Raw genomic sequence first — 72,089 nt, 5'->3', positions numbered from 1 at the left:
TGAGCAATCGAGTACTCGAATCGACGTCAAATCTCAATCTTTAACCAGGGATACATTTTTTTGGAGTCTTGAAGACAACGTTAATTTGCTTTGACTCCAGTGTTACATTTGCACATGTGCATTTGCGGGACACAAAAAATAAACCAAGCATCACACAGTTCTGCTCCCTAAATACCCTTTCCTCTCAGTGTCTCACTCACTCAATTGCATTTCAACGTCCAACCGCTTCCTCTACACACTTGTGCTGATAAATGCCTAAAAAACATATTTAACTGATAGGATACACAAGAAAAATTCCTTGCCAAATGATGACAGTTTAATCACAAATTCTAAAAGGGATGGTTGACTGAAGTAGGGAAATATGTGTTTCAACAATGAGCTGCAGTTTTGGAATGATTGCGTCATTTTCCACTAAGGCCACTTTGCGGTTGTCACTAGTTACCACAGGCAGTAAGTGAAATTTGGAAATATCGTACAAAGTCATGAATTTAAAAGGTTTGGCATAACGTTAACAGTGTAGTTAAAGTTAGGCTTAAGGGTTAGGTTTGTAATCAGATTTTAAGAAGCAGAATTGTGGAAACAGGCAGGGTTTATAATTTTATGGCTGAGGCAACTATTAGTGACGACCATACTTTGCGATCTGCGAGTGGCATTTAAAGTTAGCCTAGATTATTACCCCTCTAAAGATAGACAGGATCCACACTGAAAATATGCAAAAACATTTGTTTGATAAAGACAAAGAGTGTATTTTCATCAGAATCATTAAGCCTATGCCTACTCACAAAACAAAATTCGTGGCCATTATTCATCCCCTTGAGTGTTCACTGTAGTATTGTCCATTTAGGAAAATGTAATCCATTTAGAAAATTCCAAGGAACATGCATAATAAACTAAATCTAAGATATGTATTTCGAAAAGAGATTTTGGTTTGTAACCCTGAAAAATGTCTTTCAACTTGCCAAATTGATCTTGTTTCAAATGATCACTCTGAGAATAACTGTTTAAGAGAGATGCGAATCACTTCACACTATTCTCTTATATTTTTTCTGTTCCATTATTTTACATCATGTTTTTACTATAAAATAGGTGTCTTGACGGTGATAAGGGCTCTGGAAATATGAGTGTCTTGTCTGCTAAACTAGCAAAACAAGGCTTTGCCATTGCACAGCCATAAGCTTCTACCAGCAAACACCACACTGCTGAGGTTACTACCTTTTTGTTCCAGGACGTAACCAGTTGATATTACAGTTTCAATAAATGAATCTTCAATGGTACTTGTTTTTTTATTGAAGGAATATACAGTACCAGTCAACACTTTGGACACACCTACTCATTCAAGGGTTTCTCTCTATTTTCTACACTGTAGATTAATAGTGAAGACATCAAAACTATGAAATAACACATATTGAATCATGTAAGTATCCACCCTTTGCCTTGATGACAGCTTTGCAAATTCTTGGCATTCTCTCAACCAGCTTCACCTGGATTGCTTTTCCAAAAGTCTTGAAGGAGTTCCCACATATGCTGAGCACTTGTTGACTGCTTTTCATTCACTCTGCGGTCCAACTCAACCATTTTAATTGGGTTGAGGTCAGGTGATTGTGGAGGCCAGGTCATCTGACGCAGAACTCCATCACTCTTCTTCTTGGTCAAATAGCCCTTACACAGCATGTTTGTATTCATTCCCACTAATCCTGTAGAATAGGAAATGAAATGAATTGTTATGCTTACTGGATGAAGTTAAACACCATTCAGACCAGCCTTCCTGATTAAACTTTCGTAAACTAAATTACTCCATCGTAACTTAAATCAGGCATTCGGTTTAGGAGGGCAATAGACCACAATGGGTACCGCATTTTCAGTGGTAGTAATCCATTTATAAACAAAACATTCAAATGAGGCTGGGTTCTCTATTGGAATTCCCTTTACTTTCAATTCTGAGCAACTGTCACATCCTGACCCTAGTAAGATGTCATTTTCTATAGTAGAGTAGGGCAGGGTGTGACAGGGAGTGTTTTGGGTTGTTCTATGTTTTCTATTTCTATGTTTAAGTTCTAGTTTTTGTATTTATATGTTGGGATTGTTTGGGTTGATCTCTAATTGGAGGCAGCTGATCCTCATTGCCTCTGATTAGAGGTCATATTTAAGCAGGGGTTTTTCTCTTCCTGTTTTGTGAGTTATTATCTTTTGAGTAGTGTGGTTTCCTCTCTGCGTCACGTTTGTTGTTTTTGTGTTTTCAAGTATTTATGTGTATTGCATTCAGTTTCACGTTCAATAAATTTGTGGAACTACGAACACGCTGCATTTTGGTCCGATCCTTCGAACAGCCGTGACAGCAACAGATCATTGCTATCCCAACTTCTCGGTGGCCAGTGTTGCGAGGCTGAGCAATGTGCTGAAAGCCAAGGGCTGTGGCCTGGTTTAGTAGCATGTAATCATTTGGTTGTTGCAAAGTCTCTGTCAAGCACGGCAAATCATACATTTGATCAACAATGAAATTAGCCAAATGGGGAGATTGGTATTTTAGCAGAGGGCATAGGGTCATCTGCAGTTTTTTGTACACTGTTTGTGATCAGTATTTGCTGGGGTTGCGTATGCTGACTCTTTGCCAAGGTCCCTGGCCAAATAGATGAAAGCAGATTAGACTGAGCATTTGTTGGATTGGTGAGGGGCCCGGTATAGCTTCTTCTGCTTGGATCAGGCTCCTGCTGCAAGAGTGGACAGCTGCAGGTGGTCGGAGTGGCTGACAATGCTCCATTCTCTCAGGGGAGTTTCTGGGTCGGCAAACAGCCTATGCATAGGTCAACCTGCCTGGGTGTAGCTCCTATTGCAGGTTTGGGGCTGCCATGGAGGGCAGGAGTGGCCCAGTATCCAGTCTCTGCATAGTGCCTCTGGGTCTGTGAATGGTTTGGGTGTAGCTCAGTCTACCTGGATGCAGTTCTTGGGAGGGAAGAAATGGAGGGTGGTGTTGGGGGCGGTGTTTCTGGCTGTTCTCCAGCCTCTGTTAGGATTCTGTAGATACGGGTCTGGAGGAGCGTCTGGATTGTCTCAGGGAGTTGGAAGCTTCTCAGATCAAAAAGGCAAAAGTTAAAAGTAAAATTTTTAAAAGCAAGGGCAACGGTAAACCTATACCAGCACTCTTTATAAATACAGGCCCTGTTCTTTTGATTTAAGAATATATCTCTCACAAGATGGTGGTCACTTTCCGTCATATAATGTCAAGTGATTTAAGCATCTGAAAAATCTTCCTTGAGTCATTCTTGAGATAGGTGTGTGAGTGGGATAAAAGACTGTGAAACAGACTTGGCGCTCACTTCAGGCCACAGAGCAAACAATCTTTTACTTATAACATTATAATTATTATAATAATAATATTGAAATAAAGCAATACAACATACAGTACATTTACAAGTTCACTCCACATGGCTCAAAAGTTAGGTAAATGAAAGGAAAGATTCATCCATTTTGATTGTTACATAATGTTTGGTCATCTCTGAGCAATGCATGTTATATCGATTCCCGGGTTCATTTCATGTTTTCATGTGTATCTGAGCTCTTGTCGTTCACTCAGGCAGAAAATATAGGCGGTATGATGCAAAGCGCATAATGCCGGCTATATTTCTGTATTTTGAAAGTTGTTTATCTTGAAAAATTGATCACAGACATACGAAAGATTTTGGGACTGTATCAAGTGTGGACTAATGAAACAAATACCAAAATATAGTTTGAGTGGATTTGTCCTTTAAGTGCAGTGAAGCTATTTTATGGCTATATTAAATCTTGAAAAAAATTGCAAATGTCAATTGGCTGAAAACCAAAAATTGTATTATATTCACACACAGATTCACCTGTCAATATTTTGTCCCACCCTTTTTTCATATTGTCCCTCCCAAAATATTTGTACATCACCTGCAAGGCATGACAAAATTAGAACACCTAACCAGTTTTCATTACCAAGTTAGGATCAAAGGAAAAAACAAAGATGGTATTAACCTAAAGACATCCCACATAGATTTACCTGCCAATCTTTTGTTCCTCCCTTATTTCATATTAACTTTTGTGCTTCACAAAATATTTCAGTTACAGGCAAGACAAGAACTTTGGAATCAGATCAGCTCTGAAGTTATTTAACTCGTAACTACAGATACATTGGCACGACCGTATGCATTATGAAAAGTTACATTTCCAACAAAACATTTAGAACAGAACTAGACAGATAATGAGCTTTTAGCATAGAGGCATATTGTGATTGTTTTTGCCATAGGCAAATTCCTTCCTCAATTGATATTTGGTGAAATTAAAGGAATAAGGAGGCTGGCAGTGGTGTTTGTTGTAGGTAAGTAATATTTTTTTTTTTACAGTATATAAATGGAACTTGGCGGTAACAGTTTACTTACATGTTTTTTTAAAGCATATCAAATTATAATTTCACCTTGCAAAAATACAACGCTAATGTGGATTTTACTATATTATTTTATGTATTGTGTTATTTTTTTAAAACCCTCCACTTTTGATGAACTACACCTATTACTGTCACAAAATAAGTATAGAATTCAGAGTGAATTTCTGGGCACTTGCAGACCAATTGAAAACATAAAATTACTTTAGCTCTTTTAAGAAGTAAACACGATTGAAGTGATGCAAAATTAGGCTGATTTCTCATACACATTTTTTTACATAAATGTCGATTTTACTGTGAAATTTCACCAGGATGTGAAGTGCCCTCGGAAAATATTCAGACCCCTTGACTTCTTACACATTTTTTTAATTTACAGCCTTATTCTAAAATGGATTAAATATGTATTTTTTCTACAAACACAATCTACAAACAACACCCCATAATGACACAGCGAAAACAGGTTTTTAGATTGTTTTATTTATTTTTATTTAAAACGGAAATACCCTATTTACATAAGTATTCAGCCCCTTTGCTATGAGATTGAGCTCAGGTGCATTGAGCTCAGGTGCATCCTGTTTCTATTGATCATCCAACCTGTTGGGGCTACAGGTTAGCAATGAACCCCGAGACGGGATTGCTAACAAGGCTGGAAATTCAAAACATCAAAAATCTAATAATTTCAATTATCAAACAATCAACTATTTTACACAATTTAAAAGATAAACATCTCCTTAATCTAACCACATTGTTCGATTTTCAAAGAGGCTTTACGGCAAAAGCATAAAGTTAGATTGTTAGGACAGTACATAGCCACAAAAGTACAAACATCCAGTTTCAATTCAAGGTCAGGCGTCACCAAAAGCAGAAACCAGCTAAAATTATGCACCAACCTTTGACAATCTCCATCAGATGACACTCCTAGGACATTGTTATACAATACATGCATTTTTTGTTCCATCAAGTTCATATTTATATCCAAAAACAGCATTTTACAGTAGCGTGAAATTCAGATTTTTTTCTTCTCTGAAATGCTTCCGGTGAACATAACAAAATTACTATTCAAAAACATTGGTAAATTATAATATTGTCATTCAAAGAATAATATATTATCATCTCGTAATTGCTACCGAATGGCCAGATCTCAAAATAACTTTACTGGGAAATCACATTTTGCAATAAACGGGGTGCTATGCTAAGAACAATAAGCTATGCTATACAGTTAGCATCATCTAATATCGATAATAACATTGTAAATATCCCCTTACCTTTGATTATCTCCATCAGAAGGCACTGCCAGGAATCCCAGGTCCAGAACAAATGTGGTTTCTTTTGACAAAGTTCATAATTTATGTCCAAATAACACCAAGTAGTTAGCGTTCATTATGCTCCCACAAAACGTGGTGGGGGGGGTGTAAAATCACGCCGAAAAGCTAACAAAAACCTAGTAAATAATCTATTTACGTTCATTCAAACATGTCAAACGTTGTTTAGCATTAATCTTTTGGTCCATTTTTAACGTTAAACATCAGTAATATTTTCACACAACCTATCCTATGTCTAGATAAACAATTATGACAAACTCACGCTTCTCAGATTTATGCGCAGGCGCAAAAAATGAAGTGACGACATGTCAACTTCCCAGCATTCTAATTTGCTCTCTGTTCATCATAGACGCTTCAAACAACTTTATAAAGATCGTTGACATCTAGTGGAAGCCGTAGGAGTTGCGAAATGAATCCTTTCTCACTATGGTATCTATAAAACAATGACACTAAATAGTACAGTCACAAAATTCACATTTTTTTAAAATCTATTTTTCACAGGTTTTTGCCTGCAATATGAGTTTTGTTATACTTACAGACACCATTCAAACTGTTTTAGAAAATTCAGAGTGTTTTCTATCCGAATGTGTTAATAATATGCATATCCTAGCTTCTGAGTTGGTGTAGGAGGCAGTTAAAAATGGGCACATATCTTTTTCAAAATTTCTCAATACTGCCCCCTAGCCCCAACAGGCTTAGTCTGTTTCTGTGTTTAGTTAATTGGGGTGTGGACTCTCAATTGAAGGCAGGTGTTGTCTAGTTGCCTTTGATTGAGAGTCCTATATATTAGGGTGTGTTTGTAATTTGTGGGAGGTTGTCACTTGAATTGCTGTCGTTTGCCTTCAAGTCTGTATTCGTCGTCCATCGTTTTGTTTTGTTTGTATAAGTGTTTTCATTAAAAAGTTAATTATGAGCACTCAACCCGCTGCGCCTTGGTCCATTCCTGACGACCTTCATTACAGTCATTTACTGTTTGGGTTAAGTTTTCTCAAAAATGTGAAATCACTAAACACATATCTTGCCCCTTCTATAACATGCCATTTACATAAAAAAAAAAAACTGATTTGGTTGTACATTATTTTTTTAATGACCTGTCAATCTAATTTATATTTTTCTTTCTATTCAGAAAACAACTGCATGAACTGAGTTCAGAATGAAGACTCAGAAACTGACAGCTACTTTTTTCACCATGGGTATGTAGTACACTGTATTTCCTTCTTTGTTCATTTTTGCATAACACATTTTGCAACTCAAACCTGAATAGATATTCATGATGTGTTGTCACAGATTAATTTAAATAATCCCAACATGTACAATCAAATAGGCAGGAAGGTGATAAAATAGTGCATAACCCTTCGGATAAAGCATATGATTGTTCAAGAACATAGATACAAAATCCAAATAAAAGCTTTATAAAATAATTTAATTGATTAATATTTCATGGAGACAATTTTGCGTGTTTCCTAGTCTACTGTCACACCCCAATTTAAATACATTTCCAAAGTCCAAAATGGAAAGTTGACTTAAGTGGAGGAGGTAAATATTATCCTACTGCTGAATGTCATTTCCTTACATCGCTGTATGGAAAAATGTGCCATCATATAAACAAACAAACAAAAAATGTGTGTGCTAATCTTAATAAAGTGTAAGTAATGTTCAGTAACACTTTACTGTAGGTGTCCTTAAGTATGCATTCATAAAGCATTTAAAACAGCTATGTTTAAGCAAAAAGGCCCGAGGAGGTGTGATATACCACGGCTGTCAGCCAACCAGCATTGAGGGCTCAAACCACCCAGTTTATAAAACACATTATAACATTAGTCATACCCTGACATAGTTTTAAATAGTTATGTGTAATGGAATAAATGTTGTAAAAGTAGTTACAATTGGTGTTATAGATGACTGTTCATCCTGTTGTCATATGCTCTAATGTCAACTGTTAATAATAACTGCTATAACACTGTCTCCATGAAAAATGTCATATGTTATTACATGCTACAGTATATAAGAGTCTACATACCAGCTGTTATAACAAGGTGTTATGTCATTTACCAACCTCTGTGTCACATTATTACATTGAATGGAATGATGTGTCATTCATAACCATGCCATATGCCGTTATAGATTGTGCACAGACACCTTGTTATTAATTTGAGGTGTTATAAAGCAGCTATAAATGTGCTTGTACCACAAGATGAGTTAAGAATCACAAAACACTACCATTTAAAGGATCTCAAAGAAACATGGGAAAATGGGAGCACAGATGTATTTAGAATTTGTTTTATTTAGACAACGAGACAATGAACTGCTTTGAGTTGTACAAACTGGACCATGTCCAGGTATAAACCCAAAAGTGTCCCGCTTTAAATGATGTGCAGCTTATAAAGGCTTCATAAAGCTTTCATAATACCTTCATAAGCACTACATAAATGTGTTACAAAAAATCTATAATCGTATGTCATGCTTTATAAAGGGTTTAAAAAATGTGGCATAACTGTGTGACAATCACTCATGTCAAATGTGACATAACCCACTATGTTGAATATGATATAAACATATGCTTTATAAAGGGTGGCATGTTCTACTGAAGGATGGCATACGCTCTAAAGGGATGTTATGTTAGTCACATTACACCTAATCTCATTCCCAGACACTTCCGCCCAAATGAACGGAAGGTCTGGTGGACCAGCACATCAAACTTGTCCTTCATTAGTTAGGGTTAGGTCTAAATTTAAATTTTAAGAAGATAAATTGTGGAAATGGGCAGGATTTAACAATAATTATGCATTTCTGACTGTGTTAAGTAGTGACAATGACAAATACTTTACTCAGTAAGTTCACTCCTATAGAATTCTATTGTCAATTCTACAAAGGCCAACTTTGAATGGTTGATATCCCAGGCTTATACGTGCTGTATATGGACGACGTTTTACCAAGAAACACTTACCTTGATGAAAGCCCCCAAACTAAAGAAATTGAAAGTGCCTTTCTTCTGAAACCAAGTTACATGTTCCTCAGAACACAATCACCCACACAACAACGCAAGTTTTGCAGGTCTATCAACCCATTTAAATAGCTCTCACACCCTACAGTAACCTGTGATCATGAGATAACCTTCATAAATCTGCACAGGGTTAATAACCAATTTATTTACACTTTTGTTCAGTATCCTGTAATACTTAGATTGAAGTGAGACACCTTTGGTCATTCATAAAACATCCATAAATGCTGTACTTACTATAAAGTCAGACATATTTGGTCATTCATAACACATACATAAATGCCTTATATCATATGGCGCTGTACTTACTATAAAGTCAGACACATTTGGTCATTCATAACATACATAAATGCCATATATCATATGGCGCTGTACTTACTAGAAAGTCAGACACATTTGGTCATAACACATACATAAATGCCTTATACCATATGGCGCTGAACTTACTATAAAGTCAGACACATTTGGTCATTCATAACACATACATAAATGCCTTATATCATATGATGCTGTACAAAATATAAAGTCAGACACCTTTGGCCATTTATAACACATACATAAATGCCTTATATCCTGTGACACTGTACTTAAAATGTATTCATAACAAATACATAAAGGCTTAGTGATAATTCCCTAACAGTTCAAACAAATAATCATTAAAGACATTTAAACCATACATTTCCTTTTATTTGTGCATTTTTAAAACAATTCAAATACATTAAATTTCAAAAAGTCACACAGGGCTGTGAATAGTGTAGCTAGTCCCTGAGCTGGTGGATGAATGGTTCTTGCCTCTTCCTGCTGGAGGTACTGCATGTTGTTTCCAACCTTAAAAGTAACAACAAAGAAAATTAGCAGGTCTGTTAGGAAATGCCTTTGTCACACCATCTGGATAAAGGCATTTCTGTGTTGTGCCAGAAACTCTAAATGGGAAGCTTAATTAAATTAATATTATTATATTCCTCTATCATTTACAAATCTCATGACGTGACTATGAGACATGGCTTTATCTAAGGGGATTCGTATTTAACTGAGCCTGCTAGGTAGCTACATTTTGGCAGTGGTGGAAAAAGTACTCAATTGTCATACTTAAGTAAAAATACCTTAATAGAAAATGATTCAAGTAAAAGTGGAAGTCAACCAGTAATATACTACTTGAGTAAAATAGTTAAATATACTTAAGTATCAAAAGTAAAAGTATAGAAAGACGAGTGGGAGGCCACGATGCACAACTGAGCAAGAGGACAAGTACATTAGAGTGTCTAGTTTGAGAAACAGACGCCTCACAAGTCCTCAACTGGCAGCTTCATTAAATAGTACCCGTAAAACACCAGTCTCAACATCAACAGTGAAGAGGCGATTCTGGGATGCTGGCCTTCTAGGCAGAGTTCCAATGTCCAGTGTCTGTGTTCTTTTGCCCATCTTAATCTTTTCTTTTTATTGGCCAGTCTGAAATATGGATTTTTCTTTGCAATTCTGCCTAGAAGGCCAGCATCCCGGAGTCGCTTCATTCACTGTTGACATTGAGACTGGTGCTTTGCGAGCCGTTTTCAGCTTTATCAATGTCTACACCGTATATCTGATCAATTTGATATTATTTTAATGGACAAAAAAAGTGCTTTCTTTCAAAAACATTTCTAAGTGACACCAAACTTTTGAACAGTAGTCTATATACATGTTTACATAAAAAAAAATTCATTGATTTCCCACCGTTTTATAAGTCACTGTAAATAACAATGTGCTCTTAACTGACGTGCCTAGTTGAAATAAAAAATACATTAATTGAAGACTCATCCATACCTTCCTAGGACCCGTAAAGGTCCTCTGTCAAATAAACTTGTATTTGCCTCCCTCTGGAGGTCGGATGCATCATTACATTGATTTATCACTTCACTGCAATGTTACTTCAAACAGGTGGTCCTTACAAAAACACCTACCCAGCTTGACTGCCTTAAGGCACAGACATAGCAAAGCAATAGCTGAATTTGTCTAGAGCAGGCATATCTAAATATAACTGTCATAGCTCTACAATAAAGAATGTGACCTGCACACTAAACAGTGTGTGTCCCTCTTACTGACAAGGGGAGAAGGGCTATGTACAGGACTTGTATTGTGTCGTCCTGAGCATATGCTATATGTCTGCGTCCGATGTTAAATTACTTCTTCACTTATTTTAGATGTAAGAAAGTGTGCAGGTCACATTCTTTATTGTCTTTATATCTTACATCTAAAATAAGTGAAGAAGTAATTTAACATCGGACGCAGACATATAGCATATGCTCAGGACGACACAATACAAGTCCTGTACATAGCCCTTCTCCCCTTGTCAGTAAGAGGGACACACACTGTTTAAATAGTTGATTTAGACGTTCACAAATGTAACAGATTTTGACAATCACTAATGTCATGATATGTTTGGATAAGTAATAAAGAAGGTAAAATATTTTGTGTAGATGTTTCTAAAATAGATTATAATTACATATGGACATATTACAATGCTTGCAAACTCATCACATGATCAGTGTCCCGTCAGTAACACTAAAAATGTATTTCCAGATCACGGGAATTTCTGACATTTTGAAAATAAAAGTCCCCCACGTAGTAGTAGAAAAGTGTCAATAATCATATGAAAAAGAATTGTTTACACATTAACAATGTTTCATACGTGTTCATTTTTAAGTGACATTTGTTTAAATGTGGGTTTTGTTCCAAAATAAAATAAATGCTCCCAATGCGAATCACTGTATATGGAATACTGTACATATTGGCTTGGAGCAAGAACTATTCTGGGTGCCGCAGTAAAAGTACTGTAGGAAATATTCAGTAGGGTCTGTAGAATGTATACAGTATATGGTGTCATTTCATGGGGCTCTGAATAATTTGGAGTGTTGCTGGCCTTTTACTCCACCCATTCCATTTGCGACGAATCACATCACGTGCGCTTACTGAACTTCAGAAAACCCGCTAACCAAACAACAGTGCAGGACATGCTCACTGAATAAAAGGGCAACTACACTCAAAAATCTAAGTTTCTTAGATTTTTCCCAGACCTCAAAAGTCATACTCTGATGTGGTGTAAGCATTGTTGTGAACACAGAAAATCTAATTTTGTTGTTTTTCTATAATAAAAAAAGTGTGAAAAAAATGGGACGAACCAGAAACAAATGGGGAAATCCAAAACCTGGAAAAACAAAACCAAGAAAATTGATTTTGGGAAAAAAACAACTATCCCTTCAAGAACAAAAGCCTAAATAAGTTCAGGAGTAAAAATATGCATTATCAAATCACATAATAAGTTGCATGGACTCACTCTGTGTGCTATAATAAATCAAATCATATTTTATTGGTCACATACACATGGTTAGCAGATGTTATTGTGAGTGTAGTGAAATGCTTGTGCTTCTAGTTCCGACAGTGCAGCAACATGTAACAAGTAATCGAACAATTCCACAAATACCTAATACACATAAATCTAAGTAAAGGAATGGAATAAGAATATATAAATGTATGGGTGAGCAATGACTGAGCGGCATAGGCAAGATGCAATAGATGGTATAAAATACAATATATACATACTATGAGATGAGTAATGCAAGATATGTAAACATTATTAAAGTGACTAGTGATCCTTTTATTAAAGTGGCCAAGGATTTCAAGTCTGTATGTAGGCAGCAGCCTCACTGTGTTAGTGATGGCTGTTTATCAGTCTGATGGCCTTGAGACAGAAGCTATTTTTCAGTTTCTCGGTCCCAGCTTTGATGCACCTGGACTGACCGCGCCTTCTGGATGGTAGCGGGGTGAACAGGCAGTGGTTCGGGTGGTTGTTGTCCTTGATGATCATTTTGGCCTTCCTGTGACACCGGGTGCTGGAGGGCCGGTAGTTTGCCCCTGGTAATGCTTGTGCATTTAAGTCATTTAGCAGACGCTCTTATCCAGAGCGACTTACAAATTGGTGCATTCACCTTATAATATCCAGTGGAACAACCACTTTACAAAAGTGCATCTAAATCTTTTAAGGGGGGGGTTAGAAGGATTACTTTATCCTATCCCAGGTATTCCTTGAAGAGGTGGGGTTTCAGGTGTCTCCGGAAGGTGGTGATTGACTCCGCTGTCCTGGCGTCGTGAGGGAGCTTGTTCCACCATTGGGGTGCCAGAGCAGCGAACAGTTTTGACTGGGCTGAGCGGGAACTGTGCTTCCTCAGAGGTAGGGAGGCGAGCAGGCCAGAGGTGGATGAACGGAGTGCACTTGTTTGGGTGTAGGGCCTGATCAGAGCCTGAAGGTACGGGGGTGCCGTTCCCCTCACAGCTCCGTAGGCAAGCACCATGGTCTTGTAGCGGATGCGAGCTTCGACTGGAAGCCAGTGGAGAGAGCGGAGGAGCGGGGTGACGTGAGAGAACTTGGGAAGGTTGAACACCAGACGGGCTGCGGCGTTCTGGATGAGTTGTAGGGGTTTAATGGCACAGGCAGGGAGCCCAGCCAACAGCGAGTTGCAATAATCCAGACGGGAGATGACAAGTGCCTGGATTAGGACCTGCGCCGCTTCCTGTGTGAGGCAGGGTCGTACTCTGCGAATGTTGTAGAGCATGAACCTACAGGATCGGGTCACCGCCTTGATGTTGGTGGAGAACGACAGGGTGTTGTCCAGGGTCACGCCAAGGCTCTTAGCACTCTGGGAGGAGGACACAAGGGAGTTGTCAACCGTGATGGCGAGATCATGGAACGGGCAGTCCTTCCCCGGGAGGAAGAGCAGCTCCGTCTTGCCGAGGTTCAGCTTGAGGTGGTGATCCGTCATCCACACTGATATGTCTGCCAGACATGCAGAGATGCGATTCGCCACCTGGTTGTCAGAAGGGGGAAAGGAGAAGATTAATTGTGTGTCATCTGCATAGCAATGATATGAGTGACCATGTGAGGATATGACAGAGCCAAGTGACTTGGTGTATAGCGAGAATAGGAGTGGGCCAAGAACAGAGCCCTGGGCGGCGGCGCCGGAGATGCCCAGCTCGGAGAGGGTGGAGAGGAGGATCTGATGGTTCACGGTATCAAAGGCAGCAGATAGGTCTAGAAGGATGAGAGCAGAGGAGAGAGAGTTAGCTTTAGCAGTGAGGAGAGCCTCCGTGACACAGAGAAGAGCAGTCTCAGTTGAATGCCCAGTCTTGAAACCTGACTGATTAGGATCAAGAAGGTCATTCTGAGAGAGATAGCAAGAGAGCTGGCCAAGGACGGCACGTTCAAGAGTTTTGGAGAGAAAGGAAAGAAGGGATACTGGTCTGTAGTTGTTGACATCGGAGGGATCGAGTGTAGGTTTTTTCAGAAGGGGTGCAACTCTCGCTCTCTTGAAGACGGAAGGGACGTAGCCAGCGGTCAAGGATGAGTTGATGAGCGAGGTGAGGTAGGGGAGAAGGTCTCCGGAAATGGTCTGGAGAAGAGAGGAGGGGATAGGGTCAAGTGGGCAGGTTGTTGGGCGGCCGGCCGTCACAAGACGCGAGATTTCATCTGGAGAGAGAGGGGAGAAAGAGGTCAAAGCACAGGGTAGGGCAGTGTGAGCAGGACCAGCAGTGTCGTTTGACTTAGCAACGAGGATCGGATGTCGTCAACCTTCTTTTCAAAATGGTTGACGAAGTCATCCGCAGAGAGGGAGGAGGGGGGGGAGGGGGAGGAGGATTCAGGAGGGAGGAGAAGGTAGCAAAGAGCTTCCTAGGGTTAGAGGCAGATGCTTGGAGTTTAGAGTGGTAGAAAGTGGCTTTAGCAGCAGAGACAGAAGAGGAAAATGTAGAGAGGAGGGAGTGAAAGGATGCCAGGTCCGCAGGGAGGCGAGTTTTCCTCCATTTCCGCTCGGCTGCCCGGAGCCCTGTTCTGTGAGCTCGCAGTGAGTCGTCGAGCCACGGAGCAGGAGGGGAGGACCGAGCCGGCCTGGAGGATAGGGGACAGAGGAAATCAAAGGATGCAGAGAGGGAGGAGAGGAGGGTTGAGGAGGCAGAATCAGGAGATAGGTTGGAGAAGGTTTGAGCAGAGGGAAGAGATGATAGGATGGAAGAGGAGAGAGTAGCGGGAGAGAGAGAGCGAAGGTTGGGACGGCGCAATACCATCCGAGTAGGGGCAGAGTGAGAAGTGTTGGATGAGAGCGAGAGGGAAAAGGATACAAGGTAGTGGTCGGAGACTTGGAGGGGAGTTGCAATGAGATTAGTGGAAGAACAGCATCTAGTAAAGATGAGGTCAAGCGTATTGCCTGCCTTGTGAGTAGGGGGGAAGGTGAGAGGGTGAGGTCGAAAGAGGAGAGGAGTGGAAAGAAGGAGGCAGAGAGGAATGAGTCGAAGGTAGACGTGGGGAGGTTAAAGTCACCCAGAACTGTGAGAGGTGAGCCATCCTCAGGAAAGGAACTTATCAAGGCGTCAAGCTTATTGATGAACTCTCCAAGGGAACCTGGAGGGCGATAAATGATAAGGATGTTAAGCTTGAAAGGGCTGGTAACTGTGACAGCATGGAATTCAAATGAGGAGATAGACAGATGGGTCAAGGGAGAAAGAGAGAATGTCCACTTGGGAGAGATGAGGATTCCAGTGCCACCACCCCGCTGGCTCGATGCTCTAGGGGTATGCGAGAACACGTAGTCAGACGAGGAGAGAGCAGTAGGAGTAGCAGTGTTATCTGTGGTAATCCATGTTTCCGTCAGCGCCAGGAAGTCTAGGGACTGGAGGGTAGCATAGGCTGAGATGAACTCAGCCTTGTTGGCCGCAGACCGGCAGTTCCAGAGGCTTGTGCAGACCGCACCACCCTCTGGAGAGCCTTGCGGTTACGGGCGGTGCAGTTCCGTACCAGGCGGTGATACAGCCCGACAGGATGCTTTCAATTGTGCATCTGTAAAGGTTTGTGAGGGTTTTAGGTGACAAGCCAAATTTCTTTAGCCTCCGGAAGTTGAAGAGGCTCTGTTGCACCTTCTTCAACACACTGTCTGTGTGGGTGGTCCATTTCAGTTTGTCAGCGATGTATACGCCAAAAACTTGAAGCTTTCCACCTTCTCCTCTGCAGTCCCATTGATGTAGATGGGGGGTGCACCCTCTGCTGTTTCCTGAACTCCACGATCATCTCCTTTGTTTATTTGATGTTGAGTGAGAGGTTGTTTTCCTGACACCACACTCCGAGTGCCCTCACCTCCTCCCTATAGGATGTCTCGTCGTTGTTAGTAATCAAGCCTACTACTGTTGTGTTGTCTGCAAACTTGATCATTGAGTTGGAGGCGTGCATGGCCTCGCAGTCATGGGTGAACAGGGAGTACAGGAGGGGGCTGAGCACACACCCTTGTGGGGCCCCAGTGTTGAGGATAAACTAAGTGGAGATGTTGTTTCCTACTTTCACCACCTGGGGGTGGCCCATCAAAAAGTCCAGGACTCAATTGCACAAGGTGGGGTTGAGACCCAGGGCCCCCCAAGCTTAATGATGAGCTTGGAGGGTACTATGGTGTTGAATGCTGAGCTGTAGTCAATGAACAGCATTCTTACATAGGAATTCCTCATGTCCAGGTGGGATAGGGCAGTGTGATGGCGATTGCATTGTCTGTGGACCTATTGGGGCTGTGCGCAAATTGAAGTGGGTCTAGGTGACAGGTAAGGTGGAGGTGATATGATCCTTTACTAGCCTACATGATGACAGAAGTGAGTGCTACAGGGCAATAGTAATTTAGTTCAGTTACCTTTGCCTTCTTGGGTATAGGAACAATGGTGGCCATCTTGAAGCACGTGGGTACAGCAGACTAGGATAGGGAGAGATTTAATATGTCCGTAAACACACCATCCAGCTGGTCTGTGCATGCTCTGAGGACGCGGCTAGGGATGCCGTCTGGGCCGGCAGCCTTCCGAGGGTTAACACATTTAAATGTCTTAAGTCGCCCACAGAGAAAGAGAGCCCGCATTCCTTGGTAGCAGGCCACGTCGGTGGCACTGTATTATCCTCGAAGCGGGCAAAGAAGGTGTTTAGTTTGTCTGGAAGCAAGACGTCGGTGTTCGTGATGTGGCTGGTTTTCTTTTTGTTGTTCATGATTGTCTGTAGACCCTGCCACATACGTCTCGTGTCTGAGCCGTTGAATTGTGACTCCACTTTGTCTCTATACTGACATTTCACTTGTTTTATTGCCTTGCAGAGGGAATAACTACACTGTATGTATTCGGCCATATTCCCAGTCAGCTTTCCATGCTGAAATGCAGTGGTTTGCGCTTTCAGTTTTGCGTTAATGCCGCCATCTATCCACGGTTTCTAGTTAGGGTAGGTTTTAACCTCCCTGGGCAAGGTGGGACGTTTGCGTCCCACCAAGTCAACAGCCAGTGGAATCGCGTGGCGCGAAATACAAATACCTCAAAAATGCTATAACTTCAATTTCTCAAACATATGACTATTTTACACCATTTTAAAGACAAGACTCTCGTTAATCTAACCACATTGTCCAATTTCAAAAAGGCTTTACAGCGAAAGCAAAACATTAGATTATGTCAGGAGAGTACCCTGCCAAAAATAATCACAGCCATTTTCAAAGCAAGCATATATGTCACAAAAACCAAAACCACAGCTAAATGCAGCACTAACCTTTGATGATCTTCATCAGATAACACTCCTAGGACATTATGTTATACAATACATGCATGTTTTGTTTAATCAAGTTCATATTTATATCAAAAACCAGCTTTTTACATTAGCATGTGATGTTCAGAACTAGCATACCCACCGCAAACTTCCAGTGAATTTACTAAATTACTCATGATTAACGTTCACAAAATACATACATTATTTTAAGAATTATAGATACAGAACTCCTTTATGCAATCGCGGTGTCAGATTTTAAAATAGCTTTTCGGCGAAAGCACATTTTGCAATATTCTGAGTACATAGCCCGGCCATCACGGCTAGCTAATTTGACACCCACCAAGTTTGGCCCTCACAAAACTCACTATAAGAAAAATTGGATTACCTTTGCTGTTCTTCGTCAGAATGCACTCCCAGGACTTCTACTTCAACAACAAATGTTGTTTTGGTTCCAAATAATCCATAGTTATATTCAAATACCTCCGTTTTGTTCGTGCGTTCAGGTCACTATCCGAAGGGTGACGCACGAGCGCATTTCGTGACAAAAAATGTCAAAATATTCCATTACCGTACTTCGAAACATGTCAAACGCTGTTCAAAAACAATTTTTCTGCTATTTTTCTTGTAAAATAGCGACAATATTCCAACCGGGCGACATTGTATTCATTCAAAGGCTGAAAGAAAAAAATTGAGAATTCTCATGAACGCGCATCTCCAGTGTCACTGTTCCCAGCCTGACCACTCACAAACAGAGCTCCTGTACTTCGTCCAGAGACTGCAGACACCCCATTACACTTTCTGGCACCTTCTGAGAGCCAATGGAAGCCTTAGAACATGTCACGTTACAGCAGAGATGCTGTATTTTCGATAGAGATGCCACAGAAGGAGAACAAATTGTCAGACAGGGCACTTCCTGTATGGAATCTTCTCAGGTTTTGGCCTGCCATATGAGTTCTGTTATACTCACAGACACCATTCAAACAGTTTTAGAGACTTGAGTGTTTTCTATCCAAATCTACTAATTATATGCATATTCTCGTTTCTGGGCAAGAGTAGTAACCAGTTTAAATCGGGTACGTTTTTTATCCGGCCGTGCAAATGCTGCCCCCTAGCCCCAACAGGTTAATAGTCAGTGGGTAAAACATCTCCTATGCACTTCCTTATAAACTCACTCACCAAATCAGCTTATAAATCAATATTATTCTCTGAGGCTACCCGGAACATGTCCCAGTCCGCATGAGCAAAACAATCTTGAAGCGTGGATTCCGATTGGTCAGTCCAGTGTTGAATAGTCCTTGTCACGAGTAATCCTGTTTTTATTAATGCCTAAGGAAGGGAGGAGCAAAATGTCATGGTCAGATTTGCCAAAGGGAGGGCGGAGGAGGGCCTTGTATGCATCGCGTAAGTTAGAGTAGCAGTGATTCACAGTTTTGCTAGCACGAGTGCTACAATTAATATGCTGATAGAATTTAGGTAGCTTTGTTTTCTTAAAATCCCCAGCTACAATAAATCCAGCCTCAGTATATATGGTTTCCAGGTTGCAAAAAGTCCAGTGAAGTTCTTTGATGGCCGTCGTGGTATCGGCATGAGGGGGATATATATGGCTGTGACAATAATCAACGACAATTCTCTTGGTAGATAATACGGCCGGCATTTGATTGTGAGGAATTCTAGGACAGGTGAACAAAAGGACTTGAGTTCCTGTATGTTGTTACAATAACACCATGATTCATTAAATATGAAACATACACCTCTGCCCTTCTTCTTCCCGGAGAGATGTTTATTTCTGTTGGCGCGACGTACAAAGAATCCCGGTGGCTGTACCGACTCCGACAGCATATCCCGAGAGAGCCATGTTTCCGTGAAACAGAGTATGTTACAATCCCTGATGTCTCTCTGGAAAGCAAACCCTTGCCCTAATTTTGTCTACCTTGTTATCTAGAGACTGGACATTAGCGAGTAATATACTCGGAAGCGATGGGTGGTGTGTGCGCCTCAGAAGTCTTACCAGAAGGCCGCTCCGTCTACCTCTTCTGCGATGTTGTTTTGGGTCAGCCTCTGGAATAATTTCAGATGCCCTGGGTGGTTCGTACAAAGGATCCGCTTCGGGAAAGTCGTATTCCTGGTTGTAGTGCTGGCAAGTTGATGTCGCTCTGATATCCAATAGTTCTTCCCGGCTGTATGTAATAACACGTAAGATTTTCTGGGCTAACAATGTAATAAATAATACATTAAAAAAACTAAATAATGCAAAGTTTCCTAAGGACTAGAAGCAAGGCGGCCCTCTCTTTCGGCGCCACCTTCCCATCTCTCCGGGAAAAGATGGCAAGAATTTAACGTGATTTTTGAATAACTACCTAATCTCTGTACCCCACACAAACAATTATCTGTAGTCCTTCAGTCTAGCAGTGAATAACAAACACAAAGACCAGTGAGATTTTCCAATGCATCGCAAAGAAGGGCATCTATTGGTAGATGGGTAAAAAAGGAAAGAAAGCAGACATGGAATATCCATTTGAGTGTTGCGAAGTTATTAATTACACTTTGGATGGTGTATCAACACATCCAGTCACTACAAAGTTACAGGCGTCCTTCCTAACTTAGTTGCAGGAGATGAATGAAATTACTCAGGGATATCACCATGAGGCCAATGGTGACATTAAAACAGTTAAAGAGCTAAAAACCTGTGATAGGAGAAAACTGAGAATTGATCAATACCATTGTAGTTATTCCACAATACTAACCTAAATGACAGAGTGAAAAGAAGGAAGCCTGTGTAGAATATAAATATTACAAAACTTGCATCCTGTTTGCAATAAGGCACTAAAGTAAAACTGCAAAAATTGTGGCAAAGAAATTAACTTCAAGTCCTGAATACAAAGTGTTATATTTGGGGCAAATCCAACACAACACATCACTGAGTACTACCCTTCATATTTTCAAGCATGGTGGTGGCTGCATCATGTTATGGGTATGCTTGTCATTGGCAAGGACTTGGTAGCTTTGTTTAGGATAAAAATTTACTGAAAATCCTAGAGGATCACCTGGTTGAGTTTGCATTCCAGAAGACACTGGGTGTAACGGTTGTCGTCTGGAATGGAGGACCAAAACGCAGCAGGAATGTGGATGCTCATCTTGATATTTATTTGAAAATAAAGTGAACACCAAAATAACAAAACAATGAAGAACTCACGAACAACCAAACAGTCTTGTCAGGCTCACATACACAAAACAAGAAACAATCTCCCACAACACTACACCAAACAATTACCCATATATAGGACTCTCAATCAGAGGCAACGAGAAAGCACCTGCCTCCAATTGAGAGTCCAACCCCCCATTAACCTACACATAGAAATACCACAACCCAGAAAGAACATAGAAGTACAAAACATAGAACATAAACCAAAACCCGGAAATAATAAATCAAACACCCTACTACAAAATCACCACCCCGAACCACATTAACAAAATACCCTCTGCCACGTCCTGACCAAACTACAATAACATAACTCTTATACTGGTCAGGACATGACAGTACCCCCCCCCCCCCCCTAAAGGTGCAGACCCCGGATGCACCTCAAAAAAATAAATACAAATAAAAATAAAATCCCCCTAAACTAAAGGGAGGGAAGGGAGGGTGGCTGCCGTCACCGACGGCACTTGTGCTACACCTCCCCCTCCCCAACCCACCTATACAGGAGGTGGTTCTGGCTCCGGCCTACTGTCCTCCAGAATGCAGACAGACTTGCTCAGTTTCGGGCCGTAGGCAGACTCCCCTCGTTCCAGATCGTAGGCAGACCTCTTCCGTTCCACACTGTAGGCAGACTCATTCGATATACAGTTAATCATATCTAGTTCCGGATCGTCAGACTTACTCAGTTCCGGGTTGCTGATAGACTCCCTCGGTTCCAGGTCGCAGGCAGACTCCCTCGGTTCCGGATCACAGGCAGACTCCCTCGGTTCCTGATCACAGGCAGTCTCCCTCGGTTCCGGACTGCACACTGTTGCCGGATACTCTGGACTGCACACTGTTGCCGGATACTCTGGACTGCACACTGTTGCCGGATACTCTGGACTGCACACTGTTGCCGGATACTCTGGACTGCACACTGTTGCCGGATACTCTGGACTGCACACTGTTGCCGGATACTCTGGACTGCACACTGTTGCCGGATACTCTGGACTGCACACTATTGCCGAACTCTCGAGGCTGGGCTGACGCACTGGAAGCCTGATGCGTGGTACTGGTACTGGAGGTATCAGCCTGGGAACACGCACCTCAGGGCTAGTGCGGGGAGCGGGAACAGGACGAGTCGGACTGGGCTGACGCACTGGAAGCCTGATGCGTGGTGCTGGTACTGGAGGTATCAGCCTGGGAACACGCACCTCAGGGCTAGTGCGGGGAGCGGGAACAGGACGAGTCGGACAGGGCTGACGCACTGGACCGTAGAGGCGTACTGGCAGTCTCGAGCGCAGAACTGGCATCGCTCTTACTGGCTGGATGCCCACTTCCCCCTGGCAAATGCGGGGCGCTGGTATTGCACGTACCGGCCTAAAAATACTTGGCCTCGCCACAGTACCCATTACCCCGAAGCACGGGACCTGTCCATTCACTGGTTGCCCAGAAAAGGTACGGGGATTTGGCCTGGGGCTCACTCCTCGCCCAGCCAAACTACCCATGTGCCCCCCCCAAAAAAATTATTGGGGCTGCCTCTCGGACTTAAACGCCAGTCGTGTTCCCCGGTAGCGTTCCCGGTCCTCACCAGACTTCCTCCATGGGCCCTCTCCAGCCAGAATCTGCTCCCACGTCCATTTCTCCCGCCAGTCCATATCGAATTCCCCTTGCTCCTTACTCCGCTGCTTGGTCCATTTGTGGTGGGAGGTTCTGTAACGGTTGTCGTCTGGAATGGAGGACCAAAACGCAGCAGGAATGTGGATGCTCATCTTGATATTTATTCAAAAATAAAGTGAACACCAAAATAACAAAACAACGAAGAACTCACGAACAACCAAACAGTCTTGTCTTGCTCACACACACAAAACAAGAAACAATCTCCCACAACACTACACCAAACAATTACCCATATATAGGACTCTCAATCAGAGGCAACGAGAAAGCACCTGCCTCCAATTGAGAGTCCAACCCCCCATTAACCAACCCAGAAAGAACATAGAAGTACAAAACATAGAACATAACCCGGAAATAATAAATCAAACACCCTACTACAAAATCACCACCCCGAACCACATAAACAAAATAGCCTCAGCCACGTCCTGACCAAACTACAATAACAAATAACCCTTATACTGGTCAGGACGTGACACTGGGAGACAAATTCACCTTCCAGAAGGACAATAGCAATATAATAACAAGGCCAAGTATACACTGGAGTTGCTTACAAAGATTAAATAAAATGCACCTGAGTGGCTGAGTTACAATTTTTCTTAAATCAGCTTGAAAACATATGTCAAGACTTGAAAATGGCTGCCTAGCAATGATCAACAACCAACTTGACCAAATTTGAATAATTTAAAAAATATTCTGCAAATATTGTACAATCCAGGTGTGCAAAACTCTTAAATGACTAACCCAGAAATACTCACAGATGTAATCACTGTAATGTTCACTGCCAAAGGTGATTCTAACGCGTTGTCGTTAGCGGTGAGATATACATTTGAAGTCGGAAGTTTACATACTCCTTAGCCAAATACATTTAAACTCAGTTTTTCACAATTCCTGACATTTAATCCTAGTAAAATCCCCTGTCTTAGGTCAGTTAGGATCACCACTTTATTTTAAGAATGTGAAATGTCAGAATAATAGTAGAGAAGTATTTATTTCTGCTTTTATTTCTTTCATCACATTCCCAGTGGGTCAGAAGTTTACATACACTCAATTAGTATTTGGTAGCATTGCCTTTAAATTGTTTAACTTGGGTCAAACATTTCAGGTAGCCTTCCACAAGCTTCCCACAATAAGTTGGGTGAATTTTGGCCCATTCCTCCTGACAGAGCTGGTGTAACTGAGTCAGGTTTGTAGGCTTCCTTGCTCCTTGCTATCAGTTCTGCCCACACATTTCCTATAGGATTGAGGTCAGGGCTTTGTGATGGCCACTCCAATACCATGAAGTTGTTGTCCGTAAGCCATTTTGCCACAACTTTGGAGGTGTCCTTGTGGTCATTGTCCATTTGGAAGACCCATTTGTGACCAAGCTTTAACTTCCTGACTGATGTCTTGAGATGTTGCTTCAATATATCCACATAATTTTCCTTACCTCATGATGCCATCTATTTTGTGAAGTGCACCAGTCTCTCCTACAGTAAAGCACCCCCACAACATGATGCTTCACGGTTGGGATGGTGTTCTTCGGCTTGCAAGCCTCCCCCTTCTTCCTCCAAACATAACGATGGTCATGTAGTGGGTCACTACTTCACTACTTCACAGGAGCGCCGCTTGAACGTAAACTTTTTTTTATCAAAATGCGTTTTCTGGCAGAAATGCCTTCTCTAACATGTGAACTTTCATGTGTCTTAATAACAAACTTGTATGCTATCTATAAATACGAATACAATTGTTAAATTACGAGGCTAGTTGGTAAAGCCACAGAAAAAGTCAGCAACCTTCCCGCTAGCCATGATTGGCTGAGATAATAAGTGGGCTGGACATGCCGAGAGATGAGTTTGGATTGGTCTGCCATATAGCATGCTTCTGTCTATTTGAGCTGGTCAGTATGTCTAGGTAATCCTGTCTAATGCGGCGTTTAAAAAAAAAATGTATCGCGTAGTAAAACTATATTCTGATTTGTTGAACACTTTTTTGCTTACTACATGATTCCATATTTGTTATTTCATAGTTTTGATGTCTTCACTATTGTTCTACATTGTAAATTGTAAAAATAAAGAAAACCCTTGAATGAGTAGTTGTGTTCAAACTTTTGACTGGTACTATATGTCTTATGAATGACCAAAGGTGTCTGACTTCATTGTAGGTACAGTATCATATGATATAAGGCATTTATGTATGTGTTACGAATGACCAAAGGAGTCTGACTTTAAAGTAAGTACAGCTTCATCACAAAGTCAGACACCTTCGGTCATTCATAACACATTCATAAAGACTATACACATAACGCCATCATGCGATATAATCTTTAAGAAAATATGTTATGAATGACCAAAGGTGATCACTTCAAATTAAGTATTACAGGACACTACATAACGTGTCAATAAATAGGTTATTAACATTTTGTTAATTTAAGAAGGTTCTCTGATGATCCACAGGTTACTGTAGGCAGTGAGAGGTATTTAAAAGGGTTGTTGGACCTGCAAAGCTTGTGTTTGTGTGTGTGTCAGAGCCAAGAAAATTTGGAATAGTCCAAACGGAGACACCGCACCAGGTATTCCTCTTCTGTTACCAGGCTGGAGACCAGGGCTTGATTACATCCTGTGGTTGGTCTTTCAAGGGGGAGAGGGTGAATGTGAGGGTGAATGTGTCAAAGACCTGACTGGGCCCAGCACCACACTGTATGGCTCTTTATATGTTGTTGTGTGTGTGTTTTTGTACTGAGGAACACTTAGCTTTCCTTATGTTGGGGACTTTCAGTAAGTGTTGCCTGGTTAAGGTCGTCCCCAGGCTATTGTGCACACAGCACATATAAGCATGGGATATCAACCATTCAAAGTTGGTCTTCGTGGGAGTGACCAAAAAATTCTATAGGAGTGATCTTACTGAGTAAAATAACAAATTAACACATTGAACCAGAAAAAGCATGAAGCGGCAGCTACATGTTTAAAAATGTTTGAACTCTGAATCTCAACATGAGGTGGAGATGATAAAATCAATTCCGAGAGCGAATGGATGTGGAAGAAGTTTGGACTATCAAGACTCTTCCTAGAGCTGGCAGCCTGGCCAAACTGAGCAATTGGGGGAGAAGGGACTTGGTCAGGGAGGTGACCAAGAACCCAATGTTCACTCTGACAGAGCTCCATAGTTCCTCTGTGGAGATGGGAGAAGCTTCCAGAAGGACAACCATCTCTGAAGCACTCCACCAATCAGGCCTTTATGGTAGACTGGCCAGATAGAAGCCACTCCTCAGTAAAAGGTACATGACAGCCCACTTGGAGTTTGCCAAAAGGCACCTAAAAACTCTAAGACCATGACAAACAAGATTCTCTGATCTGATGAAGCCAAGATTGAACTTTTTGGCCTGAATGCCAAGTATCACGTTTGGTGAAAACCTGGCACCATCCCTAATGTGAAGCATGGTGGTGGCAGCATCATGCTGTAGGGACGTTTTTCAGCGGCAGGGACTGGGAGACTAGTCAGGATGGAGGGAAAGATGAACAGAGCAAAGTACAGAGAGATCCTTGATGAAAACCTGCTCCAGAGCACTCAGGACCTCAGACTGGGGCCATGGTTCACCTTCCAACAGGACAACGACCCTAAGCACACAGCCAAGAACACACAGGAGTGCCTTCGGGACAAGTCTCTTTCACGCCTGCTCCCGCTCTCCCTCTCTTGTGCTCGAGGGCACCAGGCTGCCATTCATTAAGCACACCTGTCATCATCATTACATGCAGCTGCGCTCATTGGACTAACCTGGACTCCTTCCCTTTGTTGATTTCCTTGTCTATAACTGCAGCTCCCTGTGTCAGCATTAATGTCATTATGTGTTCATGTCCAGACGCTGTCCTGTCCTGTTCCAAGTCAGTTGATAATTAAATGTTCACTCCCTGTACCTGCTTCTCGTCTCTACCAGCATCGATCCTTACAGTCTTTGAATGTCCTTGAGTGGCCCAGCCAGAGCCTGGACTTGAACCCGGTCAAACATCTCTTCAGAGACCTATAAATAGCGGTGCAGCGACTCTCCCCATCCAACCTGACAGAGCTTGAGAGGATCTGCAAAGAAGAATGGGAGAAACTCCCCAAATACAGGTGTGCCAAGCTTGTAGCGTCATACCCAAGAAGACTCGAGGCTGTAATCGCTCCCAAAGGTGCTTCAACAAAGTACTGAGTAAAGGGTCTGAATTCTTTTGTAAATGTGATATTTCAGTTTTTATTTGTAATAAATTTGCAAAAATGTCTAAAAACCTGTTTTTGTATTGTCATTACGGAGTATTGTGTGTAGATTGATGAGGGGGTAAAAAACAATTTAATCCAGTTTAGAATAAGGATGTAACCTAACAAAATGTGGAAAGAGTCAATGGGTCTGAAAACTTTCCGAATGCACTGTAGTGGGTTATGTCACATTTGGCATTGGTAATTATGTCACAGAGTTATGCCACATTTATAAAACCTTATAAAGCATGACATACAGTCATAGATGCTTCTTAACACATTTATGTAGTGCTTATGAAGGCTTTAACATAATTTAATGCGGGACTACTTATGACTGATTATGACAAATTACATTAGGTGTTATGAAGGATTTCTGAAAGCATACATAACGACACCTACAGTAAAGTGTTGCCTAATGTACTTCAAAGTCAATAAGGAGAGTGGCTACATATAATAATTATTTTGTTTACTTGAAAATAAGTGGAATTTATAACATACTGCACGCGGCTGATTAAGAGTAGAAAACTCATCAAACATACTAACCATTTATCTCATAAATCAGTGTTCCTATTCTGGAATATCCATGGAGTTTCAACAATAACCACAGCCTCCAGAAAAGCAACTCCTTGTAAAACACATGAAGCTCATTTGACCAGCACAACTAAAGCAGCTACCATGCCAACGAGATCTGCAGCTACTAAAAAACCTGCAGCACCTACAACAACAACTTTAACTACAATAACAAACCCAACAATACCCAATACGGTAAAAACTGCAGCTTCAGCTATGAAAATAATTGTAGATCCTGCGACAACTACAACTGCTGAAGCTACTACAACAACCACAACAGCAGCTCCTACAACAACAACTGTAGCTGCTTCCACAACCACTACAGCAGCCCCTACAGCAACCAGAATTGAAGATCCTTCTACAATAACCACAACAACATCCCCTACTACAACTGTAGCTCCTACTACAACCACTGTAGCTCCTACAGCCACTACAACTGTTGCAGTTCCTACAACACCAACTGGAGCTGCTTCCACAACCACTATCACAGACCCTACTGCAACAACAACTGCAGCCCCTACAACAACAACTTTAGGTACGATAGCCAGCACAATAGCAGCTGCTACGACAATCACTGCAGCTTCTACGACATCTAAAACAAGCACAACAATTCCCCTTACGGCAACAACTGCAGCTTCTACAAAAACAACAATTGTAGATCCTGCGACCACTACAACTGCTGAAGCTACGACAACAACCACAACAGCAGCTTCTACAACACCAACTGTAGCTGCTTCCACAACCATTACAGCAGCCCCTACTGCAACCAGAACTGAAAATCCTTCTACAATAACCACAACAACATCCCCAATGACAACTGCAGCTCCTACTACAACAACTGGAGCTCCAACGACCACAACAACTGCAGCAGCTCCTACAACAACAACTGAAGTTGCATCCACAACCACTACTGCACCCACTTCTGCAACAACAACTGCAGCCCCAACAACAACAACTTTAGCTACTATAACAAGCATAACGGCAGCTCCTTCAACAACCACTGCAGCTTTTACGACATCTACAGCTGCAGCTACAAATACAACAAATGTAGATCCTACGACAACAAAAGCAGCTCCAATGACAATAACTGTAGATCCTTTTACCACTACAACTGCTGCAGCTACCACGAAAATAACAACAGCAGCTCCAACAACAACAAATGAAGCTGCTTCCACAACCACTACTGCAACCACAACTGAAGCTTCTTCTACAGCAACTGTAGCACCTATGACAACCACAACAACATCCCCTACGACAACTGCAGCTCCTACAACTCCCACAACTGCAGCTTCTACTACAACAACAACTGGAGCTCCTACGACCACTACAATTGCAGGAGCTCCTACAACAAAACCTGTATCTGCTTCCAGAACCACTACAGCAGCCCCTACTACAACAACTGCAGCTCCGTCAACAACAACTTTAGGTACTTTCGATAGCACAACAGCAGCTGCTACGACAATCACTGCAGCTTCAACGACATCTACAACAAGCCCCACAATACCACCTACAGCAACAACTGCAGCTTCTACTACAACAATAATTGTAGATCCTGTGACCACTAAAACTGATGCAGCTACTACGATAACCACAACTGTAGCTCCTACAGCAACCACACCAACAACTGTAGCTCCTACGACCACCACAACTGCAGCAACTGCTACAGAAATCACAACTGCTGCTCCTACAACAACCACAACAGAAGCTAGTACAACAACTGTAGCTCCAACGACCACTACAACTGCAGCAGCTGCTACAGAAATCACAACTGTGGCTCCTACGACCACCGAAATTGCAGCTTCTACCACAACAACAGAAGCTCCTAAGACCACTACAACTACAGCAGCTCCTACAACAACTGTAGCTGCTTCCACAACCACTACTGTAGCCCCTATGGCAACAACTGCAGCTCCAACAACAACTTTAGCTACTATAGCAAGCACAACAGCAGCTGCTACGACAACCACCACAGATTCTACGACATCTACAACAAGCCCAACAGTACCCACTACGGCAACACCTTCAGCTCCTACAACGACAATAATTGTAGATCATGCGACAACTACGACTGCAGCAGCTATAACAACAACAACTGAAGCTGCTTCCACAACCACTACTGCAGCCCCTACTTCAACCACAACTGAAGCTTCTTCTACAACAACTAAAGCACCTTTCACAACTGCAGCTCCTACTATAACAACTGTAGCTCCTACAACGCCAATCACAACTGCAGGTCCTACTACCATTTTAACTCCTAAAGCATCCACAACAGCAGCTAGTACAACAACTGTAGCCGCTACGACCACTACAACTGCAGCAGCTCCAACAACAACAACTGAAGCTGCTCCCACAACCACCACAGCAGCCCCTAGTGCAACCCCTACTGCAACCACAACTGAAGCTTCTTCAACAACAACTATAGCACCTACGACAACCACAACAACATCACCTTCGACAACTGCAGCTCCTACTAAAACAACTGTAGCTCCTACAACGCCGATCACAATTGCAGGACCTTCTACCATTTTAACTCCAGTAAGTACAACAACTGGAGCTCCAAAAACATCTACAACTGCTGAAGCTCCAACAACACCAACTGTAGCTGCTTCCACAACCACTACTGCAGCCCCTACTGCAACCACAACTGAAGCTTCTTCAACAACAACTATAGCACCAACGACAACCACAACAACATCACCTTCGACAACTGCAGCTCCTACTACAACCACTTTAGCTCCTACGGCCACTACAACAGCTCCTACAACAACAAATACAGTTGCTTCCACAACAACTACTGCAGCCCCTACTGCAACAACAACTGAAGCTTCTTCAACAACAACAATAGCACCAACGACAACCACAACAACATCACCTTCGACAACTGCAGCTCCTACAACAACCACAACAGAAGCTAGTACAACAACTGTAGCTCCAACGACCACTACAACTGCAGAAGCTCCAACAACACAAGCTGTAGCTGCTTCCACAACCACCACAGCAGCCCCTACTGCAACCAGAACAGAAGATCCTTCTACAATAACTACAAAAACATCCCCTACGACAACTGTAGCTCCTACTACAACCACTGTAGCTCCTACAGCCACTACAACTGCAGCAGCTCCTACAACAACAACTGAAGCTGCTCCCACAACCACTACTGAAGCCCCTACTGCAACAACAACTGAAGCTTCTTCTACAACAACTATAGCACATACGGCAACCACAACAACTGTACCTACGACAACTGCAGCTCCTACTACAACCACTGTAGCTCCTACGGCCAATACAACTGCAGCAGCTCCTACAACAACAACTGAAGCTGCTTCCACAAGCACTACTGTAGCCCCAACTGCAACCACAACTGAAGCTTCTTCTACAACAACCACAACAACATCCCCTTCGACAACTGCAGCTCCGACAACAACAACTGTAGGTCCTACAACGCCAATCACAACTGTAGATACAACTACCATTTTAACTCCTATGACAACCACAACCACAGCTCCGACCTCAACAACTGTAGCTGCTTCCACAACCACTACTGCATTCCCTACTACAACCACAACGGAAGCTTCATCCACAACCACTACTGCAGCCCTTACTACAACCACAACGGAAGCTTCTTCTACAACAACTATAGCACCTACGACAGCCACAACAACATCCCCTTCGACAACTGCAGCTCCTACAACAACAACTGTAGCTCCTACAACTCCAATCAAAACTACAGCTTCTACTACGACAATAATTGCAGAACCTGCGACCACCACAACTGATCTAGCTACTACGACAACCACAACAGCAGCTCCTACAACAACAACCGAAACACCTACGACAACCACAACAACATCCCCTTCGACAACTGCAGCTCCTACTACACCAATCACAACTGCAGGTCTAACTACCATTGTTACTCCTACAGCAACCACAACTGTACCCCCCACAGCAACCACAACAGCAGCTAGTACAACAACTGGAGCTCCAACAACCACTACAACTGCAACAGCTCCAACAACACCAACTGTAGCTGCTTCCACAAGCACTACTGCAGCCCCTACAGCAACAACAACTGCAGCTCCTACTACAACCACTTTAGCTCCTACGGCCACCACCACAGCTCCTACAACAACAAATAAAGCTGCTTCCACAACAACTACTGCAGCCCCTACTGCAACAACAACTGAAGCTTCTTCAACAACAACAATAGCACCAACGACAACCACAACAACATCACCTTCGACAACTGCAGCTCCTACAACAACCACAACAGAAGCTAGTACAACAACTGTAGCTCCAACGACCACTACAACTGCAGCAGCTGCTACAGAAATCACAACTGTAGCTCCTACGACCACCAAAATTGCAGCTTCTACCACAACAACAGAAGCTCCTAAGACCACTACAACTACAGCAGCTCCTACAACAACTGTAGCTGCTTCCACAACCACTACTGTAGCCCCTATGGCAACAACAACTGTAGCTCCAACAACAACTTTAGCTACTATAGCAAGCACAACAGCAGCTGCTACGACAACCACTACAGATTCTACGACATCTACAACAAGCCCAACAGTACCCACTACGGCAACACCTTCAGCTCCTACAACGACAATAATAGTAGATCATGCGACAAGTACAACTGCAGCAGCTATAACAACAACAACTGAAGCTGCTTCCACAACCACTACTGCAGCCCCTACTGCAACCACAACTGAAGCTTCTTCAAAAACAACTATAGCACCAACGACAACCACATCACCTTCGACAACTGCAGCTCCTACTACAACCACTTTAGCTCCTACGGCCACTACAACAGCTCCTACAACAACAAATACAGTTGCTTCCACAACAACTACTGCAGCCCCTACTGCAACAACAACTGAAGCTTCTTCCACAACAACATCACCTTCGACAACTGCAGCTCCTACAACAACCACAACAGAAGCTAGTACAACAACTGTAGCTCCAACGACCACTACAACTGCAGAAGCTCCAACAACACAAGCTGTAGCTGCTTCCATAACCACCACAGCAGCCCCTACTGCAACCAGAACAGAAGATCCTTCTACAATAACTACAAAAACATCCCCTACGACAACTGTAGCTCCTACGACAACCACTGTAGCTTCTACAGACACTACAACTGCAGCAGCTCCTACAACAACAACTGAAGCTGCTCCCACAACCACTACTGAAGCCCCTACTGCAACAACAACTGAAGCTTCTTCTACAACAACTATAGCACATACGGCAAACACAACAACTGTACCTACGACAACTGCAGCTCCTACTACAACCACTGTAGCTCCTACAGCCAATACAACTGCAGCAGCTCCTACAACAACAACTGAAGCTGCTTCCACAAGTACTACTGTAGCCCCAACTGCAACCACAACTGAAGCTTCTTCTACAACAACCACAACAACATCCCCTTCGACAACTGCAGCTCCGACAACAACAACTGTAGGTCCTACAACGCCAATCACAACTGTAGATACAACTACCATTTTAACTCCTATGACAACCACAACCACAGCTCCGACCTCAACAACTGTAGCTGCTTCCACAACCACTACTGCATTCCCTACTACAACCACAACGGAAGCTTCATCCACAACCACTACTGCAGCCCTTACTACAACCACAACGGAAGCTTCTTCTACAACAACTATAGCACCTAGGACAACCACAACAACATCCCCTTCGACAACTGCAGCTCCTACAACAACAACTGTAGCTCCTACAACTCCAATCAAAACTACAGCTTCTACTACGACAATAATTGCAGAACCTGCGACCACCACAACTGATCTAGCTACTACGACAACCACAACAGCAGCTCCTACAACAACAACCGAAACACCTACGACAACCACAACAACATCCCCTTCGACAACTGCAGCTCCTACAACACCAATCACAACTGCAGGTCCAACTACCATTGTTACTCCTACAGCAACCACAACTGTACCCCCCACAGCAACCACAACAGCAGCTAGTACAACAACTGGAGCTCCAACAACCACTACAACTGCAACAGCTCCAACAACACCAACTGTAGCTGCTTCCACAAGCACTACTGCAGCCCCTACAGCAACAACAACTGCAGCTCCTACTACAACCACTTTAGCTTCTACGGCCACCACCACAGCTCCTACAACAACAAATAAAGCTGCTTCCACAACAACTACTGCAGCCCCTACTGCAACAACAACTGAAGCTTCTTCAACAACAACAATAGCACCAACGACAACCACAACAACATCACCTTCGACAACTGCAGCTCCTACAACAACCACAACAGAAGCTAGTACAACAACTGTAGCTCCAACGACCACTACAACTGCAGCAGCTGCTACAGAAATCACAACTGTAGCTCCTACGACCACCAAAATTGCAGCTTCTACCACAACAACAGAAGCTCCTAAGACCACTACAACTACAGCAGCTCCTACAACAACTGTAGCTGCTTCCACAACCACTACTGTAGCCCCTATGGCAACAACAACTGCAGCTCCAACAACAACTTTAGCTACTATAGCAAGCACAACAGCAGCTGCTACGACAACCACTACAGATTCTACGACATCTACAACAAGCCCAACAGTACCCACTACGGCAACACCTTCAGCTCCTACAACGACAATAATTGTAGATCGTGCGACAAGTACAACTGCAGCAGCTATAACAACAACAACTGAAGCTGCTTCCACAACCACTAGTGCAACCCCTACTGCAACCACAACTGAAGCTTCTTCAACAACAACTATAGCACCAACGACAACCACAACAACATCACCTTCGACAACTGCAGCTCCTACTACAACCACTTTAGCTCCTACGGCCACTACAACAGCTCCTACAACAACAAATACAGTTGCTTCCACAACAACTACTGCAGCCCCTACTGCAACAACAACTGAAGCTTCTTCAACAACAACAATAGCACCAACGACAACCACAACAACATCACCTTCGACAACTGCAGCTCCTACAACAACCACAACAGAAGCTAGTACAACAACTGTAGCTCCAACGACCACTACAACTGCAGCAGCTGCTACAGAAATCACAACTGTAGCTCCTACGACCACCGAAATTGCAGCTTCTACCACAACAACAGAAGCTCCCAAGACCACTACAACTACAGCAGCTCCTACAACAACTGTAGCTGCTTCCACAACCACTACTGTAGCCCCTATGGCAACAACAACTGCACCTCCAACAACAACTTTAGCTACTATAGCAAGCACAACAGCAGCTGCTACGACAACCACTACAGATTCTACAACAAGCCCAACAGTACCCACTACGGCAACACCTTCAGCTCCTACAACGACAATAATTGTAGATCATGCGACAAGTACAACTGCAGCAGCTATAACAACAACAACTGAAGCTGCTTCCACAACCACTACTGCAGCCCCTACTTCAACCACAACTGAAGCTTCTTCTACAACAACTAAAGCACCTTTCACAACTGCAGCTCCTACTATAACAACTGTAGCTCCTACAACGCCAATCACAACTGCAGGTCCTACTACCATTTTAACTCCTAAAGCATCCACAACAGCAGCTAGTACAACAACTGTAGCCGCTACGACCACTACAACTGCAGCAGCTCCAACAACAACAACTGAAGCTGCTCCCACAACCACTACAGCAGCCCCTAGTGCAATCCCTACTGCAACCACAACTGAAGCTTCTTCAACAACAACTATAGCACCTACGACAACCACAACAACATCACCTTCGACAACTGCAGCTCCTACTAAAACAACTGTAGCTCCTACAACGCCGATCACAATTGCAGGACCTTCTACCATTTTATCTCCAGTAAGTACAACAACTGGAGCTCCAAAAACATCTACAACTGCTGAAGCTCCAACAACACCAACTGTAGCTGCTTCCACAACCACTACTGCAGCCCCTACTGCAACCACAACTGAAGCTTCTTCAAAAACAACTATAGCACCAACGACAACCACATCACCTTCGACAACTGCAGCTCCTACTACAACCACTTTAGCTCCTACGGCCACTACAACAGCTCCTACAACAACAAATACAGTTGCTTCCACAACAACTACTGCAACAACAACTGAAGCTTCTTCAACAACAACAATAGCACCAACGACAACCACAACAACATCACCTTCGACAACTGCAGCTCCTACAACAACCACAACAGAAGCTAGTACAACAACTGTAGCTCCAACGACCACTACAACTGCAGCAGCTGCTACAGAAATCACAACTGTAGCTCCTACGACCACCAAAATTGCAGCTTCTACCACAACAACAGAAGCTCCTAAGACCACTACAACTACAGCAGCTCCTACAACAACTGTAGCTGCTTCCACAACCACTCCTGTAGCCCCTATGGCAACAACAACTGCAGCTCCAACAACAACTTTAGCTACTATAGCAAGCACAACAGCAGCTGCTACGACAACCACTACAGATTCTACGACATCTACAACAAGCCCAACAGTACCCACTACGGCAACACCTTCAGCTCCTACAACGACAATAATTGTAGATCATGCGACAAGTACAACTGCAGCAGCTATAACAACAACAACTGAAGCTGCTTCCACAACCACTAGTGCAACCCCTACTGCAACCACAACTGAAGCTTCTTCAACAACAACTATAGCACCAACGACAACCACAACAACATCACCTTCGACAACTGCAGCTCCTACTACAACCACTTTAGCTCCTACGGCCACTACAACAGCTCCTACAACAACAAATACAGTTGCTTCCACAACAACTACTGCAGCCCCTACTGCAACAACAACTGAAGCTTCTTCAACAACAACAATAGCACCAACGACAACCACAACAACATCACCTTCGACAACTGCAGCTCCTACAACAACCACAACAGAAGCTAGTACAACAACTGTAGCTCCAACGACCACTACAACTGCAGCAGCTGCTACAGAAATCACAACTGTAGCTCCTACGACCACCGAAATTGCAGCTTCTACCACAACAACAGAAGCTCCCAAGACCACTACAACTACAGCAGCTCCTACAACAACTGTAGCTGCTTCCACAACCACTACTGTAGCCCCTATGGCAACAACAACTGCACCTCCAACAACAACTTTAGCTACTATAGCAAGCACAACAGCAGCTGCTACGACAACCACTACAGATTCTACAACAAGCCCAACAGTACCCACTACGGCAACACCTTCAGCTCCTACAACGACAATAATTGTAGATCATGCGACAAGTACAACTGCAGCAGCTATAACAACAACAACTGAAGCTGCTTCCACAACCACTACTGCAGCCCCTACTTCAACCACAACTGAAGCTTCTTCTACAACAACTAAAGCACCTTTCACAACTGCAGCTCCTACTATAACAACTGTAGCTCCTACAACGCCAATCACAACTGCAGGTCCTACTACCATTTTAACTCCTAAAGCATCCACAACAGCAGCTAGTACAACAACTGTAGCCGCTACGACCACTACAACTGCAGCAGCTCCAACAACAACAACTGAAGCTGCTCCCACAACCACTACAGCAGCCCCTAGTGCAATCCCTACTGCAACCACAACTGAAGCTTCTTCAACAACAACTATAGCACCTACGACAACCACAACAACATCACCTTCGACAACTGCAGCTCCTACTAAAACAACTGTAGCTCCTACAACGCCGATCACAATTGCAGGACCTTCTACCATTTTAACTCCAGTAAGTACAACAACTGGAGCTCCAAAAACATCTACAACTGCTGAAGCTCCAACAACACCAACTGTAGCTGCTTCCACAACCACTACTGCAGCCCCTACTGCAACCACAACTGAAGCTTCTTCAACAACAACAATAGCACCAACGACAACCACAACAACATCACCTTCGACAACTGCAGCTCCTACAACAACCACAACAGAAGCTAGTACAACAACTGTAGCTCCAACGACCACTACAACTGCAGAAGCTCCAACAACACAAGCTGTAGCTGCTTCCACAACCACCACAGCAGCCCCTACTGCAACCAGAACAGAAGATCATTCTACAATAACTACAAAAACATCCCCTAAGACAACTGTAGCTCCTACTACAACCACTCTAGCTCCTACAGCCACTACAACTGCAGCAGCTCCTACAACAACAACTGAAGCTGCTCCCACAACCACTACTGAAGCCCCTACTGCAACAACAACTGAAGCTTCTTCTACAACAACTATAGCACATACGGCAACCACAACAACTGTACCTACGACAACTGCAGCTCCTACTACAACCACTGTAGCTCCTACGGCCAATACAACTGCAGCAGCTCCTACAACAACAACTGAAGCTGCTTCCACAAGCACTACTGTAGCCCCAACTGCAACCACAACTGAAGCTTCTTCTACAACAACCACAACAACATCCCCTTCGACAACTGCAGCTCCGACAACAACAACTGTAGGTCCTACAACGCCAATCACAACTGTAGATACAACTACCATTTTAACTCCTATGACAACCACAACCACAGCTCCGACCTCAACAACTGTAGCTGCTTCCACAACCACTACTGCATTCCCTACTACAACCACAACGGAAGCTTCTTCTACAACAACTATAGCACCTACGACAACCACAACAACATCCCCTTCGACAACTGCAGCTCCTACAACAACAACTGTAGCTCCTACAACTCCAATCAAAACTATAGCTTCTACTACGACAATAATTGCAGAACCTGCGACCACCACAACTGATCTAGCTACTACGACAACCACAACAGCAGCTCCTACAACAACAACCGAAACACCTACGACAACCACAACAACATCCCCTTCGACAACTGCAGCTCCTACTACAACAAATGCAGCTCCTACAACACCAATCACAACTGCAGGTCCAACTACCATTGTTACTCCTACAGCAACCACAACTGTACCCCCCACAGCAACCACAACAGCAGCTAGTACAACAACTGGAGCTCCAACAACCACTACAACTGCAACAGCTCCAACAACACCAACTGTAGCTGCTTCCACAAGCACTACTGCAACCCCTACAGCAACAACAACTGCAGCTCCTACTACAACCACTTTAGCTCCTACGGCCACCACCACAGCTCCTACAACAACAAATAAAGCTGCTTCCACAACAACTACTGCAGCCCCTACTGCAACAACAACTGAAGCTTCTTCAACAACAACAATAGCACCAACGACAACCACAACAACATCACCTTCGACATCTGCAGCTCCTACAACAACCACAACAGAAGCTAGTACAACAACTGTAGCTCCAACGACGACTACAACTGCAGCAGCTGCTACAGAAATCACAACTGTAGCTCCTACGACCACCGAAATTGCAGCTTCTACCACAACAACAGAAGCTCCTAAGACCACTACAACTACAGCAGCTCCTACAACAACTGTAGCTGCTTCCACAACCACTACTGTAGCCCCTATGGCAACAACAACTGCAGCTCCAACAACAACTTTAGCTACTATAGCAAGCACAACAGCAGCTGCTACGACAACCACTACAGATTCTACGACATCTACAACAAGCCCAACAGTACCCACTACGGCAACACCTTCAGCTCCTACAACGACAATAATAGTAGATCATGCGACAAGTACAACTGCAGCAGCTATAACAACAACAACTGAAGCTGCTTCCACAACCACTACTGCAGCCCCTACTTCAACCACAACTGAAGCTTCTTCTACAACAACTAAAGCACCTTTCACAACTGCAGCTCCTACTATAACAACTGTAGCTCCTACAACGCCAATCACAACTGCAGGTCCTACTACCATTTTAACTCCTAAAGCATCCACAACAGCAGCTAGTACAACAACTGTAGCCGCTACGACCACTACAACTGCAGCAGCTCCAACAACAACTGAAGCTGCTCCCACAACCACCACAGCAGCCCCTAGTGCAACCCCTACTGCAACCACAACTGAAGCTTCTTCAACAACAACTATAGCACCTACGATAACCACAACAACATCACCTTCGACAACTGCAGCTCCTACTAAAACAACTGTAGCTCCTACAACGCCGATCACAATTGCAGGACCTTCTACCATTTTAACTCCAGTAAGTACAACAACTGGAGCTCCAAAAACATCTACAACTGCTGAAGCTCCAACAACGCCAACTGTAGCTGCTTCCACAACCACTACTGCAGCCCCTACTGCAACCACAACTGAAGCTTCTTCAACAACAACTATAGCACCAACGACAACCACAACAACATCACCTTCGACAACTGCAGCTCCTACTACAACCACTTTAGCTCCTACGGCCACTACAACAGCTCCTACAACAACAAATACAGTTGCTTCCACAACAACTACTGCAGCCCCTACTGCAACAACAACTGAAGCTTCTTCAACAACAACAATAGCACCAACGACAACCACAACAACATCCACTTCGATAACTGCAGCTCCTACAACAACCACAACAGAAGCTAGTACAACAACTGTAGCTCCAACGACCACTACAACTGCAGAAGCTCCAACAACACAAGCTGTAGCTGCTTCCACAACCACCACAGCAGCCCCTACTGCAACCAGAACAGAAGATCCTTCTACAATAACTACAAAAACATCCCCTACGACAACTGTAGCTCCTACTACAACCACTGTAGCTCCTACAGCCACTACAACTGCAGCAGCTCCTACAACAACAACTGAAGCTGCTCCCACAACCACTACTGAAGCCCCTACTGCAACAACAACTGAAGCTTCTTCTACAACAACTATAGCACATACGGCAACCACAACAACTGTACCTACGACAACTGCAGCTCCTACTACAACCACTGTAGCTCCTACGGCCAATACAACTGCAGCAGCTCCTACAACAACAACTGAAGCTGCTTCCACAAGCACTACTGTAGCCCCAACTGCAACCACAACTGAAGCTTCTTCTACAACAACCACAACAACATCCCCTTCGACAACTGCAGCTCCGACAACAACAACTGTAGGTCCTACAACGCCAATCACAACTGTAGATACAACTACCATTTTAACTCCTATGACAACCACAACCACAGCTCCGACCTCAACAACTGTAGCTGCTTCCACAACCACTACTGCATTCCCTACTACAACCACAACGGAAGCTTCTTCTACAACAACTATAGCACCTACGACAACCACAACAACATCCCCTTCGACAACTGCAGCTCCTACAACAACAACTGTAGCTCCTACAACTCCAATCAAAACTATAGCTTCTACTACGACAATAATTGCAGAACCTGCGACCACCACAACTGATCTAGCTACTACGACAACCACAACAGCAGCTCCTACAACAACAACCGAAACACCTACGACAATCACAACAACATCCCCTTCGACAACTGCAGCTCCTACTACAACAAATGCAGCTCCTACAACACCAATCACAACTGCAGGTCCAACTACCATTGTTACTCCTACAGCAACCACAACTGTACCACCCACAGCAACCACAACTGCAGCTAGTACAACAACTGGAGCTCCAACAACCACTACAACTGAAACAGCTCCAACAACACCAACTGTAGCTGCTTCCACAAGCACTACTGCAGCCCCTACAGCAACAACAACTGCAGCTCCTACTACAACCACTTTGGCTCCTACGGCCACCACCACAGCTCCTACAACAACAAATAAAGCTGCTTCCACAACAACTACTGCAGCCCCTACTGCAACAACAACTGAAGCTTCTTCAACAACAACAATAGCACCAACGACAACCACAACAACATCACCTTCGACAACTGCAGCTCCTACAACAACCACAACAGAAGCTAGTACAACAACTGTAGCTCCAACGACCACTACAACTGCAGAAGCTCCAACAACACAAGCTGTAGCTGCTTCCACAACCACCACAGCAGCCCCTACTGCAACCAGAACAGAAGATCCTTCTACAATAACTACAAAAACATCCCCTACGACAACTGTAGCTCCTACTACAACCACTGTAGCTCCTACAGCCACTACAACTGCAGCAGCTGCTACAGAAATCACAACTGTAGCTCCTACGACCACCGAAATTGCAGCTTCTACCACAACAACAGAAGCACCTAAGACCACTACAACTACAGCAGCTCCTACAACAACTGTAGCTGCTTCCACAACCACTACTGTAGCCCCTATGGCAACAACAACTGCAGCTCCAACAACAACTTTAGCTACTATAGCAAGCACAACAGCAGCTGCTACGACAACCACTACAGATTCTACGACATCTACAACAAGCCCAACAGTACCCACTACGGCAACACCTTCAGCTCCTACAACGACAATAATAGTAGATCATGCGACAAGTACAACTGCAGCAGCTATAACAACAACAACTGAAGCTGCTTCCACAACCACTACTGCAGCCCCTACTGCAACCACAACTGAAGCTTCTTCAAAAACAACTATAGCACCAACGACAACCACATCACCTTCGACAACTGCAGCTCCTACTACAACCACTTTAGCTCCTACGGCCACTACAACAGCTCCTACAACAACAAATACAGTTGCTTCCACAACAACTACTGCAGCCCCTACTGCAACAACAACTGAAGCTTCTTCAACAACAACAATAGCACCAACGACAACCACAACAACATCACCTTCGACAACTGCAGCTCCTACAACAACCACAACAGAAGCTAGTACAACAACTGTAGCTCCAACGACCACTACAACTGCAGAAGCTCCAACAACACAAGCTGTAGCTGCTTCCACAACCACCACAGCAGCCCCTACTGCAACCAGAACAGAAGATCCTTCTACAATAACTACAAAAACATCCCCTACGACAACTGTAGCTCCTACTACAACCACTGTAGCTTCTACAGACACTACAACTGCAGCAGCTCCTACAACAACAACTGAAGCTGCTCCCACAACCACTACTGAATCCCCTACTGCAACAACAACTGAAGCTTCTTCTACAACAACTATAGCACATACGGCAACCACAACAACTGTACCTACGATAACTGCAGCTCCTACTACAACCACTGTAGCTCCTACAGCCAATACAACTGCAGCAGCTCCTACAACAACAACTGAAGCTGCTTCCACAAGCACTACTGTAGCCCCAACTGCAACGACAACTGAAGCTTCTTCTACAACAACCACAACAACATCCCCTTCGACAACTGCAGCTCCGACAACAACAACTGTAGGTCCTACAACGCCAATCACAACTGTAGATACAACTACCATTTTAACTCCTATGACAACCACAACCACAGCTCCGACCTCAACAACTGTAGCTGCTTCCACAACCACTACTGCATTCCCTACTAAAACCACAACGGAAGCTTCATCCACAACCACTACTGCAGCCCTTACTACAACCACAACGGAAGCTTCTTCTACAACAACTATAGCACCTACGACAACCACAACAACATCCCCTTCGACAACTGCAGCTCCTACAACAACAACTGTAGCTCCTACAACTCCAATCAAAACTACAGCTTCTACTACGACAATAATTGCAGAACCTGCGACCACCACAACTGATCTAGCTACTACGACAACCACAACAGCAGCTCCTACAACAACAACCGAAACACCTACGACAACCACAACAACATCCCCTTCGACAACTGCAGCTCCTACAACACCAATCACAACTGCAGGTCCAACTACCATTGTTACTCCCACAGCAACCACAACTGTACCCCCCACAGCAACCACAACAGCAGCTAGTACAACAACTGGAGCTCCAACAACCACTACAACTGCAACAGCTCCAACAACACCAACTGTAGCTGCTTCCACAAGCACTACTGCAGTCCCTACAGCAACAACAACTGCAGCTCCTACTACAACCACTTTAGCTTCTACGGCCACCACCACAGCTCCTACAACAACAAATAAAGCTGCTTCCACAACAACTACTGCAGCCCCTACTGCAACAACAACTGAAGCTTCTTCAACAACAACAATAGCACCAACGACAACCACAACAACATCACCTTCGACAACTGCAGCTCCTACAACAACCACAACAGAAGCTAGTACAACAACTGTAGCTCCAACGACCACTACAACTGCAGCAGCTGCTACAGAAATCACAACTGTAGCTCCTACGACCACCAAAATTGCAGCTTCTACCACAACAACAGAAGCTCCTAAGACCACTACAACTACAGCAGCTCCTACAACAACTGTAGCTGCTTCCACAACCACTACTGTAGCCCCTATGGCAACAACAACTGCAGCTCCAACAACAACTTTAGCTACTATAGCAAGCACAACAGCAGCTGCTACGACAACCACTACAGATTCTACGACATCTACAACAAGCCCAACAGTACCCACTAAAGCAACACCTTCAGCTCCTACAACGACAATAATTGTAGATCATGCGACAAGTACAACTGCAGCAGCTATAACAACAACAACTGAAGCTGCTTCCACAACCACTAGTGCAACCCCTACTGCAACCACAACTGAAGCTTCTTCAACAACAACTATAGCACCAACGACAACCACAACAACATCACCTTCGACAACTGCAGCTCCTACTACAACCACTTTAGCTCCTACGGCCACTACAACAGCTCCTACAACAACAAATACAGTTGCTTCCACAACCACTACTGCAGCCCCTACTTCAACCACAACTGAAGCTTCTTCTACAACAACTAAAGCACCTTTCACAACTGCAGCTCCTACTATAACAACTGTAGCTCCTACAACGCCAATCACAACTGCAGGTCCTACTACCATTTTAACTCCTAAAGCATCCACAACAGCAGCTAGTACAACAACTGTAGCCGCAGCTCCAACAACAACAACTGAAGCTGCTCCCACAACCACTACAGCAGCCCCTAGTGCAATCCCTACTGCAACCACAACTGAAGCTTCTTCAACAACAACTATAGCACCTACGACAACCACAACAACATCACCTACGACAACTGCAGCTCCTACTAAAACAACTGTAGCTCCTACAACGCCGATCACAATTGCAGGACCTTCTACCATTTTAACTCCAGTAAGTACAACAACTGGAGCTCCAAAAACATCTACAACTGCTGAAGCTCCAACAACACCAACTGTAGCTGCTTCCACAACCACTACTGCAGCCCCTACTGCAACCACAACTGAAGCTTCTTCAAAAACAACTATAGCACCAACGACAACCACATCACCTTCGACAACTGCAGCTCCTACTACAACCACTTTAGCTCCTACGGCCACTACAACAGCTCCTACAACAACAAATACAGTTGCTTCCACAACAACTACTGCAGCCCCTACTGCAACAACAACTGAAGCTTCTTCAACAACAACAATAGCACCAACGACAACCACAACAACATCACCTTCGACAACTGCAGCTCCTACAACAACCACAACAGAAGCTAGTACAACAACTGTAGCTCCAACGACCACTACAACTGCAGAAGCTCCAACAACACAAGCTGTAGCTGCTTCCACAACCACCACAGCAGCCCCTACTGCAACCAGAACAGAAGATCCTTCTACAATAACTACAAAAACATCCCCTACGACAACTGTAGCTCCTACTACAACCACTCTAGCTCCTACAGCCACTACAACTGCAGCAGCTCCTACAACAACAACTGAAGCTGCTCCCACAACCACTACTGAAGCCCCTACTGCAACAACAACTGAAGCTTCTTCTACAACAACTATAGCACATACGGCAACCACAACAACTGTACCTACGACAACTGCAGCTCCTACTACAACCACTCTAGCTCCTACAGCCACTACAACTGCAGCAGCTCCTACAACAACAACTGAAGCTGCTTCCACAAGCACTACTGTAGCCCCAACTGCAACCACAACTGAAGCTTCTTCTACAACAACCACAACAACATCCCCTTCGACAACTGCAGCTCCGACAACAACAACTGTAGGTCCTACAACGCCAATCACAACTGTAGATACAACTACCATTTTAACTCCTATGACAACCACAACCACAGCTCCGACCTCAACAACTGTAGCTGCTTCCACAACCACTACTGCATTCCCTACTACAACCACAACGGAAGCTTCATCCACAACCACTACTGCAGCCCTTACTACAACCACAACGGAAGCTTCTTCTACAACAACTATAGCACCTACGACAGCCACAACAACATCCCCTTCGACAACTGCAGCTCCTACAACAACAACTGTAGCTCCTACAACTCCAATCAAAACTACAGCTTCTACTACGACAATAATTGCAGAACCTGCGACCACCACAACTGATCTAGCTACTACGACAACCACAACAGCAGCTCCTACAACAACAACCGAAACACCTACGACAACCACAACAACATCCCCTTCGACAACTGCAGCTCCTACAACACCAATCACAACTGCAGGTCCAACTACCATTGTTACTCCTACAGCAACCACAACTGTACCCCCCACAGCAACCACAACAGCAGCTAGTACAACAACTGGAGCTCCAACAACCACTACAACTGCAACAGCTCCAACAACACCAACTGTAGCTGCTTCCACAAGCACTACTGCAGCCCCTACAGCAACAACAACTGCAGCTCCTACTACAACCACTTTAGCTCCTACGGCCACCACCACAGCTCCTACAACAACAAATAAAGCTGCTTCCACAACAACTACTGCAGCCCCTACTGCAACAACAACTGAAGCTTCTTCAACAACAACAATAGCACCAACGACAACCACAACAACATCACCTTCGACAACTGCAGCTCCTACAACAACCACAACAGAAGCTAGTACAACAACTGTAGCTCCAACGACCACTACAACTGCAGAAGGTCCAACAACACAAGCTGTAGGTGCTTCCACAACCACCACAGCAGCCCCTACTGCAACCAGAACAGAAGATCCTTCTACAATAACTACAAAAACATCCCCTACGACAACTGTAGCTCCTACTACAACCACTCTAGCTCCTACAGCCACTACAACTGCAGCAGCTCCTACAACAACAACTGAAGCTGCTCCCACAACCACTACTGAAGCCCCTACTGCAACAACAACTGAAGCTTCTTCTACAACAACTATAGCACATACGGCAACCACAACAACTGTACCTACGACAACTGCAGCTCCTACTACAACCACTGTAGCTCCTACGGCCAATACAACTGCAGCAGCTCCTACAACAACAACTGAAGCTGCTTCCACAAGCACTACTGTAGCCCCAACTGCAACCACAACTGAAGCTTCTTCTACAACAACCACAACAACATCCCCTTCGACAACTGCAGCTCCGACAACAACAACTGTAGGTCCTACAACGCCAATCACAACTGTAGATACAACTACCATTTTAACTCCTATGACAACCACAACCACAGCTCCGACCTCAACAACTGTAGCTGCTTCCACAACCACTACTGCATTCCCTACTACAACCACAACGGAAGCTTTTTCTACAACAACTATAGCACCTACGACAACCACAACAACATCCCCTTCGACAACTGCAGCTCCTACAACAACAACTGTAGCTCCTACAACTCCAATCAAAACTATAGCTTCTACTACGACAATAATTGCAGAACCTGCGACCACCACAACTGATCTAGCTACTACGACAACCACAACAGCAGCTCCTACAACAAAAACCGAAACACCTACGACAACCACAACAACATCCCCTTCGACAACTGCAGCTCCTACTACAACAAATGCAGCTCCTACAACACCAATCACAACTGCAGGTCCAACTACCATTGTTACTCCTACAGCAACCACAACTGTACCCCCCACAGCAACCACAACAGCAGCTAGTACAACAACTGGAGCTCCAACAACCACTACAACTGCAACAGCTCCAACAACACCAACTGTAGCTGCTTCCACAAGCACTACTGCAGCCCCTACAGCAACAACAACTGCAGCTCCTACTACAACCACTTTAGCTCCTACGGCCACCACCACAGCTCCTACAACAACAAATAAAGCTGCTTCCACAACAACTACTGCAACCCCTACTGCAACAACAACTGAAGCTTCTTCAACAACAACAATAGCACCAACGACAACCACAACAACATCACCTTCGACAACTGCAGCTCCTACAACAACCACAACAGAAGCTAGTACAACAACTGTAGCTCCAACGACCACTACAACTGCAGCAGCTGCTACAGAAATCACAACTGTAGCTCCTACGACCACCGAAATTGCAGCTTCTACCACAACAACAGAAGCTCCTAAGACCACTACAACTACAGCAGCTCCTACAACAACTGTAGCTGCTTCCACAACCACTACTGTAGCCCCTATGGCAACAACAACTGCAGCTCCAACAACAACTTTAGCTACTATAGCAAGCACAACAGCAGCTGCTACGACAACCACTACAGATTCTACGACATCTACAACAAGCCCAACAGTACCCACTACGGCAACACCTTCAGCTCCTACAACGACAATAATTGTAGATCATGCGACAAGTACAACTGCAGCAGCTATAACAACAACAACTGAAGCTGCTTCCACAACCACTACTGCAGCCCCTACTTCAACCACAACTGAAGCTTCTTCTACAACAACTAAAGCACCTTTCACAACTGCAGCTCCTACTATAACAACTGTAGCTCCTACAACGCCAATCACAACTGCAGGTCCTACTACCATTTTAACTCCTAAAGCATCCACAACAGCAGCTAGTTCAACAACTGTAGCCGCTACGACCACTACAACTGCAGCAGCTCCAACAACAACAACTGAAGCTGCTCCCACAACCACTACAGCAGCCCCTAGTGCAATCCCTACTGCAACCACAACTGAAGCTTCTTCAACAACAACTATAGCACCTACGACAACCACAACAACATCACCTACGACAACTGCAGCTCCTACCAAAACAACTGTAGCTCCTACAACGCCGATCACAATTGCAGGACCTTCTACCATTTTAACTCCAGTAAGTACAACAACTGGAGCTCCAAAAACATCTACAACTGCTGAAGCTCCAACAACACCAACTGTAGCTGCTTCCACAACCACTACTGCAGCCCCTACTGCAACCACAACTGAAGCTTCTTCAAAAACAACTATAGCACCAACGACAACCACATCACCTTCGACAACTGCAGCTCCTACTACAACCACTTTAGCTCCTACGGCCACTACAACAGCTCCTACAACAACAAATACAGTTGCTTCCACAACAACTACTGCAGCCCCTACTGCAACGACAACTGAAGCTTCTTCAACAACAACAATAGCACCAACGACAACCACAACAACATCACCTTCGACAACTGCAGCTCCTACAACAACCACAACAGAAGCTAGTACAACAACTGTAGCTCCAACGACCACTACAACTGCAGAAGCTCCAACAACACAAGCTGTAGCTGCTTCCACAACCACCACAGCAGCCCCTACTGCAACCAGAACAGAAGATCCTTCTACAATAACTACAAAAACATCCCCTACGACAACTGTAGCTCCTACTACAACCACTCTAGCTCCTACAGCCACTACAACTGCAGCAGCTCCTACAACAACAACTGAAGCTGCTCCCACAACCACTACTGAAGCCCCTACTGCAACAACAACTGAAGCTTCTTCTACAACAACTATAGCACATACGGCAACCACAACAACTGTACCTACGACAACTGCAGCTCCTACTACAACCACTCTAGCTCCTACAGCCACTACAACTGCAGCAGCTCCTACAACAACAACTGAAGCTGCTTCCACAAGCACTACTGTAGCCCCAACTGCAACCACAACTGAAGCTTCTTCTACAACAACCACAACAACATCCCCTTCGACAACTGCAGCTCCGACAACAACAACTGTAGGTCCTACAACGCCAATCACAACTGTAGATACAACTACCATTTTAACTCCTATGACAACCACAACCACAGCTCCGACCTCAACAACTGTAGCTGCTTCCACAACCACTACTGCATTCCCTACTACAACCACAACGGAAGCTTCATCCACAACCACTACTGCAGCCCTTACTACAACCACAACGGAAGCTTCTTCTACAACAACTATAGCACCTACGACAGCCACAACAACATCCCCTTCGACAACTGCAGCTCCTACAACAACAACTGTAGCTCCTACAACTCCAATCAAAACTACAGCTTCTACTACGACAATAATTGCAGAACCTGCGACCACCACAACTGATCTAGCTACTACGACAACCACAACAGCAGCTCCTACAACAACAACCGAAACACCTACGACAACCACAACAACATCCCCTTCGACAACTGCAGCTCCTACAACACCAATCACAACTGCAGGTCCAACTACCATTGTTACTCCTACAGCAACCACAACTGTACCCCCCACAGCAACCACAACAGCAGCTAGTACAACAACTGGAGCTCCAACAACCACTACAACTGCAACAGCTCCAACAACACCAACTGTAGCTGCTTCCACAAGCACTACTGCAGCCCCTACAGCAACAACAACTGCAGCTCCTACTACAACCACTTTAGCTCCTACGGCCACCACCACAGCTCCTACAACAACAAATAAAGCTGCTTCCACAACAACTACTGCAGCCCCTACTGCAACAACAACTGAAGCTTCTTCAACAACAACAATAGCACCAACGACAACCACAACAACATCACCTTCGACAACTGCAGCTCCTACAACAACCACAACAGAAGCTAGTACAACAACTGTAGCTCCAACGACCACTACAACTGCAGAAGGTCCAACAACACAAGCTGTAGGTGCTTCCACAACCACCACAGCAGCCCCTACTGCAACCAGAACAGAAGATCCTTCTACAATAACTACAAAAACATCCCCTACGACAACTGTAGCTCCTACTACAACCACTCTAGCTCCTACAGCCACTACAACTGCAGCAGCTCCTACAACAACAACTGAAGCTGCTCCCACAACCACTACTGAAGCCCCTACTGCAACAACAACTGAAGCTTCTTCTACAACAACTATAGCACATACGGCAACCACAACAACTGTACCTACGACAACTGCAGCTCCTACTACAACCACTGTAGCTCCTACGGCCAATACAACTGCAGCAGCTCCTACAACAACAACTGAAGCTGCTTCCACAAGCACTACTGTAGCCCCAACTGCAACCACAACTGAAGCTTCTTCTACAACAACCACAACAACATCCCCTTCGACAACTGCAGCTCCGACAACAACAACTGTAGGTCCTACAACGCCAATCACAACTGTAGATACAACTACCATTTTAACTCCTATGACAACCACAACCACAGCTCCGACCTCAACAACTGTAGCTGCTTCCACAACCACTACTGCATTCCCTACTACAACCACAACGGAAGCTTTTTCTACAACAACTATAGCACCTACGACAACCACAACAACATCCCCTTCGACAACTGCAGCTCCTACAACAACAACTGTAGCTCCTACAACTCCAATCAAAACTATAGCTTCTACTACGACAATAATTGCAGAACCTGCGACCACCACAACTGATCTAGCTACTACGACAACCACAACAGCAGCTCCTACAACAAAAACCGAAACACCTACGACAACCACAACAACATCCCCTTCGACAACTGCAGCTCCTACTACAACAAATGCAGCTCCTACAACACCAATCACAACTGCAGGTCCAACTACCATTGTTACTCCTACAGCAACCACAACTGTACCCCCCACAGCAACCACAACAGCAGCTAGTACAACAACTGGAGCTCCAACAACCACTACAACTGCAACAGCTCCAACAACACCAACTGTAGCTGCTTCCACAAGCACTACTGCAGCCCCTACAGCAACAACAACTGCAGCTCCTACTACAACCACTTTAGCTCCTACGGCCACCACCACAGCTCCTACAACAACAAATAAAGCTGCTTCCACAACAACTACTGCAACCCCTACTGCAACAACAACTGAAGCTTCTTCAACAACAACAATAGCACCAACGACAACCACAACAACATCACCTTCGACAACTGCAGCTCCTACAACAACCACAACAGAAGCTAGTACAACAACTGTAGCTCCAACGACCACTACAACTGCAGCAGCTGCTACAGAAATCACAACTGTAGCTCCTACGACCACCGAAATTGCAGCTTCTACCACAACAACAGAAGCTCCTAAGACCACTACAACTACAGCAGCTCCTACAACAACTGTAGCTGCTTCCACAACCACTACTGTAGCCCCTATGGCAACAACAACTGCAGCTCCAACAACAACTTTAGCTACTATAGCAAGCACAACAGCAGCTGCTACGACAACCACTACAGATTCTACGACATCTACAACAAGCCCAACAGTACCCACTACGGCAACACCTTCAGCTCCTACAACGACAATAATTGTAGATCATGCGACAAGTACAACTGCAGCAGCTATAACAACAACAACTGAAGCTGCTTCCACAACCACTACTGCAGCCCCTACTTCAACCACAACTGAAGCTTCTTCTACAACAACTAAAGCACCTTTCACAACTGCAGCTCCTACTATAACAACTGTAGCTCCTACAACGCCAATCACAACTGCAGGTCCTACTACCATTTTAACTCCTAAAGCATCCACAACAGCAGCTAGTTCAACAACTGTAGCCGCTACGACCACTACAACTGCAGCAGCTCCAACAACAACAACTGAAGCTGCTCCCACAACCACTACAGCAGCCCCTAGTGCAATCCCTACTGCAACCACAACTGAAGCTTCTTCAACAACAACTATAGCACCTACGACAACCACAACAACATCACCTACGACAACTGCAGCTCCTACCAAAACAACTGTAGCTCCTACAACGCCGATCACAATTGCAGGACCTTCTACCATTTTAACTCCAGTAAGTACAACAACTGGAGCTCCAAAAACATCTACAACTGCTGAAGCTCCAACAACACCAACTGTAGCTGCTTCCACAACCACTACTGCAGCCCCTACTGCAACCACAACTGAAGCTTCTTCAAAAACAACTATAGCACCAACGACAACCACATCACCTTCGACAACTGCAGCTCCTACTACAACCACTTTAGCTCCTACGGCCACTACAACAGCTCCTACAACAACAAATACAGTTGCTTCCACAACAACTACTGCAGCCCCTACTGCAACAACAACTGAAGCTTCTTCAACAACAACAATAGCACCAACGACAACCACAACAACATCACCTTCGACAACTGCAGCTCCTACAACAACCACAACAGAAGCTAGTACAACAACTGTAGCTCCAACGACCACTACAACTGCAGAAGCTCCAACAACACAAGCTGTAGCTGCTTCCACAACCACCACAGCAGCCCCTACTGCAACCAGAACAGAAGATCCTTCTACAATAACTACAAAAACATCCCCTACGACAACTGTAGCTCCTACTACAACCACTCTAGCTCCTACAGCCACTACAACTGCAGCAGCTCCTACAACAACAACTGAAGCTGCTCCCACAACCACTACTGAAGCCCCTACTGCAACAACAACTGAAGCTTCTTCTACAACAACTATAGCACATACGGCAACCACAACAACTGTACCTACGACAACTGCAGCTCCTACTACAACCACTCTAGCTCCTACAGCCACTACAACTGCAGCAGCTCCTACAACAACAACGGAAGCTGCTTCCACAAGCACTACTGTAGCCCCAACTGCAACCACAACTGAAGCTTCTTCTACAACAACCACAACAACATCCCCTTCGACAACTGCAGCTCCGACAACAACAACTGTAGGTCCTACAACGCCAATCACAACTGTAGATACAACTACCATTTTAACTCCTATGACAACCACAACCACAGCTCCGACCTCAACAACTGTAGCTGCTTCCACAACCACTACTGCATTCCCTACTACAACCACAACGGAAGCTTCATCCACAACCACTACTGCAGCCCTTACTACAACCACAACGGAAGCTTCTTCTACAACAACTATAGCACCTACGACAGCCACAACAACATCCCCTTCGACAACTGCAGCTCCTACAACAACAACTGTAGCTCCTACAACTCCAATCAAAACTACAGCTTCTACTACGACAATAATTGCAGAACCTGCGACCACCACAACTGATCTAGCTACTACGACAACCACAACAGCAGCTCCTACAACAACAACCGAAACACCTACGACAACCACAACAACATCCCCTTCGACAACTGCAGCTCCTACAACACCAATCACAACTGCAGGTCCAACTACCATTGTTACTCCTACAGCAACCACAACTGTACCCCCCCACAGCAACCACAACAGCAGCTAGTACAACAACTGGAGCTCCAACAACCACTACAACTGCAACAGCTCCAACAACACCAACTGTAGCTGCTTCCACAAGCACTACTGCAGCCCCTACAGCAACAACAACTGCAGCTCCTACTACAACCACTTTAGCTCCTACGGCCACCACCACAGCTCCTACAACAACAAATAAAGCTGCTTCCACAACAACTACTGCAGCCCCTACTGCAACAACAACTGAAGCTTCTTCAACAACAACAATAGCACCAACGACAACCACAACAACATCACCTTCGACAACTGCAGCTCCTACAACAACCACAACAGAAGCTAGTACAACAACTGTAGCTCCAACGACCACTACAACTGCAGAAGCTCCAACAACACAAGCTGTAGCTGCTTCCACAACCACCACAGCAGCCCCTACTGCAACCAGAACAGAAGATCCTTCTACAATAACTACAAAAACATCCCCTACGACAACTGTAGCTCCTACTACAACCACTCTAGCTCCTACAGCCACTACAACTGCAGCAGCTCCTACAACAACAACTGAAGCTGCTCCCACAACCACTACTGAAGCCCCTACTGCAACAACAACTGAAGCTTCTTCTACAACAACTATAGCACATACGGCAACCACAACAACTGTACCTACGACAACTGCAGCTCCTACTACAACCACTGTAGCTCCTACGGCCAATACAACTGCAGCAGCTCCTACAACAACAACTGAAGCTGCTTCCACAAGCACTACTGTAGCCCCAACTGCAACCACAACTGAAGCTTCTTCTACAACAACCACAACAACATCCCCTTCGACAACTGCAGCTCCGACAACAACAACTGTATGTCCTACAACGCCTATCACAACTGTAGATACAACTACCATTTTAACTCCTATGACAACCACAACCACAGCTCCGACCTCAACAACTGTAGCTGCTTCCACAACCACTACTGCATTCCCCACTACAACCACAACGGAAGCTTCTTCTACAACAACTATAGCACCTACGACAACCACAACAACATCCCCTTCGACAACTGCAGCTCCTACAACAACAACTGTAGCTCCTACAACTCCAATCAAAACTATAGCTTCTACTACGACAATAAATGCAGAACCTGCGACCACCACAACTGATCTAGCTACTACGACAACCACAACAGCAGCTCCTACAACAACAACCGAAACACCTACGACAACCACAACAACATCCCCTTCGACAACTGCAGCTCCTACTACAACAAATGCAGCTCCTACAACACCAATCACAACTGCAGGTCCAACTACCATTGTTACTCCTACAGCAACCACAACTGTACCCCCCACAGCAACCACAACAGCAGCTAGTACAACAACTGGAGCTCCAACAACCACTACAACTGCAACAGCTCCAACAAAACCAACTGTAGCTGCTTCCACAAGCACTACTGCAGCCCCTACAGCAACAACAACTGCAGCTCCTACTACAACCACTTTAGCTCCTACGGCCACCACCACAGCTCCTACAACAACAAATAAAGCTGCTTCCACAACAACTACTGCAGCCCCTACTGCAACAACAACTGAAGCTTCTTCAACAACAACAATAGCACCAACGACAACCACAACAACATCACCTTCGACAACTGCAGCTCCTACAACAACCACAACAGAAGCTAGTACAACAACTGTAGCTCCAACGACCACTACAACTGCAGCAGCTGCTACAGAAATCACAACTGTAGCTCCTACGACCACCGAAATTGCAGCTTCTACCACAACAACAGAAGCTCCTAAGACCACTACAACTACAGCAGCTCCTACAACAACTGTAGCTGCTTCCACAACCACTACTGTAGCCCCTATGGCAACAACAACTGCAGCTCCAACAACAACTTTAGCTACTATAGCAAGCACAACAGCAGCTGCTACGACAACCACTACAGATTCTACGACATCTACAACAAGCCCAACAGTACCCACTACGGCAACACCTTCAGCTCCTACAACGACAATAATTGTAGATCATGCGACAAGTACAACTGCAGCAGCTATAACAACAACAACTGAAGCTGCTTCCACAACCACTACTGCAGCCCCTACTTCAACCACAACTGAAGCTTCTTCTACAACAACTAAAGCACCTTTCACAACTGCAGCTCCTACTATAACAACTGTAGCTCCTACAACGCCAATCACAACTGCAGGTCCTACTACCATTTTAACTCCTAAAGCATCCACAACAGCAGCTAGTTCAACAACTGTAGCCGCTACGACCACTACAACTGCAGCAGCTCCAACAACAACAACTGAAGCTGCTCCCACAACCACTACAGCAGCCCCTAGTGCAATCCCTACTGCAACCACAACTGAAGCTTCTTCAACAACAACTATAGCACCTACGACAACCACAACAACATCACCTACGACAACTGCAGCTCCTACCAAAACAACTGTAGCTCCTACAACGCCGATCACAATTGCAGGACCTTCTACCATTTTAACTCCAGTAAGTACAACAACTGGAGCTCCAAAAACATCTACAACTGCTGAAGCTCCAACAACACCAACTGTAGCTGCTTCCACAACCACTACTGCAGCCCCTACTGCAACCACAACTGAAGCTTCTTCAAAAACAACTATAGCACCAACGACAACCACATCACCTTCGACAACTGCAGCTCCTACTACAACCACTTTAGCTCCTACGGCCACTACAACAGCTCCTACAACAACAAATACAGTTGCTTCCACAACAACTACTGCAGCCCCTACTGCAACAACAACTGAAGCTTCTTCAACAACAACAATAGCACCAACGACAACCACAACAACATCACCTTCGACAACTGCAGCTCCTACAACAACCACAACAGAAGCTAGTACAACAACTGTAGCTCCAACGACCACTACAACTGCAGAAGCTCCAACAACACAAGCTGTAGCTGCTTCCACAACCACCACAGCAGCCCCTACTGCAACCAGAACAGAAGATCCTTCTACAATAACTACAAAAACATCCCCTACGACAACTGTAGCTCCTACTACAACCACTCTAGCTCCTACAGCCACTACAACTGCAGCAGCTCCTACAACAACAACTGAAGCTGCTCCCACAACCACTACTGAAGCCCCTACTGCAACAACAACTGAAGCTTCTTCTACAACAACTATAGCACATACGGCAACCACAACAACTGTACCTACGACAACTGCAGCTCCTACTACAACCACTCTAGCTCCTACAGCCACTACAACTGCAGCAGCTCCTACAACAACAACTGAAGCTGCTTCCACAAGCACTACTGTAGCCCCAACTGCAACCACAACTGAAGCTTCTTCTACAACAACCACAACAACATCCCCTTCGACAACTGCAGCTCCGACAACAACAACTGTAGGTCCTACAACGCCAATCACAACTGTAGATACAACTACCATTTTAACTCCTATGACAACCACAACCACAGCTCCGACCTCAACAACTGTAGCTGCTTCCACAACCACTACTGCATTCCCTACTACAACCACAACGGAAGCTTCATCCACAACCACTACTGCAGCCCTTACTACAACCACAACGGAAGCTTCTTCTACAACAACTATAGCACCTACGACAGCCACAACAACATCCCCTTCGACAATTGCAGCTCCTACAACAACAACTGTAGCTCCTACAACTCCAATCAAAACTACAGCTTCTACTACGACAATAATTGCAGAACCTGCGACCACCACAACTGATCTAGCTACTACGACAACCACAACAGCAGCTCCTACAACAACAACCGAAACACCTACGACAACCACAACAACATCCCCTTCGACAACTGCAGCTCCTACAACACCAATCACAACTGCAGGTCCAACTACCATTGTTACTCCTACAGCAACCACAACTGTACCCCCCACAGCAACCACAACAGCAGCTAGTACAACAACTGGAGCTCCAACAACCACTACAACTGCAACAGCTCCAACAACACCAACTGTAGCTGCTTCCACAAGCACTACTGCAGCCCCTACAGCAACAACAACTGCAGCTCCTACTACAACCACTTTAGCTCCTACGGCCACCACCACAGCTCCTACAACAACAAATAAAGCTGCTTCCACAACAACTACTGCAGCCCCTACTGCAACAACAACTGAAGCTTCTTCAACAACAACAATAGCACCAACGACAACCACAACAACATCACCTTCGACAACTGCAGCTCCTACAACAACCACAACAGAAGCTAGTACAACAACTGTAGCTCCAACGACCACTACAACTGCAGAAGCTCCAACAACACAAGCTGTAGCTGCTTCCACAACCACCACAGCAGCCCCTACTGCAACCAGAACAGAAGATCCTTCTACAATAACTACAAAAACATCCCCTACGACAACTGTAGCTCCTACTACAACCACTCTAGCTCCTACAGCCACTACAACTGCAGCAGCTCCTACAACAACAACTGAAGCTGCTCCCACAACCACTACTGAAGCCCCTACTGCAACAACAACTGAAGCTTCTTCTACAACAACTATAGCACATACGGCAACCACAACAACTGTACCTACGACAACTGCAGCTCCTACTACAACCACTGTAGCTCCTACGGCCAATACAACTGCAGCAGCTCCTACAACAACAACTGAAGCTGCTTCCACAAGCACTACTGTAGCCCCAACTGCAACCACAACTGAAGCTTCTTCTACAACAACCACAACAACATCCCCTTCGACAACTGCAGCTCCGACAACAACAACTGTAGGTCCTACAACGCCAATCACAACTGTAGATACAACTACCATTTTAACTCCTATGACAACCACAACCACAGCTCCGACCTCAACAACTGTAGCTGCTTCCACAACCACTACTGCATTCCCTACTACAACCACAACGGAAGCTTCTTCTACAACAACTATAGCACCTACGACAACCACAACAACATCCCCTTCGACAACTGCAGCTCCTACAACAACAACTGTAGCTCCTACAACTCCAATCAAAACTATAGCTTCTACTACGACAATAATTGCAGAACCTGCGACCACCACAACTGATCTAGCTACTACGACAACCACAACAGCAGCTCCTACAACAACAACCGAAACACCTACGACAACCACAACAACATCTCCTTCGACAACTGCAGCTCCTACTACAACAAATGCAGCTCCTACAACACCAATCACAACTGCAGGTCCAACTACCATTGTTACTCCTACAGCAACCACAACTGTACCCCCCCACAGAAACCACAACAGCAGCTAGTACAACAACTGGAGCTCCAACAACCACTACAACTGCAACAGCTCCAACAACACCAACTGTAGCTGCTTCCACAAGCACTACTGCAGCCCCTACAGCAACAACAACTGCAGCTCCTACTACAACCACTTTAGCTCCTACGGCCACCACCACAGCTCCTACAACAACAAATAAAGCTGCTTCCACAACAACTACTGCAGCCCCTACTGCAACAACAACTGAAGCTTCTTCAACAACAACAATAGCACCAACGACAACCACAACAACATCACCTTCGACAACTGCAGCTCCTACAACAACCACAACAGAAGCTAGTACAACAACTGTAGCTCCAACGACCACTACAACTGCAGCAGCTGCTACAGAAATCACAACTGTAGCTCCTACGACCACCGAAATTGCAGCTTCTACCACAACAACAGAAGCTCCTAAGACTACTACAACTACAGCAGCTCCTACAACAACTGTAGCTGCTTCCACAACCACTACTGTAGCCCCTATGGCAACAACAACTGCAGCTCCAACAACAACTTTAGCTACTATAGCAAGCACAACAGCAGCTGCTACGACAACCACTACAGATTCTACGACATCTACAACAAGCCCAACAGTACCCACTACGGCAACACCTTCAGCTCCTACAACGACAATAATTGTAGATCATGCGACAACTACAACTGCAGCAGCTATAACAACAACAACTGAAGCTGCTTCCACAACCACTACTGCAGCCCCTACTTCAACCACAACTGAAGCTTCTTCTACAACAACTAAAGCACCTTTCACAACTGCAGCTCCTACTATAACAACTGTAGCTCCTACAACGCCAATCACAACTGCAGGTCCTACTACCATTTTAACTCCTAAAGCATCCACAACAGCAGCTAGTTCAACAACTGTAGCCGCTACGACCACTACAACTGCAGCAGCTCCAACAACAACAACTGAAGCTGCTCCCACAACCACTACAGCAGCCCCTAGTGCAATCCCTACTGCAACCACAACTGAAGCTTCTTCAACAACAACTATAGCACCTACGACAACCACAACAACATCACCTACGACAACTGCAGCTCCTACCAAAACAACTGTAGCTCCTACAACGCCGATCACAATTGCAGGACCTTCTACCATTTTAACTCCAGTAAGTACAACAACTGGAGCTCCAAAAACATCTACAACTGCTGAAGCTCCAACAACACCAACTGTAGCTGCTTCCACAACCACTACTGCAGCCCCTACTGCAACCACAACTGAAGCTTCTTCAAAAACAACTATAGCACCAACGACAACCACATCACCTTCGACAACTGCAGCTCCTACTACAACCACTTTAGCTCCTACGGCCACTACAACAGCTCCTACAACAACAAATACAGTTGCTTCCACAACAACTACTGCAGCCCCTACTGCAACAACAACTGAAGCTTCTTCAACAACAACAATAGCACCAACGACAACCACAACAACATCACCTTCGACAACTGCAGCTCCTACAACAACCACAACAGAAGCTAGTACAACAACTGTAGCTCCAACGACCACTACAACTGCAGAAGCTCCAACAACACAAGCTGTAGCTGCTTCCACAACCACCACAGCAGCCCCTACTGCAACCAGAACAGAAGATCCTTCTACAATAACTACAAAAACATCCCCTACGACAACTGTAGCTCCTACTACAACCACTCTAGCTCCTACAGCCACTACAACTGCAGCAGCTCCTACAACAACAACTGAAGCTGCTCCCACAACCACTACTGAAGCCCCTACTGCAACAACAACTGAAGCTTCTTCTACAACAACTATAGCACATACGGCAACCACAACAACTGTACCTACGACAACTGCAGCTCCTACTACAACCACTCTAGCTCCTACAGCCACTACAACTGCAGCAGCTCCTACAACAACAACTGAAGCTGCTTCCACAAGCACTACTGTAGCCCCAACTGCAACCACAACTGAAGCTTCTTCTACAACAACCACAACAACATCCCCTTCGACAACTGCAGCTCCGACAACAACAACTGTAGGTCCTACAACGCCAATCACAACTGTAGATACAACTACCATTTTAACTCCTATGACAACCACAACCACAGCTCCGACCTCAACAACTGTAGCTGCTTCCACAACCACTACTGCATTCCCTACTACAACCACAACGGAAGCTTCATCCACAACCACTACTGCAGCCCTTACTACAACCACAACGGAAGCTTCTTCTACAACAACTATAGCACCTACGACAGCCACAACAACATCCCCTTCGACAATTGCAGCTCCTACAACAACAACTGTAGCTCCTACAACTCCAATCAAAACTACAGCTTCTACTACGACAATAATTGCAGAACCTGCGACCACCACAACTGATCTAGCTACTACGACAACCACAACAGCAGCTCCTACAACAACAACCGAAACACCTACGACAACCACAACAACATCCCCTTCGACAACTGCAGCTCCTACAACACCAATCACAACTGCAGGTCCAACTACCATTGTTACTCCTACAGCAACCACAACTGTACCCCCCACAGCAACCACAACAGCAGCTAGTACAACAACTGGAGCTCCAACAACCACTACAACTGCAACAGCTCCAACAACACCAACTGTAGCTGCTTCCACAAGCACTACTGCAGCCCCTACAGCAACAACAACTGCAGCTCCTACTACAACCACTTTAGCTCCTACGGCCACCACCACAGCTCCTACAACAACAAATAAAGCTGCTTCCACAACAACTACTGCAGCCCCTACTGCAACAACAACTGAAGCTTCTTCAACAACAACAATAGCACCAACGACAACCACAACAACATCACCTTCGACAACTGCAGCTCCTACAACAACCACAACAGAAGCTAGTACAACAACTGTAGCTCCAACGACCACTACAACTGCAGAAGCTCCAACAACACAAGCTGTAGCTGCTTCCACAACCACCACAGCAGCCCCTACTGCAACCAGAACAGAAGATCCTTCTACAATAACTACAAAAACATCCCCTACGACAACTGTAGCTCCTACTACAACCACTCTAGCTCCTACAGCCACTACAACTGCAGCAGCTCCTACAACAACAACTGAAGCTGCTCCCACAACCACTACTGAAGCCCCTACTGCAACAACAACTGAAGCTTCTTCTACAACAACTATAGCACATACGGCAACCACAACAACTGTACCTACGACAACTGCAGCTCCTACTACAACCACTGTAGCTCCTACGGCCAATACAACTGCAGCAGCTCCTACAACAACAACTGAAGCTGCTTCCACAAGCACTACTGTAGCCCCAACTGCAACCACAACTGAAGCTTCTTCTACAACAACCACAACAACATCCCCTTCGACAACTGCAGCTCCGACAACAACAACTGTAGGTCCTACAACGCCAATCACAACTGTAGATACAACTACCATTTTAACTCCTATGACAACCACAACCACAGCTCCGACCTCAACAACTGTAGCTGCTTCCACAACCACTACTGCATTCCCTACTACAACCACAACGGAAGCTTCTTCTACAACAACTATAGCACCTACGACAACCACAACAACATCCCCTTCGACAACTGCAGCTCCTACAACAACAACTGTAGCTCCTACAACTCCAATCAAAACTATAGCTTCTACTACGACAATAATTGCAGAACCTGCGACCACCACAACTGATCTAGCTACTACGACAACCACAACAGCAGCTCCTACAACAACAACCGAAACACCTACGACAACCACAACAACATCTCCTTCGACAACTGCAGCTCCTACTACAACAAATGCAGCTCCTACAACACCAATCACAACTGCAGGTCCAACTACCATTGTTACTCCTACAGCAACCACAACTGTACCCCCCACAGAAACCACAACAGCAGCTAGTACAACAACTGGAGCTCCAACAACCACTACAACTGCAACAGCTCCAACAACACCAACTGTAGCTGCTTCCACAAGCACTACTGCAGCCCCTACAGCAACAACAACTGCAGCTCCTACTACAACCACTTTAGCTCCTACGGCCACCACCACAGCTCCTACAACAACAAATAAAGCTGCTTCCACAACAACTACTGCAGCCCCTACTGCAACAACAACTGAAGCTTCTTCAACAACAACAATAGCACCAACGACAACCACAACAACATCACCTTCGACAACTGCAGCTCCTACAACAACCACAACAGAAGCTAGTACAACAACTGTAGCTCCAACGACCACTACAACTGCAGCAGCTGCTACAGAAATCACAACTGTAGCTCCTACGACCACCGAAATTGCAGCTTCTACCACAACAACAGAAGCTCCTAAGACTACTACAACTACAGCAGCTCCTACAACAACTGTAGCTGCTTCCACAACCACTACTGTAGCCCCTATGGCAACAACAACTGCAGCTCCAACAACAACTTTAGCTACTATAGCAAGCACAACAGCAGCTGCTACGACAACCACTACAGATTCTACGACATCTACAACAAGCCCAACAGTACCCACTACGGCAACACCTTCAGCTCCTACAACGACAATAATTGTAGATCATGCGACAACTACAACTGCAGCAGCTATAACAACAACAACTGAAGCTGCTTCCACAACCACTACTGCAGCCCCTACTTCAACCACAACTGAAGCTTCTTCTACAACAACTAAAGCACCTTTCACAACTGCAGCTCCTACTATAACAACTGTAGCTCCTACAACGCCAATCACAACTGCAGGTCCTACTACCATTTTAACTCCTAAAGCATCCACAACAGCAGCTAGTTCAACAACTGTAGCCGCTACGACCACTACAACTGCAGCAGCTCCAACAACAACAACTGAAGCTGCTCCCACAACCACTACAGCAGCCCCTAGTGCAATCCCTACTGCAACCACAACTGAAGCTTCTTCAACAACAACTATAGCACCTACGACAACCACAACAACATCACCTACGACAACTGCAGCTCCTACCAAAACAACTGTAGCTCCTACAACGCCGATCACAATTGCAGGACCTTCTACCATTTTAACTCCAGTAAGTACAACAACTGGAGCTCCAAAAACATCTACAACTGCTGAAGCTCCAACAACACCAACTGTAGCTGCTTCCACAACCACTACTGCAGCCCCTACTGCAACCACAACTGAAGCTTCTTCAAAAACAACTATAGCACCAACGACAACCACATCACCTTCGACAACTGCAGCTCCTACTACAACCACTTTAGCTCCTACGGCCACTACAACAGCTCCTACAACAACAAATACAGTTGCTTCCACAACAACTACTGCAGCCCCTACTGCAACAACAACTGAAGCTTCTTCAACAACAACAATAGCACCAACGACAACCACAACAACATCACCTTCGACAACTGCAGCTCCTACAACAACCACAACAGAAGCTAGTACAACAACTGTAGCTCCAACGACCACTACAACTGCAGAAGCTCCAACAACACAAGCTGTAGCTGCTTCCACAACCACAACAGCAGCCCCTACTGCAACCAGAACAGAAGATCCTTCTACAATAACTACAAAAACATCCCCTACGACAACTGTAGCTCCTACGACAACCACTGTAGCTTCTACAGACACTACAACTGCAGCAGCTCCTACAACAACAACTGAAGCTGCTCCCACAACCACTACTGAAGCCCCTACTGCAACAACAACTGAAGCTTCTTCTACAACAACTATAGCACATACGGCAACCACAACAACTGTACCTACGACAACTGCAGCTCCTACTACAACCACTGTAGCTCCTACAGCCAATACAACTGCAGCAGCTCCTACAACAACAACTGAAGCTGCTTCCACAAGTACTACTGTAGCCCCAACTGCAACCACAACTGAAGCTTCTTCTACAACAACCACAACAACATCCCCTTCGACAACTGCAGCTCCGACAACAACAACTGTAGGTCCTACAACGCCAATCACAACTGTAGATACAACTACCATTTTAACTCCTATGACAACCACAACCACAGCTCCGACCTCAACAACTGTAGCTGCTTCCACAACCACTACTGCATTCCCTACTACAACCACAACGGAAGCTTCATCCACAACCACTACTGCAGCCCTTACTACAACCACAACGGAAGCTTCTTCTACAACAACTATAGCACCTAGGACAACCACAACAACATCCCCTTCGACAACTGCAGCTCCTACAACAACAACTGTAGCTCCTACAACTCCAATCAAAACTACAGCTTCTACTACGACAATAATTGCAGAACCTGCGACCACCACAACTGATCTAGCTACTACGACAACCACAACAGCAGCTCCTACAACAACAACCGAAACACCTACGACAACCACAACAACATCCCCTTCGACAACTGCAGCTCCTACAACACCAATCACAACTGCAGGTCCAACTACCATTGTTACTCCTACAGCAACCACAACTGTACCCCCCACAGCAACCACAACAGCAGCTAGTACAACAACTGGAGCTCCAACAACCACTACAACCGCAACAGCTCCAACAACACCAACTGTAGCTGCTTCCACAAGCACTACTGCAGCCCCTACAGCAACAACAACTGCAGCTCCTACTACAACCACTTTAGCTTCTACGGCCACCACCACAGCTCCTACAACAACAAATAAAGCTGCTTCCACAACAACTACTGCAGCCCCTACTGCAACAACAACTGAAGCTTCTTCAACAACAACAATAGCACCAACGACAACCACAACAACATCACCTTCGACAACTGCAGCTCCTACAACAACCACAACAGAAGCTAGTACAACAACTGTAGCTCCAACGACCACTACAACTGCAGCAGCTGCTACAGAAATCACAACTGTAGCACCTACGACCACCAAAATTGCAGCTTCTACCACAACAACAGAAGCTCCTAAGACCACTACAACTACAGCAGCTCCTACAACAACTGTAGCTGCTTCCACAACCACTACTGTAGCCCCTATGGCAACAACAACTGCAGCTCCAACAACAACTTTAGCTACTATAGCAAGCACAACAGCAGCTGCTACGACAACCACTACAGATTCTACGACATCTACAACAAGCCCAACAGTACCCACTACGGCAACACCTTCAGCTCCTACAACGACAATAATTGTAGATCATGCGACAAGTACAACTGCAGCAGCTATAACAACAACAACTGAAGCTGCTTCCACAACCACTAGTGCAACCCCTACTGCAACCACAACTGAAGCTTCTTCAACAACAACTATAGCACCAACGACAACCACAACAACATCACCTTCGACAACTGCAGCTCCTACTACAACCACTTTAGCTCCTACGGCCACTACAACAGCTCCTACAACAACAAATACAGTTGCTTCCACAACAACTACTGCAGCCCCTACTGCAACAACAACTGAAGCTTCTTCAACTACAACAATAGCACCAACGACAACCACAACAACATCACCTTCGACAACTGCAGCTCCTACAACAACCACAACAGAAGCTAGTACAACAACTGTAGCTCCAACGACCACTACAACTGCAGCAGCTGCTACAGAAATCACAACTGTAGCTCCTACGACCACCGAAATTGCAGCTTCTACCACAACAACAGAAGCTCCTAAGACCACTACAACTACAGCAGCTCCTACAACAACTGTAGCTGCTTCCACAACCACTACTGTAGCCCCTATGGCAACAACAACTGCAGCTCCAACAACAACTTTAGCTACTATAGCAAGCACAACAGCAGCTGCTACGACAACCACTACAGATTCTACAACAAGCCCAACAGTACCCACTACGGCAACACCTTCAGCTCCTACAACGACAATAATTGTAGATCATGCGACAAGTACAACTGCAGCAGCTATAACAACAACAACTGAAGCTGCTTCCACAACCACTACTGCAGCCCCTACTTCAACCACAACTGAAGCTTCTTCTACAACAACTAAAGCACCTTTCACAACTGCAGCTCCTACTATAACAACTGTAGCTCCTACAACGCCAATCACAACTGCAGGTCCTACTACCATTTTAACTCCTAAAGCATCCACAACAGCAGCTAGTACAACAACTGTAGCCGCTACGACCACTACAACTGCAGCAGCTCCAACAACAACAACTGAAGCTGCTCCCACAACCACTACAGCAGCCCCTAGTGCAATCCCTACTGCAACCACAACTGAAGCTTCTTCAACAACAACTATAGCACCTACGACAACCACAACAACATCACCTTCGACAACTGCAGCTCCTACTAAAACAACTGTAGCTCCTACAACGCCGATCACAATTGCAGGACCTTCTACCATTTTATCTCCAGTAAGTACAACAACTGGAGCTCCAAAAACATCTACAACTGCTGAAGCTCCAACAACACCAACTGTAGCTGCTTCCACAACCACTACTGCAGCCCCTACTGCAACCACAACTGAAGCTTCTTCAACAACAACAATAGCACCAACGACAACCACAACAACATCACCTTCGACAACTGCAGCTCCTACAACAACCACAACAGAAGCTAGTACAACAACTGTAGCTCCAACGACCACTACAACTGCAGAAGCTCCAACAACACAAGCTGTAGCTGCTTCCACAACCACCACAGCAGCCCCTACTGCAACCAGAACAGAAGATCCTTCTACAATAACTACAAAAACATCCCCTACGACAACTGTAGCTCCTACTACAACCACTCTAGCTCCTACAGCCACTACAACTGCAGCAGCTCCTACAACAACAACTGAAGCTGCTCCCACAACCACTACTGAAGCCCCTACTGCAACAACAACTGAAGCTTCTTCTACAACAACTATAGCACATACGGCAACCACAACAACTGTACCTACGACAACTGCAGCTCCTACTACAACCACTGTAGCTCCTACGGCCAATACAACTGCAGCAGCTCCTACAACAACAACTGAAGCTGCTTCCACAAGCACTACTGTAGCCCCAACTGCAACCACAACTGAAGCTTCTTCTACAACAACCACAACAACATCCCCTTCGACAACTGCAGCTCCGACAACAACAACTGTAGGTCCTACAACGCCAATCACAACTGTAGATACAACTACCATTTTAACTCCTATGACAACCACAACCACAGCTCCGACCTCAACAACTGTAGCTGCTTCCACAACCACTACTGCATTCCCTACTACAACCACAACGGAAGCTTCTTCTACAACAACTATAGCACCTACGACAACCACAACAACATCCCCTTCGACAACTGTAGCTCCTACAACTCCAATCAAAACTATAGCTTCTACTACGACAATAATTGCAGAACCTGCGACCACCACAACTGATCTAGCTACTACGACAACCACAACAGCAGCTCCTACAACAACAACCGAAACACCTACGACAACCACAACAACATCCCCTTCGACAACTGCAGCTCCTACTACAACAAATGCAGCTCCTACAACACCAATCACAACTGCAGGTCCAACTACCATTGTTACTCCTACAGCAACCACAACTGTACCCCCCACAGCAACCACAACAGCAGCTAGTACAACAACTGGAGCTCCAACAACCACTACAACTGCAACAGCTCCAACAACACCAACTGTAGCTGCTTCCACAAGCACTACTGCAGCCCCTACAGCAACAACAACTGCAGCTCCTACTACAACCACTTTAGCTCCTACGGCCACCACCACAGCTCCTACAACAACAAATAAAGCTGCTTCCACAACAACTACTGCAGCCCCTACTGCAACAACAACTGAAGCTTCTTCAACAACAACAATAGCACCAACGACAACCACAACAACATCACCTTCGACAACTGCAGCTCCTACAACAACCACAACAGAAGCTAGTACAACAACTGTAGCTCCTACGACCACCGAAATTGCAGCTTCTACCACAACAACAGAAGCTCCTAAGACCACTACAACTACAGCAGCTCCTACAACAACTGTAGCTGCTTCCACAACCACTACTGTAGCCCCTATGGCAACAACAACTGCAGCTCCAACAACAACTTTAGCTACTATAGCAAGCACAACAGCAGCTGCTACGACAACCACTACAGATTCTACGACATCTACAACAAGCCCAACAGTACCCACTACGGCAACACCTTCAGCTCCTACAACGACAATAATAGTAGATCATGCGACAAGTACAACTGCAGCAGCTATAACAACAACAACTGAAGCTGCTTCCACAACCACTACTGCAGCCCCTACTTCAACCACAACTGAAGCTTCTTCTACAACAACTAAAGCACCTTTCACAACTGCAGCTCCTACTATAACAACTGTAGCTCCTACAACGCCAATCACAACTGCAGGTCCTACTACCATTTTAACTCCTAAAGCATCCACAACAGCAGCTAGTACAACAACTGTAGCCGCTACGACCACTACAACTGCAGCAGCTCCAACAACAACTGAAGCTGCTCCCACAACCACCACAGCAGCACCTAGTGCAACCCCTACTGCAACCACAACTGAAGCTTCTTCAACAACAACTATAGCACCTACGACAACCACATCACCTTCGACAACTGCAGCTCCTACTAAAACAACTGTAGCTCCTACAACGCCGATCACAATTGCAGGACCTTCTACCATTTTAACTCCAGTAAGTACAACAACTGGAGCTCCAAAAACATCTACAACTGCTGAAGCTCCAACAACACCAACTGTAGCTGCTTCCACAACCACTACTGCAGCCCCTACTGCAACCACAACTGAAGCTTCTTCAACAACAACTATAGCACCAACGACAACCACAACAACATCACCTTCGACAACTGCAGCTCCTACTACAACCACAACAGAAGCTAGTACAACAACTGTAGCTCCAACGACCACTACAACTGCAGAAGCTCCAACAACACAAGCTGTAGCTGCTTCCACAACCACCACAGCAGCCCCTACTGCAACCAGAACAGAAGATCCTTCTACAATAACTACAAAAACATCCCCTACGACAACTGTAGCTCCTACTACAACCACTGTAGCTCCTACAGCCACTACAACTGCAGCAGCTCCTACAACAACAACTGCAGCTGCTCCCACAACCACTACTGAAGCCCCTACTGCAACAACAACTGAAGCTTCTTCTACAACAACTATAGCACATACGGCAACCACAACAACTGTACCTACGACAACTGCAGCTCCTACTACAACCACTGTAGCTCCTACGGCCAATACAACTGCAGCAGCTCCTACAACAACAACTGAAGCTGCTTCCACAAGCACTACTGTAGCCCCAACTGCAACCACAACTGAAGCTTCTTCTACAACAACCACAACAACATCCCCTTCGACAACTGCAGCTCCGACAACAACAACTGTAGGTCCTACAACGCCAATCACAACTGTAGATACAACTACCATTTTAACTCCTATGACAACCACAACCACAGCTCCGACCTCAACAACTGTAGCTGCTTCCACAACCACTACTGCATTCCCTACTACAACCACAACGGAAGCTTCATCCACAACCACTACTGCAGCCCTTACTACAACCACAACGGAAGCTTCTTCTACAACAACTGTAGCACCTACGACAACCACAACAACATCCCCTTCGACAACTGCAGCTCCTACAACAACAACTGTAGCTCCTACAACTCCAATCAAAACTACAGCTTCTACTACGACAATAATTGCAGAACCTGCGACCACCACAACTGATCTAGCTACTACGACAACCACAATAGCAGCTCCTACGACAACAACCGAAACACCTACGACAACCACAACAACATCCCCTTCGACAACAGCAGCTCCTACTACAACAAATGCAGCTCCTACAACACCAATCACAACTGCAGGTCCAACTACCATTGTTACTCCTACAGCAACCACAACTGTACCCCCCACAGCAACCACAAAAGCAGCTAGTACAACAACTGGAGCTCCAACAACCACTACAACTGCAACAGCTCCAACAACACCAACTGTAGCTGCTTCCACAAGCACTACTGCAGCCCCTACAGCAACAACAACTGCAGCTCCTACTACAACCACTTTAGCTCCTATGGCCACCACCACAGCTCCTACAACAACAAATAAAGCTGCTTCCACAACAACTACTGCAGCCCCTACTGCAACAACAACTGAAGCTTCTTCAACAACAACAATAGCACCAACGACAACCACAACAACATCACCTTCGACAACTGCAGCTCCTACAACAACCACAACAGAAGCTAGTACAACAACTGTAGCTCCAACGACCACTACAACTGCAGCAGCTGCTACAGAAATCACAACTGTAGCTCCTACGACCACCGAAATTGCAGCTTCTACCACAACAACAGAAGCTCCTAAGACCACTACAACTACAGCAGCTCCTACAACAACTGTAGCTGCTTCCACAACCACTACTGTAGCCCCTATGGCAACAACAACTGCAGCTCCAACAACAACTTTAGCTACTATAGCAAGCACAACAGCAGCTGCTACGACAACCACTACAGATTCTACGACATCTACAACAAGCCCAACAGTACCCACTACGGCAACACCTTCAGCTCCTACAACGACAATAATTGTAGATCATGCGACAACTACAACTGCAGCAGCTATAACAACAACAACTGAAGCTGCTTCCACAACCACTACTGCAGTCCCTACTTCAACCAGAACTGAAGCTTCTTCTACAACATCTAAAGCACCTTTCACAACTGCAGCTCCTACTATAACAACTGTAGCACCTACAACGCCAATCACAACTGCAGGTCCTACTACCATTTTAACTCCTAAAGCATCCACAACAGCAGCTATTACAACAACTGTAGCCGCTACGACCACTACAACTGCAGCAGCTCCAACAACAACAACTGAAGCTGCTCCCACAACCACTACAGCAGCCCCTAGTGCAACCCCTACTGCAACCACGACTGAAGCTTCTTCAACAACAACTATAGCACCTACGACAACCACAACAACATCACCTTCGACAACTGCAGCTCCTACTAAAACAACTGTAGCTCCTACAACGCCGATCACAATTGCAGGACCTTCTACCATTTTAACTCCAGTAAGTACAACAACTGGAGCTCCAAAAACATCTACAACTGCTGAAGCTCCAACAACACCAACTGTAGCTGCTTCCACAACCACTACTGCAGCCCCTACTGCAACCACAACTGAAGCTTCTTCAACAACAACTATAGCACCAACGACAACCACAACAACATCACCTTCGACAACTGCAGCTCCTACTGCAACCACTTTAGCTCCTACGGCCACTACAACAGCTCCTACAACAACAAATACAGTTGCTTCCACAACAACTACTGCAGCCCCTACTGCAACAACAACTGAAGCTTCTTCAACAACAACAATAGCAACAACGACAACCACAACAACATCACCTTCGACAACTGCAGCTCCTACAACAACCACAACAGAAGCTAGTACAACAACTGTAGCTCCAACGACCACTACAACTGCAGAAGCTCCAACAACACAAGCTGTAGCTGCTTCCACAACCACCACAGCAGCCCCTACTGCAACCAGAACAGAAGATCCTTCTACAATAACTACAAAAACATCCCCTACGACAACTGTAGCTCCTACTACAACCACTGTAGCTTCTACAGACACTACAACTGCAGCAGCTCCTACAACAACAACTGAAGCTGCTCCCACAACCACTACTGAACCCCCTACTGCAACAACAACTGAAGCTTCTTCTACAACAACTATAGCACATACG

At 45.0% G+C, this 72,089-nt stretch overlaps 2 protein-coding genes across 2 annotated transcripts; both read left to right on the top strand.

Moving 5' to 3' along the window:
- Positions 1–31,107: 31,107 nt before the first annotated feature.
- Positions 31,108–45,173, top strand: LOC123730893 (mucin-5AC-like; the record flags this gene model as incomplete). Its single annotated transcript, XM_045709198.1, has 8 exons — positions 31,108–31,639; positions 31,961–32,601; positions 32,885–32,895; positions 33,443–33,595; positions 34,124–34,291; positions 35,306–35,482; positions 36,011–36,178; positions 44,810–45,173. Coding segments are annotated over 8 exons (2,214 nt in total), but the record flags the coding sequence as incomplete, so codon positions are not given.
- Positions 45,174–52,680: 7,507 nt separating this feature from the next.
- LOC123730892 (mucin-2-like) lies at positions 52,681–56,874 on the top strand. Its single transcript, XM_045709197.1, has 5 exons — positions 52,681–53,045; positions 53,938–54,360; positions 55,063–55,105; positions 56,511–56,527; positions 56,601–56,874. The coding sequence occupies exons 1-5, from the start codon at positions 52,681–52,683 to the stop codon at positions 56,872–56,874; spliced, it is 1,122 nt and encodes a 373-aa protein (XP_045565153.1).
- Positions 56,875–72,089: the final 15,215 nt, after the last annotated feature.

The sequence above is a fragment of the Salmo salar genome, chromosome ssa27 (genome assembly GCF_905237065.1).
Source record: "Salmo salar chromosome ssa27, Ssal_v3.1, whole genome shotgun sequence".
Taxonomy (NCBI): domain Eukaryota; kingdom Metazoa; phylum Chordata; class Actinopteri; order Salmoniformes; family Salmonidae; genus Salmo; species Salmo salar.
Note: the sequence above shows the minus strand (reverse complement) of the source record. Positions and strands in the feature narration are given on the sequence as shown.

Excerpts from the sequence above, each read along its gene's own strand:
- LOC123730892 (XM_045709197.1), top strand. The coding sequence starts at position 52,681 with ATGACAACCACAACCACAGCTCCGACCTCAACAACTGTAGCTGCTTCC. Across the intron at positions 53,046-53,937 it reads CCTACGACAACCACAACAAC|AACAACCACAACAACATCCC; the intron begins ATCCCCTTCGAC and ends AGCTTCTTCTAC. Across the intron at positions 54,361-55,062 it reads CCTACGACAACCACAACAAC|GACAACCACTACAGATTCTA; the intron begins ATCCCCTTCGAC and ends AGCAGCTGCTAC.